The sequence below is a fragment of the Benincasa hispida genome, chromosome 9 (genome assembly GCF_009727055.1).
Source record: "Benincasa hispida cultivar B227 chromosome 9, ASM972705v1, whole genome shotgun sequence".
Taxonomy (NCBI): domain Eukaryota; kingdom Viridiplantae; phylum Streptophyta; class Magnoliopsida; order Cucurbitales; family Cucurbitaceae; genus Benincasa; species Benincasa hispida.
In genome coordinates, this window is record NC_052357.1 from 80,504,287 (window position 1) to 80,558,401 (window position 54,115).

Here is a 54,115-nt window from a genome sequence, read left to right on the forward strand (position 1 = left end):
TAATTAATTCAATTAATGTAATATCAAATATTAAATTAATTTAATACTAATTTCACCATCATGAATCTCTATTTATGAATTTAATATTTAAATCATATTTAAATATTAATTCTCCAATTTCATTTAATCCCAAAATTAAACACATAATTATATCACATATAATTACTAATTCCCTTAATTCTAATTCGAATGTTTCAAATTAACTTATGATGCTACTCTAAGGCTAATCTATTTGTGAGCTAGTAGGGGGACCTCATGGACCTACAGATCATGAGCTCCAACAATCCGAAATTAATTGACTAAACTCTTTATACCGAATTAACCCTCATTCGTTAACTACTAGGTCACTCCACTAAAGTCCAGAGTTGCACTCCCCTCACTGTAGATATATTATGTTCAATCGATATAACCATGATTAGTAAATTAACCCTTCACAGGTTGTTCGTAATAACTGATGGGTCAAATGACTATTTTACCCCCGAGATTACCTCTTGTTCCTTAAGTCCCACTAATCCTCTAATAAACAATTGGTTTGTGATCCGATCATCAAACTTAGTCCTCCTTAGGCCAATGAGAGGATAGGGCCCCTTGTTCAAGACCCAAAATCAGCACTTAAGGGAACAATCTATCTACTATCCCTAAAATCGAGTAGAAGTGAATTTCATCTAACACTCTATGTCCCCAGCTATCTAACCGATCTTACCCTTAAAATGGAGAATTATTGAGTCGACACTGTTGAGCCAACCCTCACCTATGCAAATCTAAGGATAATCTCGAATAAAAAGAAGTTCATAGTTAGCTCAGGATTAAGGTCAAGTTACCAAGGTCATCGCTTTGAAATAGTCAGTCTTAAACAGTAAACAATGTTATAAAATAAAAGTGACTTGTTTCGTGGTCTGATCTTGCGCAAACTCATTGCACAGGATACCCCCACTCCTCATGTCATTACATGTGCGAATTATGATCACTTCGTCTGTAGCACTTTACAACTTCTTGTAACAACTACAGAGTGGATCGCATCCAATAGTGTTATCAAAATAAGGCACCTAACCTTATTCATATACTATAGACCATTTTGACTATTTACTCGAACCTGATCCACTTTTATGTCTCCACATAAAGTTTAAGTACTCATGTAATAGTCATGGATCTTTTAGTTTATTGGATTTATTTCTAAAACGAAATAAGCAATTCATATATTCAATAACAAGGTATTGAATTTTCAGAATAAGTTTTATTGTTTACAAACCATGAGTAAGACATAAAACCCAACGACCCTATCCATTACTGGAGTTTGCATTATTCTAACCCCTATGATGAGGCCCTCCAAAGGGATGGTCGCTCTAGGACGACACACAAGCGGACCATCGAAATCTCACGACGCAACCTAATGGAGGAGACCGTGGGATATGTTGACACACGTCCCTCTCCCACTTACTATGAATACTTTCCCTATTCACCTTATTATTGATCCATGCAAACAATCTTCTAAGGGAGGCCGCTCCTAGGGTGACACGAAACTGAGTATGAATTTCACAGTGTAAACTCTTGGGGACATGAGAGCTAAAATTTGATATATCATATATATCAACTTCCTCCCACTAAAGTATTCTAATATTTTATTAGGATTTTATTATACTTAGTTAAAACCCCGGCTAGTGAATTTTTCTAAGTCCTTTAAATTTGCTTAATATAACATTTATATTGAATAATTTTTAACAATACTTGATTTCATTTATTAAACTCTTTTAATAAAATCAATGATTTATTGCATTCTTATAAAATAAGGATAGTTGCAAATATAGACATTAGACCCAAAGTATTAACAGATATAACATAATGTAAAAAAAATATTGCAAATATGACCAAATTTAAATAGTCTATCAGTGATAGACCATATTATTGGTAGGAGTCTATCAGTGATAGACCAATCACTGGTAAGAATCTATCAACGATAGAAGTCTATCTCTAATAGACTTGGGAATCTATTAATGATAGAAGTCTATCGTTGATAGACTTATCTATATTTACAATTTTTTTTAAAATGATGTTATATACTTGGTTATTATTTCTAAAAATGTTATCAATTGCAATTACCCTATAAAATATTTGCCCAATTCACCTTTCAGGTCAGTTCCCAGGTGGAGGTATTTCATTTCCGTCAACTTAAATACCCCTCCTAGACAGAACCTTCCTTAGACAAAGGTCTCTTATGGGCAATTATTTTATAAATTTAATCCTTTATTGAAATTCATTTTAATCTTATTAAAACAAACGAAAAAGATTTACCTATTCCTAATCCCATTACAAATAACATAATCCAATTTTAAATAATTTAAAATAATTTGGACCTATGTTTGCATGCAAATTAGATTATAGATTTTAATCAATCTCATTAATACTATAACTCTTTATAAATTAATGAATTATTTAAATCTATAAACACATTAGGCATTCACATACATCATTCCACTAGAACAATTTTAATATATAGTATGATGCATGGACATGCTTAGGTAAATCAAACATCACTAACATAACTCTTATATTATGATGCATGAGCATGCTAATTCGATCGTGCATATAAAAAATATAACCTTTTATATTTAATTATGATGCATGTACATGTTTATCCTAATGTGGGTATTTTTTAATCTATATGACATACAATATGTAATATGAATTCAAAAAATAATTTAAAACATACATCCAATGCATAATTAAATTAAACAGTAAAAATTGGACCGATTTTGGTAGCCTAATGCAAAATTAATCTATTAAATTAATATAACTATCATATTAATTTAATTCATTAATATAAAATAAAATTACAAAAGAGGAAATAAGGTTAAAAGAACAGCAGTCGAGATGTCCGCACGCGCCACCTTGAGTTTGTCCATCTTCGGAGCGTTGCAACGCTGCGACTGTAGCCCAACGCCTCTGCCTTGCAGTGTTGCAACGCTGCGATTGCAGCGTCACGACACTGTGCAGTAGATTGCTTCAATCCTCCTCGTTTTTGGCTCTGAACTTGCCCCAAACACTTTCGTTTCTTCCCAATCTCTTCAACAACCAATGCTCTATCGATCGACACAGATTTACAGACTTGAAGCATGAATTAAAACGCTCAAAAAAATACAACGGGCCCTTACAATTTAAACAAATTAAAAAATAATCTAGTGCCAAAATCGAAAACATCTAATTTTGTAAACCAACCATTCAAACATTTGATAATGTAGAATATGAAAACCCACCTCTAAACGATTTTTTTTTTCAAAAAATACAAAGAACGTGGATTCAAGAAATTGACTCGAATACCAATTGAAGGGATCGAATCCCCTAGCGGAAGCATCTCGTGTGAGAATGTCTTGCATCCCGCGATTCAATTTTTACAATAAACAAAATCGTTATACTAAACTGAATAAATAAATACGTAAATTAGCATGCTATTGGGAAAAGGGTTATAACAATTCTTACCTTTGTAGATTCCCCAAGCACCACAAACAATCCTCTCCAAAGTTTCAACGAATGGATCTCCAAGCGGTCTTGATCACGAACAACTCTTTGAGAAATCTTGAACACTACAACGAGAGTTACCTCGTTATTCTCTGGGATTCCAATAGAGAGATATGTAGTATCCAACTATTGGGAAAAGGGGAGGAGAAAAGTGTTTTGGAGAGTTGAGAGGATTTATGGCTTAGAAAAAATTTTGCACAATAACACTAAGGGGACGTTTGGGGTAAGGAGTTGGTTATTATAGTCCTAGGTTATTATAGTTGGGTTATAATAGTTTGTGTTTGGGGTATAGATTATTTTAGTTTGGATTATAATAATATGTTTGAGATGTAAACTATTTTAGTTTGAGAATGAAATAATAAATACTGTAGTAAAGAATAAAAAATGATGAATGTAAAATAGAAAAAATTGTAGCAAATGGGGTTTTAAAATAGTGTTGTAACTAATTGGAGATTAGAAAATAGTATTTACTGTAGTAAACGGTGGTTATTATGGTCTTAGGATAATCCTTGTCCCAAACATCCTCTAAAGAGTTGAGTTTTTCTGTAATCAAAGTGTGTGTTCTAAAGGACCATGGGAGGTTTTTATATATAGAAGAGTCAAGCATCTTTCCCAATACTTTCCTTTTCAATAATTAATTAAATAACATTTATTTAATCAATTAGCTTATTTAATTAAATAACACGTATTTAATCAACTAACCCAATTAAATAACATTTATTTAATTTGTACAATCAAATAACACTTATTTAATTTTTTACTTGCACGATAATTAAATAACTACTTACAAATTTAACCCAATTTAATGTATACATTTAATTATCATATACATCTCATGTATTTATGCAAAACCTCTTCATTAATTCATTTGAATTAATTTGAATCTTATTCAAATATTGCTCTCCAATTTTATTATAGATCATATCAATAATTATTTATATATTAATCTCATTAATATATAGTTTTCTCAAATTAATCTCTCTTAATTATCCTTTAGTGAGCTAATGAGGGGACCAAGTGGACTTGTAGATCAAAACTCCAATGACATGAGATTAAGTGGTTAAACTCATTAACCAAGTTAATCAATATTCGTTAATTGTGGGTACACTCCACTAAAGACTTACAGCTACACTCTTCTCACTACAGATATATTTATGTATCCACGGATATAGATCAATACCAGCAAGTTAGTCCTTCAAGAGTGTTCGTAACTCCAAGTGGGTCAAATTACCATTTTATCTTTGAGTTACCTCTAGCTTCTTAAGTATCAGTGCTTCTCTAATGAACAACTTGTTTGTGGTCCTACCAATAAACAGAAATCCTCTCAGGCCAATGAGAGGGTAAGGCCCTTTGTTCAAATCCCCGAGACACCACTTAAGGGAACACTCTTCTACTTACCCTCAAGGAGGGAAGAAGTGAATTCCATATGGTATTATTATGCTCCCAGGTCCTCACTCAGTCTTGTCCCCAAAATGGTAGGTATATTGGGTCAGCAATCTAGCCACCCTCACCCATGCAAATGAAAGTACAATCCCTCGTGAATAGGAGTTCATAATATACTCAAGATTAAGACTAAGTCGCCTAGGTCATCCTATTGAAATAGGAACCAAACTAGTTAACGGTGTTACATCTAGTGGTTACTATTTCGTGGTCCAATCTTATGCAAACTCATTGCATAGGATACCCCCTCGCATGTCACCTACACGAACGTGTTGGATCATTATGTCTGTATCAAATAAAAAGTAGTTCGTATCCATAGTATTACCAGGATAAGGTACCCAGCCTCATCTCTATACTATAGACCCTTTAGGCAGAATCTTGAACATTGATCCCTATATGTCCCACCATACCAGGATAAGGTACCCAATCCTATCAACCCTATCTCTATACTATAGACCCTTTAGGCAGTATCTTGAACATTGATCCCTATATGTCCAACATACCAGGATAAGGTACCCAACCTTTATCTCTATACTATAGACCCTTTGGATAGTATCTTGAATATTGATCCCTATGTATCCCAACATACACAACTTTGGATGTTAGTTTATTGGATTTAGGGTTATTAAGACAAAATATACAACAATAAAAATAATAACATTTATTGATTTAATATCTATAACACTTTCTTGATGATGGTCAATTAATAACATTTACTATCTACGAATTTTATGGCATAAAACCCAACACAAGGTTTATGGATAAAATAATAAGAATCTTCCAATAACGCAAATGATTGCGCACAGAAACTAATCGAGGAGAGAATGAGAAAATTAAAATTGTTCCTCTCTAAAATTGATTGCATGAGAAGAGGACAAATATCGATTTTGTTCCCCTTTTTTAGAGAATCGTCGAAAAGGATGGATCGTGCGAGGAAAGGATGAGAGAATTGCCGGAGAGGATAGATCGCATGAGGAAATGATGAGAGAGACGCCAAAGAGGATGGATCATGCGAGGAGAAGATGAAAGAATTTTGACAAATCGAGCGAGAAGTGTTCTGTTGAGAGGATGGAGAAGAAAGTCATGCCAAATTCCATTTAAAATTAAGGCTATTTTAGGAATAAATAAAAAAAAAATGAATCGGATATTAAGGAAAACATGCTATATTTGTAATTTGTTCTAAAAAAATGTTATATTCTTAGTTAATTACCCTCAAAATGATACCTATTACATTTATCCTTGTTTTTACTGTTTTAACCCAAATGTTTAACATCTTTGTTAAATTTCAAGTTTGCATCCATTTTTGTCTAAGACTTAGTTTATAATATTTATTGATATCAAAATTCCAATAGGGAAAAAATTGACATGCACATAATGATGATGATAGTGAATTTATAATTTGGAGGAAGATGTAATATCCAAGACAAAGAAAAAAATCTATGATATCAAAATTAGAGATGTAGAACTGTAAAATGGAGATTATGTTGTAAGTTTTGTTATCTCATAGGAAGTTATAATAGTGTATATATAGGGATATTGACATATTATTCACCCTAATCTTCTTAGAACTATTATGATTCAATCTAATTAGCCAATGGTCAGTTACCCATGAGAATATTATTATTATTTTTTTCTTTGAATTTTCTAAATGTAAATTTTAGTTCATAAACTTTAATGAATAATTATTTTGCTTCTTGTTTGGTAGTTTGGTGTTGATTTTATGGTAGAAGAATAGATTATACAACAATTAATGAGGATTGAACCTCCAACCTCTTGAATCGGAGTGTATTCCACAATACCACTAAGCTAAATTCACTTTGACATCAAAATTAAATTTGATGGTTCTTGATTGAGAAAAAACAATAAAATGACTAGGGGTGTTTAAATGACCCGACAACCTAAACAACTTGGACTATCCAATCCAAAATGTAAGGGTTGATTGGGTTGGGTTGGATTAAACTTTTTCTATTTTATTAAGTTGGGTTGGGTTGCAGGTTGACTAAAAAAATTGGCAGGGCTAAAAAATTGGGTTGACCCAATCCAACCGGAAATTTATATATATATATATATATATATTTGTTTATAGTTTGATCACTTTGTATTGACTAATTTGTGAATTTTAAATTATTATGATATTTATCTTTGTTTAAAGTTTGTAACAAATATCATATATATTTGGTATTTGACATTTGAATTTTTGAGATTTTAATTATTAATCATGTGTTGTAGATAAATTTACATGAATATTACAGGACAACCCAGTCCTACAACATTTGGTGTCAAGGAAACTTAGTAGGAGATTAATTTCTAGATAGGTAGCTACCATGGATTGAATACTTGACTTCTTAGCCATCTATTGAAACTATATCTTATTTTACATATTTTAAATTAAAAAGAAAAAAAAAGTTATAACCTAATAACCCAACCCAACTCAACCCGAATTTTAAGGGTTGGGTTGGATTGGGTTTGAGATTTTATCTGGGTCTTTTGGATTTTCAATCTAACTAACTTCTAGAAAATACTCTCAATTTAACCCAATCCATATACACCCTTAAACATGATAATTATTTAAAAAAAAAAGAAAAGAAAAGAAAAGAAAAGATTGGTGACTAGAATATATTTTCTCTAAGATCAACTAATCAAACTTGCACTTCATATGTAAATGACAATAGTGCTAGCTACTAGCTAGTAGGGGGAAAAGTTACTCCCAGTTGAGATTAACCTGCTGCCAAACTTAGCTTTTTGGCTTATCTTTTCGTAGGTCACTAGAAACATTTATGACCTCACAAGGTTTTTCAATTCAAATTATCTTTTAAAAGGAAAAAAAAACCATTGATACAATTATAAATCATTAAAGATTAAAATAATTGGTCTGAATAAACCAAAGTTAAATTTTGAAAATTAAACAAATTAATTTTTATAAACTTATTTTTCTTTTTGAAATTTGACTCAGAATTTAACTTTTATAATTAAGAAAGATACAAATAATTCTAAGAAAATTGGAGGAAATACACTTAATTTTCAAAAAATAAAAACAAAAAATAAAACAGTTACCAAATAGAACTTTAATACATTAATATATTAAATATAAATGCAAGTCTAAATCCCTACTAATTAAAATACTAAAAAAACAATGATAACAAAAATCCTCACTTCAAAAATTTATCATAAGTTGATTTATTAAAAAAGAATATAACAATTATCATTTATGTTGTATTGTTACATTAAACTATAACAAGTTTCCTCTGATTTCGTTATAAACAAAATAAATTTTGAGTTTAGAAAAATCATTCAATGTAAAATGTTTAACACATTTTTTTTAACCTAACACAAGAATTGTTTTATTTAAGTAATTAAAAATTAAATAATTGCAAATATTTTTTAATATTTTTTAAAAATTCTAATATAGTATTAAAATAAACTCAAATTTGAACAAATTGGCCTTCATTTAAAAGAATGACATTACAAACAAACAACCAAATATTTAGAAAAACATTTACTTACGACGTGTACCAAATTATAATTTTTGTATTTTCTAAGTTCTAATTAATCGATTATATTATTATTAAAAAGTGTAATTACATTATTTATTTGGAGGGGGGGAAAAAACAGGTGCCGTTGGATTTCGCGTTATTTTGACGATTGGTCGACACAGATGTTACCAGCTCGCTGTCCAATTGGGGAACCCAGATGAATTTAATAATAGTGATATTTAATTATTATTATTATTACTTTTTTTTTTTTTTTTGAAATTTGAATTTAATAAATAGTGATATTTAATTGTTTTGTTGTGTTGTATAAAATATATTTGAATTTTGAAATGGAAAAGGTTTTACTTTTACTGGTGTATTCGATAACGACAAAAATGGACATTTCAAAGAAAAACAAACGAAATCTGTAAGTCAGACTTAAATTATTTGGTTTTTTAAATCAATTTGTTGATTGACGTAAATTTTAATTTGTAAAATAAATGAAGAAAAGGATATCATTGACTTATTATCTTCTTTTTAACCATTTTTGTTCATGTATATCAGAAGTATGATTTTTTCCCCCTAAAACTCTATTATTAGAATTTTTTAAATATATATTTAATAATATTTTTAAATCTGGTCTAAAATAGATATTGAGTTTTTGCAAAATATTAAAAGAGTAATTTAAAAATTTTGCTAAATTATACAAAATACCACCAAACTTTGCACTTTATGTCAAAAACACCCTTAAGCTTTTGAAAGTTTAAAAAATACAACTTCCAAAATAATTTAAAATACCTTTACCCTTAGTTTTGAATGGAACCCATAGTATTTTGTGTGAGAAATACTCCTAAACTTTCAAAATTTTCAAAATACCCTTAAACTTTTAAAAATGTTTTTTTTTTTTATTTTATTTCTTTAAAAGGTATTGTATAATAAAGAAGGGGCGAGAGAATCGAACCTCTAACTCGAAGTTGGTAATACAAGCACGATGTCAATTGAACTACACTCATGCTAGCAAAAAATTGCAGGTTTCAGTTTAGGTATGTGGACTATAATAAGAAGAAAAAGAATAAAGGAAGCACCAACGGATCTTAAGACTTAAATGTTTCAACAAAGTTGTGCGTTAGTAGTTGAGTATCTGTTAATAGTCAAATACATTTTTTTTTGTTTGAGTACTTATCATTTTGGTATGTTTTAAGGGGAGATTTTGACTTCGGAATTTTGTGTGATTTTATGATTTAACTTAAATTTTTTGTTGCTGAGAAAATTGGTGTAAGTCAAGAATTGAAAAATTAAGAACAAAAATAAAAGTATCTATATATATATATATATAAAATAAGGATATATGTATAATTTGTTTTAAAATTGGATTGTTTTAACTTAAAAAAAAATTCAAACAAATTGATCATCATATTAACAATATGTGTATTTTTTTTAATTTTTTATTTTAAAGTTATTTTTGCAACAAGATATTAACGGGTTTTGTTCATATACTAACGGTGAAAGTGTTTTTGAACCTTTTTTTTTAAATTAAAAGTATTTTTGAAAATTTTGAAAGTTTAGGAGTATTTTTTAAATAACGGTTTCCATCCAAGATTAACGACAAGAGTATTTTTAACTTTTTTTTTTAAGTTTAAGGATATTTTTGAAATTTTTGAAAGTTTAAGAGTACTTTGACAGAAAGTATAAAGTTCAAGGGGATTTTTTATGATGTAGCCTATTTTTTTGCATCATTGCAACTTCCTCATTTGAAAAAGAGGAAGATGCAAAGAAGTGATGAGCTCTAAGCACTGTGAAAAAAAAAAAAAAATTGTCTTTAGCTTCAAATCATCCGAATAAAAAACGCACTTTTAACTTAGCATATTTACTCTAGTTAAATTCTTTTTATGTTTTCTATAATTTGAGACTGGAAAAAAAGTGTGTGACTAGTTAAAAACTTCAAGTGAGTGCTCTTATAATTGAGATCAAGGAAAGAATTTTGTGTGATGTAACCATTTTTCACATTGTGAATTTCTTTTTAGTGGACCAAAGTTGTTATCCGATTTTGGAATTTTCCACATAAATTTCTATGTGTTTTAGTTGTGTTTTTTTGTTTTTTTTTTTTAATTTCTCTATTGTTTTTTAAATTATTCATATATTAGAAGTAGAAGCTTTTTCCAACCATAGAAAAAATAGAACTACGTTTACAATATATTTTATGAGAGAGCCAAATTGCAAAGAATATTGTTCCTTTTCTTTTTTCGTAAGAAAAGAAAAACAAAAAAACATATATATAATTCAACTAACTCAAGCATTGTTCCTCTTCATGTTATGTTTTTGAGAAAGCTTATACAATTGAGATTCTATGTTTATAAAACTAATGGTGATTTTGGAGGTGACTCTGGTCGTCTTAACTCGAACTAAACTCACTTGCATAATAGAATCTCACATCAATGTGGTGTCTTGTCCAATAAATTTGATACTTAACTTAATTTATACTTCAAATAATACTGTTGAGTAAAACAATGTAGCATTGCCTACCTTTAGAGGTGAGGTGTTCCTCCATCTATACTTAAGCATTCACGATAAATCCCAAGAATCTGTGTTTGTTGGTTTTGCAGTGTTGTTGATGGCCGTTGGAGGCAAGTTTGATAACTTGTCAGTTCACTCGAGACTTCTTTATTCATTTTTTGCTAATGAAAAAAAATCTTCGAATTGACTATTGTAATCTAGGAAATATCTTTCATCTTTAAATTTAAAGTTAATTTGATCAAATAAGAAAAAAATTTTCAAGAAAGTGAAAACTATTATCAATAATAGCTAAACTACATCATTTGTCAACCTACTTTAAATTTGGTGTCAATTTCATTCAACCGTATTTAAAGTTTTATAATGATTAAAATTTACCATATGTTGTTATCAATTGTGACAAGTTAATTCATGGCTACAAAGTCATTGAAAAATTCAACAAAAATTAACTTGTCATATCGCATGCACTCCATAACAAGATTTACCAAAATAAATATTGTTATAATCTTCACTCTAAACAATGCTTCAAAATCAATCTTTTATAGCCAATACGAACATATAGTTTAATATTTATTCAAATGAAATAATTCTCTTATAATAAAGTTCAAATATTTTTAAAGGAAAAATATATTTTTGGTCCCTAAATTTTGGAGAATAGGTATATTTAGTTCCCATATTTCAAATTGATCATTTTAGTCCTCGAGCTTTCTTGAATAGGTTTAAAAGATCTCTCTTCTATTAAATTTAAATAAAAAATGATGAAGAGTGACATGACGTAATGTGTTGGAAAAAAAATATATGAGATTATTAGAGATTCAATCTATTTTCAAAATTTATTTTCATAAATGTCCAAATTGTTAGTATTTTATATATAAAATTTAATGGAAATTTTGGACGAAAATACCCCTTGTGATGAGCAATTGAAGAGAAAATATGTGTTGGAAAAATCTTTCCATATTTACGAAACACATTCAATGTTTGAGAAAGAAAATGTATTCATTATATAATATTAATTAGTTGAGATTTTCTTACCATGTTCAATTGGAGAGAAAAAAATGTATTCTTTTTTTTTTTTAATGCATTTCGCATATCAAATAGTTGAGTTTATTGGGGATTCATGTTATTTTTAAATATACCTTAGAATATTATATTATATTTTTTCAAATGATCTAAACCAATATATGAAATATACTAGTAAATATATTTGATATATACTCAAATAGATAGTTGTACCATTTGAAAGTTTAAATATACGATATCCCTATGAAAGTATAATATATAAATTACGAGTATATATTGTTTAACAGTATTTCTTTATCAATTTTACCACAATATATAAATCACAGATTAATTCAATGTTCAACATTAAATATAGTATATATTATAAATTTTACTTATATCACAATATATATCATAAATTTGAAGTAATCGAAAATAAACAAAAATATCTACCACAATCTATAAATCACATACTAGTTCAATGTTCGACATAGAACATATATATCTCACAGAATTTTAAGAGAGAAATTGAAGATGTAAAGTTATAAGTATTTTAAAAAATTGTATGGTTTAATATTTTTTCCTACTAAATTAATGGTTCAGGACCAAATGGTAATTGGGATTTTTTTTTTTTTTTTTTTTTTTTTTGTAATTTTAAAGTCAATTTAAACATCGTTGTAAATAATAGAAAAGTTAAACATAATTGAAATATAGGGTATCGTGTGTTATTATCCCTAAAAATTTGTCATTTTTAGTACCAACCTTCCTTTTTCTCTTCTCTTTCTTCTTCGTCAATATTTCTCTTCATTCTCATCTCTTTTTCGTTACCAAAATGCATAATTCTTTAAAATTTATGGACTAAAAAGATATTTTTCTTAAGTAGGTGTCGAAACTTTGATGTCATAAAAAGAAGAGGGTGGATTATGAACTCCCAATCAATAACTTCCCACTATTATTTTTCTAAACGAAAAAAAAAGGTCGGATAAAATTCGATGAAATATAAAAAAAAACACAAGAGACGACAATACTGAAACTTTTAGAAGCAGAAAGTCGAAATTCGATAGAACTTAAATAGAGCATTGGATTCCAAAGGGAGGGTGAAATCGGACGGTGGGATTTCACTACGAGGACTATGAAATAAAGAGAAGAATTAATACAACAAATTTTAGAGGAAGATTTGTCAGATTGTCTTTTGGTCTCTATCTAATAGCCGTGCCCTTGCTAGCGTGCCTTTTCATGAAAATATAATATTATATATATATAATAATTCTTTTGGTTAATATACGGTAAATTACCAAAACTAACCCTAAGTTATGAGTTTGTTTTAATTCTACCTCTGAATTTTGAAAATTTTCATTTTAATTATTGATATATGTTTTAAAACAAATTTTGTAAACTTTTGTTGTTAACTTTGTATCTACTTATTTGAACAAATCTAAACACATACATGAAAAAAATGCAAGTTGCAGTCATGCAACCCATCCAAATATACAGATAAAATCATTTTTTTATAAAAGAAAGTCTACTATGTGGTGGAATTCATTGGTGTGCAGTCTAAACTACACAAAGATGGCGGCTATGTAGACTACACCCAAGTTTTTTCCTAAAAAAATAAAGACATGTAAACATGTGTGATTTATACTTATGTTGTATTCATTTCAATTCTTCTTTCTGGTTTTTTTTTTCTCACACTAACTCTTAAATTTACTTCATATATTTGTTTTGTTTACTTAGAGTAAGAATACAATAATGAGAGATTTTTAAAAATAGAAAAGTAAGAGAAATTATTTATACAAAATAATAAAATTTTAATCTTCTTTAATAAATGTTAGTAAAAGTCTACTAGTGTCTATCAATGATAGAAGCTGAAATAAAAATGGATAAAAGTCTATTAGTAGCTATCAATGTTTTTTTCTTTTTTTTATTATTTTTATAAATAATTTGACATTTTTTTTATACGTGAAAATTTTCCTACATTAATTTTGTCATATATGAAAATTTTAACAACAAAAACTTTCCAAAGTTGCTTCGAGGGAGAGAGAAAAAAATGGTTAGGCTTGAAGGTCAAAATGAAACTTTTCTACGGGGGCTAATTTCGTAATATCGTAAAACTCCAAGGGTAAAAAAGGGATCATGATGGCATGATGAAATCGAGCGGGAGGAAGCCCCACTAAGCGACCACCATTGTTATTTTTTGAAATTCAAATGCGAAGCGTTCGTTGGTTATCGATGAATCTCACTTCAATACTCCACTTTCCCTCAAAACTAAACTAAACCCATCTCTCTCTCTCCCCACCACCCACAAAGTTTTTAAATTTTTGGATTTCAGTTGTTAGAGTGCAACATTTTCCCCCTAATACCCAAAAAGCCTGGAAATTTTCTCTTTTTTTCTGTCCTTAAGACACCACTGCTTCTAAAGTTTTGACTATTTGATCTCCATCATTTTTGGCTTTCATTTAATACTCATTGCTCTGTTTCCTCTCTGATTTGATGGGGGGTTCTGCGAAATGGATGAAGGTTTTCATAGGACAGAAGAAGTCTGAAAAGGAAGACAATGTGAGCTAAATTCTGGGGTTTTGTTTTTTTATGTTGTTTTTGTTCTTACCCAATCTGTTTTTAAAGCTTGGAAATGGTGATTGTTTGTTTGTGTTTTACAGGAGAAGTTGGGTAATACTAAAACTAAGAAATGGAGGCTATGGAGAAGCCCATCAGGGGATTTGAGCTCTGCTTGGAAAGGTTATAAAGGGGGACATAAAGCAGCTTCTGAAGGCTCTGATTCTCCTAGAGCGGCTGATTCTTTTACGGCCGCCGTCGCCACTGTCCTCCGTGCTCCGCCGAGGAATTTTAAGGCTGTCCGCCAAGAATGGGCTGCAATTAGGATTCAAACTGCATTTCGTGGTTTCTTGGTACACTTTTTTTCTCTTCATACTAATCAGTTTCCAAGTGTTTGACATGAAACTAGAATCAAGTTCACTTAAAAAACGGCTGTTTGTTTGGAGTCTCTAACTTAGCTTTAGGACACTATGTCAAGTTCTTTAGTGAGTTGGTAGTGGAACTTTTTGCAGTCTAGGAGGGCTCTTAGGGCCTTGAAGGGAGTGGTGAGGCTTCAAGCTCTGGTGAGGGGTCGTTTGGTGAGGAAGCAGGCAGCTGTTACACTGAGGTGCATGCAGGCTCTGGTTCGAGTCCAAGCTCGAGTCAGGGCACGTCGTGTGAGGATGTCAGTCGAGGGGCAGGCTGTGCAGCAATTGCTTAACGTACATCGCAGCAAGGCTGATCTCTTGAAGCAAGCTGAGGTAGGAGAATATGTTATTATGATATGTATGTTAAAAGATGGTATTGAGAATAACGATTTGGTTGATTTGCAGGAAGGTTGGTGTGATAGCAAAGGGACATTGGAAGATATCAAATCTAAGTTACAAATGAGGCAAGATGGAGCATTTAAGAGGGAGAGAGCAATTGCTTACTCTCTTGTTCAAAAGGTATAGATGAGAAACTTTTGATCACATATCCTTCGTCGGTTTTTCTTTTGAGAAAGCATATTTCAGTTTGGTGTTTTTTGTTTATCTTTTGCTCTCCAGCAATTGAAGGCAACACCAAACTCAACTTCACGAACAAATGCTTCAATTTACGCCCTTAAGAGTTACGAGTTCGACAAGAACAATTGGGGATGGAGTTGGTTGGAGAGATGGATGGCAGCGAAGCCATGGGAGACGAGGTTGATGGAACAATCCCGCACAGAATCATTTGAGGTCACTCCGCCTTCAAAGAGCTGTATCGAGTCTGTTGTGTCTAAACATTCCAAAGGTTCTGAACCAAGTTTAGTGAAAGTCAGGAAGAACAATGTATCAACTAGGATTTCTGCTAAACCTCCCTCAAGTGGGCAAACTCGTTCTTGTTCTAGCCCAAGTTCTGATTTCTGGTATGATGAAAGTTCTGCTTCATCTTCAATCTGTACGTCGACAACTCCCGCGTCGGGGCATGCTTTCTCAACCGCTGAAAGAACAGAGAATGGCAGTTACAGTAGGCCGAGTTACATGAACCTTACAGAGTCAACAAAGGCGAAACAAAAAACAAATAGTCACTTATCACACCGAGTTCAAAGGCAGTCCATGGATGAGTATCAATTCCTTCAGAAGTCAGCAGCTTTCTCAAATGGGGATTCTAAGAGCAGTGCTGGCTCTGATTCATCAGTCAATCCCTTTAAGCCATTGATGCTGCCAACACGATTGGATAAGAATGGAACAAAGTTAAGATCATGAGCAATTACACAGAGGCTCGCTTAATCAAATCAGCTTTGAGATTGAAACATGTTTCTGGTAATTCTAGAAGAGTTCTGCACCGCCTTATTTCTTAATTCCTGCCATCCAAATTGTGTATCATTCGAAAGAGTTGATATTTGTTTCATGTCCAATGGAGAATGGCTCGTTCTTTGTATTATAGCTCTCGGTGTTCATTAGTTTTTATTTTGTTTTTTTCCCACTTCTGCAAATTTTGCTTAGAACTCTTGGCCAAAGTTTATCTTATCTGGATGACGTTGACGTCCTTGGTTCAGCGATGGAATAGACGTGTAGTGCAATAATGTCAAAATGATCTTATCTGCAACCGATTTGTTTGATGGCAACTAGCAACGGATGGATGAAATATAGGAGTCCTTTTTCGACAAAAGATGATATGTTGTTTATGTAATGTCAAATAGTTACTAACACCATAGATAGTTTTCTTGATGATTATTATATTGGAATCCTAAAATGATAATTTGTAGATTAGAAACATACATAACTGATACTTATTGTACAAACTGATAGTGAAACCGAAGTTATTGTAGTGCCATCTATTTACGGTTGATCACTCTGAGCTTGACACCATTTTTGAAGTTGAGAATGACACCATACTCAAGTTCAAGAGGTTGTTCCATAGAGAGGGAATGCCGAAATACAAACTTCCTATACAAATGAATCAAAGAGAGTTTCAATTCCTGAAGTGCGAATTTTTGACCAATGCATGCCCGAGGACCAATTCCAAATGGAATTAAAGCATAGGGATGCCTTTGTTTCTCTTCTTCCTCGTTCGGATCAAACCTCTCTGGCTTAAATTTATCTGGTTCTGGAAAGTTATTTGGATCCTTGGCAAGAACTCCAAGTGCTAACCAAACCCATGTACCCTAATCTCATCACAAAGTAGTGTATTTCAATTAGTTAGATTGATCGACTAAGTTGCTTGAAGACAGAGATGCATCAGATGGTTTTTTCTATTGAATTACCTTTGGAAGAAGATATCCACCAATCTCCACATCTTTAGATGTCTCCCTAGCTACTAAAGGGGAAACGGTGTAGAACCTCATAGATTCTTTAATCACCTGCACTCATTTGATTATGAAAACAATGAAACTCCTTCATGTGAGAGGTCTAAAACCATAGAAACGAGAAGAATAGCCTATGTTACTTAACCTGATCAAGATATGGAAACTTCTGCTGAAGATCATTAGCTGTTGGTATTTGATCTGATGGACCAAAGTTGTCAATCTCTTCAAGCAACTTCTTCTCGACTTCTGGATGTCCAGCAACTAAATATACAACAGAGGATAACGTGAATGCTGTGGTAGCTGACCCAGCAAGTAAGTGTTCGTACGTGACTGCACTGATATAGTCTGGAGTGAATACATTTCTTGATACAGTCTCTGACTCTCTTGCTCTCAAAATGAGTGATAAGAAATCTTTTGAACCTCGATCGTTACGCTTCATTCTCTTGTCAACAATCTCATTAAGCCGACCACTCAACTTCTGATTTGTCCGGTCAACTTTCCAGTCCATGGTGAATGGTATTCTCTTCAGGACTTGTCTAAATGGTTCTTGGAGTATAGGGACAAGTAGTCCCAAAATGATTGAGAAGGAACCCGATAAATCCATCTTGAGCTGCGTTGTGGAGTAGATATGTTGATTTATGAAGTCCGAAACTTCATCATTTTTACTGTCATGGTCATTGATACCGAAAGTCTTGGTTGCTTGTGGATTAGAGAGCCCAAAGTTAACACCGAAGGCTGCTGTTCCAATTACATCAGTGGTCAATTTGAGGGAGAGATTGGAGAAAGGGATATCTTCGTCGACAGAGGAATGGAGAGTTTGAGTTGCAGTTTCAATGATTGACTGCATGGTAGGTATTAGTCTCGTTAAATGAGCGGGCTGATAGACCGATAGTATCGTGTTTCGCATTGTTGACCATCTTGCATCCCTGTAAAATTAAATAGAGGCGTTAAGCAGTTGATAAGTGTTTCTGCCCTCTTAAGAAAAAGATAGAAAGTACCTTGTGAAGAAAAGACCTTTCTGATGAAGCGGGGAAGCTGATATTGGAGAAGGGACACTTCTATTTGGGATGTCCTTGAATTTCTTGATACCGACTTCTTTACAAAGCTCAGGGTCTGCTATAATTATCAATGGCTGTCGACCCATATGGAACCTGCTTGATTAAAAATATAATTGGAAGAATTTCATTAATACAAACAAAAGCAACATTTCTTCCCCTAGACAGAGGCTTCAAGGGTTTCCACCCGTCACTGTATGTTTGAGTTAACTTTTAATGTCGGCAAAACGAATTATAGTGCAATCCCATCAAAATCTTTGGCCACTAGCACATTATTACAATCATTGAATATTGTCACGTTGTTATTCCCTTTTCATTTCACATCAACAGACAACAAATTCCGCTTGTCTATCATACAGCCATCCATCGAGTTTGAAATTTGCAGGTGATATATAGAAAAATTTGGCCTTTTATATTAAGAATTTTACGAAAAGAAAAGCTTTTTCGAGCGTGCAAGTGAACAGGACCATCTCGAAGGAAGCAAAAAGGAAGGAGTTTTTGAGATAGGGAAAAGTCAGAGGACGAAGACAGGAAACTGACCTGAAGATAGGACCATATTGGGAGGCAAGAACAGAGAAAACATCTGGGCCGTACTTAGCCAGCAAGGGAAGGTGTCCGACCAGCGGAATAGCTGGTGGACCAGGTACCCTTCTCACTCCCCAGTACGGTCCATAGAAATAGACCAACCCACCTCCCACGACGCACAACGTCGTGAAGAATATTGCACCCAGTGCCATAGGCACACTCGCCATCGCTGATTGAGAAATGGAGAAAAGATCCATTTTTGACGATACCCAACAGAGGAAAAGGGAGCAAGAGAAAGAGAAAGAGAAGGTGAAAGGGAAAGGGAGAGAGTGCGTTGACTGTTGGGTTAATTTGGTTGTGGTGTTTGGTTTGTGTTTAAATAAGGCAAATGGTGAGGGAAATGAAAATGGAAAGGAGGGGAGTGGCAGTGGGAGTTTCACTAAGGTATGTACTTTTGTCGGTACACGAATGATTAGAGGAGTGGAAATTATGAAACGACCATTGAAGTCCTTTTATTCTTTCGTTATTCTGCTTCGTTGAAATGTTTGGATGGTGAAGAATTCATCATATTCTGCAGCCTACTTCACCTTTTTCATAATCGTCTCATCTAGTGGCACCTATTTTCTTCTTCTACACCCCGGAGTAAAAGAAGGGTACAACTGAAGAGATTATATTTGCAGAGATGATCTTAAGTTTCAACTAATCCATCTAATACTGTATAAATTGTATATTATAGATGTGTATTCGCCCACCTTATTCTTTATCTTACAGAAGCACTTTCAGACAGTAAGTCCGTAATATTCCAATTTTGAAGGCAAAGAATTAAATCCTGTGTACGTCGTTGATTTCATAACACATTGCGCGAATATTCTTGTAGGCGTGGATCTACCTGGAAAATGAAGATTCTCTTGAAGCCGGTTTTGTCGTAAATGGTACCAGAAACAGACAAATTAAATTTTGGGGATAAATCGTTTTCATTGAGTTTTGAGTATATTTTTATTTGTTCTTCGTTTTTTCAATTTCAAATTTACTTTCAATTGAATCTATAGACTTCAACATTTTATACTTATACCTTACAGAATTCACTAAAGCCTACTATTTTGAATCATGTGAGTTAATTTTCTACTAATGAATCTAAATTTATTAAATTTGATTATAATTAAGTCAATTTTCATTAGTGAATTAAAAATTCATTATATAATTATTTGGAGTTTCTATTTAAAATAAGCCTATATTATCTTCCCATTTCATTTTTATACAAAAAAAAAAAAAAAAAAACTATATTCGTCTCTCTATTTTACTAGTATTAGTGACTATTTAAAATTTAGTTATTCAAGTATATATATATATATATATAAGCCTAAGTTTTTGTGTATCTCTCCTTCATGCATAGCTTAGGGTTTCGTATACATGTATCCATTGATATTACTTTAAATATATATAAAAGGAAACTTGGTTGGACCCCCCTCCTGTTCTCTACTTTCTTCATCTTCTCTCTTTTACTTCTTCTCAGCGGCATGAGTTGCAAGTGGTTGCCATCAATGGCGTGATGGTTGATACAGGTGAATGATGGTGGCATGATGAATAGTCGGTTACGTTGGTGAGAGAGGAATTGATGGTGGCGCAATGGATGGCGAGAGACGAATAATGGTGACGCGATGGTCGACGTTGATGGCTGTCTCTTATACACATCTAGATGTGTATAAGAGACAGGCGCAATGGATGGCGAGAGACGAATAATGGTGACGCGATGGTCGACGTTGATGGAGGTTGCCGATGATGAACAACGACGCTGCAGTGGGTGAATCTGGACAATAGCGCGTGCAGATCTAGTAGGTCGACGGCGTAGCTAGGCACGGATCTAAGGTTGGGCAGGACGGGTTTATTTCAAATAATCCATATATATATGGTCGATCTAGTCTGAGGTTGAAAATGGATGCACAACGGATATGAGTGTGTTTGTATATTTTTTTTTTTTCAATTTCACTTACAAATATATATAGATGTGGTTGCAATAGTGTCTATCATTATTGTTTTAATATATACTATTGTTTAAATATAGTTAGTATGCAATATTCTATTGTATATCCGGTCAACGACAGGGGGCGAAAAGATTCGATCGATGGTGTGGGGCAAGCAGATCCGATCAACGAAGCGGATTTTGGGCGAGATGAAAATGAAGATGAGGAGAAGAAAAGATGAAGATGGGGAGGATCTTGGACACACAAACCAAGAAATAAATGTACATATATACTGTAATATAAATAATAGTTTATTTTATATAAACGATGATGATTTTTGTATTTAGATTTCTTGTTTACACTTATTTATATGTTATGTGTTGAACATTAAATCCATCTGTGATTTATATATCGTGGTAATTTTGTATATTTCCGACTACTTTGAATTTATGATATATATTGTGATATAAATGAAATTTATGGTATATATTGTGATTTATATTGTACTATCATATGAATACGATTATATCGAAACTTTCAAATACTACAACAATCTATTTGAGTACATTTATATTTCATATATTCGTTAGAATATTTGCAAGCATCTAATACAATGTTCTAAGTTATATTTAAAAATAACCATGAATTCACCAGAAAAACCAACAAGTTGTCGTGAAACCAGTTATATTTGAGTACACATCAAATATATTTACCAATATCTTTCAAATATTTGTTAGAACATTTCCAAATAAACAACATAATTTATTACATAATATCAAAAATCAATATGAAAAAAAAAAGGAAAATAAAACCATATTAAATGTCATTTTCTCTCTCCATCATTAAGGGAACTTCGAAAATGAAAAAAAAAGTGTATATATATAATAATTATATTAATATATATATATATATATTATATATATATATATATAATATATTATAATTTTATAATATAGTATAAACGAAAAAATTGTAAAACTGTCCAAAATTGACAATAAAAGACATCTTTGAAAAAAAAATCAAATTTAAAGACATTTATGAAATATATGGCCCAAAGATGATTTTTAATGTAAAAATCCCTAATTATTTTAAAATAATTAATTGAAAGTTAACACTAAAGACAAGTGAACATTAGTGGTTGCTATGTGAGTAAGAGTGTAAAGTCAATAAATCTAGAGACCAAATGGAAACAAAACTTAAAATTCAAGAATAAAAACTATAACCTTCTGAAACATACATACTAGAAAGAAATTAGGTTCAAAACCTAGGGTACAAATGACCCTTTAAATTAAGAACTAAAAGGAAGTTGTTGGAAACGAATCCCTCGACGAACAGAAAAGGGCAGCAATCGATCAACTTAAATGGCGATCGGCGGAAAAAAAAACCTGCAAAACGAACAAACGATGAAAGCTAGCTGAGTCGTGAGTCTTGCGCTCTTTAAAATGTTTCGCAGCTCTACCCTTTTGTGCAAGCAGTTCAGAATAAGTTCACATCGTCTCAAGGATAAAATCTGATAACACTCGGGAATGTGAAGGGAAAGTAGCAGGAGGAAGAATGAAGTGAATGAATGTTGTGACTTCTCTGTCGAAGATCACTTCATTTTATAGGCAGAGAGCTCAATTATAAATTGTGCACTACGCAGAAGTGGAGGACGCGCGCGAACGTCAAAAATGGAAAAACATGGCGTACGACCACATAAAGCGTAGACGATCATTCACTCCATTTAACAAAAGAATAAAATAAATAAAGAGACGTTATGAAAAGAAAGAAAAACATTATTCATTTTTATTATTAAAAAAATAATTCCACACACGCGCCTCGTCTCGCCACGCCGGTCGGAAAGCAACGGTGTGTGCGTGTGGATGTCCACCATATCCACATTTTCCTATCTCCTCACCCCCTCTAAATTATGGATACTCCTTGGGGCCCAAACCCACAAGCAAAGGTGGGGTATATGAGGAGGTTTTCCAATGATAATATAACTAATGTGGGATTCCCTTTTTCTTTTCTTTTTCTTTTTTTTTTTAATAATTTTTCATTAACAATCCCTCACTTAAAAATTTAAAACAAAAGAAAACTTTTTTTCATAAAGTAATATCAGTCTGTACAATACTGTGCATAAGTAAACATGTCTTACTACTTGAACCTTTACATAGTGAAGATGATTTAAAATATACTAAAATAACTCGTGGTTTTGAACTCTATCTCTAACAACATCTCACACACAACATTATTAGGGTGTAGTTCGAAAGCCCATGATGTAAGGCCTAGCACCTACATTCCGATTTAGTGAACGCTCTAGAGAATTTGTCTAAAATTTCCTAGGAAGCGGCCTCCACTTCCACATTCACATAGGTGAAAGTAACTAGGTACCTCACTTGACATCAAGTATAGATCTCATTAAGAATTAAGTTCAACCTTTCTTATGCTTCACGATATCATGCTCAGACTCTAGATCAAAGGAAGGGAACTCTGTGGTCATTTTAGCATGATTCACTTCATATCACTTGTGGTCAGTTATTACCCATTAAACTTGTTTCTTGGGATCTACACTCTACAGGTTGAGTTTTCCTCACACGTGATTCATCTTAGGCATGAATCCCATCTTTTCGGAGGTTTTGAAAATCATCTCTCTAGCTAGTCCTCTCCTCAAAGGATCTACCAAGTTTCATTAGTCCGTATGTGATCCACTCTAACTATACCAATAATGAGGAACTCGCTAATGGTACTGTGCTTACGACATATCTGTTGTCTCTTTCTGTTGTAATAACGATTCTGAACTTTTGCAATTGCTGCAGTACTATCGCAATGGATCAATATGGTTGGTACCAATTTTTCCCATAGAAAGAATCTCTTATAGTAGACTTCTAAGTCAATTTGCTTCTTCACTAACTGATGTTAGTGCTATCATTTTAGATTAAGCTAAAATAGCCTATTTCTTGGACTTTCAAGAAACAACTCTACCTGCTATATTAAAAATATAGCCATTAGTAGCCTTTGAATCATTTGAGAGGGAGTTCCAGTCAGCATGTCGAACCCTTCCATGATAGAAAACTTCTGATAATATAATCTTAGGTTCTGGGTTTTTTTCAAGTATCTTATAACCCTTTCTACACCATTCCAATGCTCTATACTAAGTCTGCTTATAAACCTACAAAGTAATCCTACAACATAAGCTCTATCAGGCCTAATGCAGTTAGCAGCGTATCTGATACTACCTATGATGCTCACATACTCAAATTGACTAACACCATCTCCAGTGTTCTTGAACAACTTAACACTATGGTCACAAGGAGTACATGTTGGTTTAGATTTAAAGTAATTATATTTCTGTAGAATTTTCTATATAATGAGATTGATCTAAAAAAATTTCCTTTTCATACCTAATTACTTTTATGCCTAAGATTACATTTGCTTCTCCTAAGTCTTTCATACCAAAGTTTGCACTAAAAAAGGATTTCACATCATTCATAACATGCAAGTTTGATCCAAAATTAACAAATCATCTACATACAAACATATGTTAGTGCATAGATTGTTTACGAACTTATAGTAGATGCATTTATTGTTGGATCAACACCATCACACAACGGAAGAAATCAAGATCCATAAGTATTCTAATTCATTAATTTTGGTTGAAAAGAAACATGCTAAAAACGGTTGGCCAAACCAACGAAATCTCCATTTCTAGCTGCAAAATCCTCTGAATCCTTGTGTAGACCACCATAAGATCTTCCTTACTATCCTCTTGGTGCTCTAGATTGAGTTGTGGGATTCAAAATAAGCTGGAATCAAAAGGAATAGGGAGAAAGCTCATTGAACATAACTCATTGAAGAACACCTTCTTCATCCAAATTTTTCAGCAAAAATTCAGTCGATTCTCCCTTCTTTCTTCACTCCAATCTCTTCAATATATTGCACTATCATGTAAAGAGATGTGTTGCATGAGATGCAACTCATGCTTGGAGTAAACCAAAGGAGAAGGTGGGTTCCTTGTAAGCTACTTGAAGATGAACTTTGAAAAACCCATTTTCAAGTTTTATGTAATTTTCAATTTCTAAAATCCTTTTTTATTTTAAAATCATATTTTATTTCTAAAATCAAAATTTATAAATTTTACAAATTAATTTCAAAAATTAATTTTCTAATAAAATTAATAAATAATTATTTAAACAATTTAAATCATTCTAATTAATTTAATATCTAATATTAAATTAATTTTTACACAAATTCATCTTCATATATTTAAATTATATTTAAATATATTTTCTCCAATTTCCGTTTGATTCTAATTTGAACGTTTCAAATTAACTTATCACACTATTATAGAGCTAATCCATTTCCGAGCTAGTAGGGGGACCTACAGATCATGGGCTCCAACGATCCGAGATTAATCGGCTAAACTCATTAGACCGATCTAACCCCATTCGTTAACTAATGGGTCACTCCACTAAAGCCCATAGTTGAACTCCCCTCAATAGATATATTATGTCCACTCGATATAACCATGATTAGTAAGTAACCCTTCATAGTTGTTCGCAATAACGGCTGGGTCAAATCTCTGTTTTACCACCGAAATTACCTCCTATTTCTTAAGTCCCCACTAATCCCCTAATGAACAATTTTTTGTGATCCAATCACAAAAACGAGTCCCTCTCATGCCAAATGAGAGGGCGGGATCCCTTGTTCAAGCCCCAGAATCAGCACTTAAGGGAACAACCCAGCTATCTATCCAGTCTTACCCTTGAAATGGCAGTCATATTGAGCCGACGCTGTTGAGCCAACCCTCACCTATGCAAATCTAAGGGCAATCCCAGATAAACTGAAGTTCATAGTTAACTCAGGATTAAGGTTAAGTTACCTAGGTCATCGCTTTGAAATAGTCAGTCTTAAACAGTAAACAGCGTTATAAAGTAAGATTGACTCATTTCGTGGTCCAATCTTGTACAAATTCTTTTGCATAAAGATACCCCCACTCCCCATGTCCAACATGAACGAATTAGGATCACTTCGTTTGTAGCAATTTTCAACTTCTTGTAACAACTACAGAATAGGCCGTATCCAATAGTGATACCATAATAAGGTACCCAACCTTATCCATGTACCATAGATCATTTTGACTATTTAATCGAACATGATCTACCTTTATGTCTCCACATAAAGTTCAAGTACTTATCCAATAGTCAATGGACTTTTAGGTTTATTGGATTTCTATTCAAGCAATAGATCTATTCAATAATACTTTTATTGAATTTTCAGAATAAGCTCCATTGTTTACATACCACGAGTTTTAGGACATAAAACCCAACATTTATCACTTTCATCAACTTTGAATCTTTTAGATGTGATGAGATTATCGAATTTCTGATGTCATTGCTTATGAGCTTGTTTCAGGCCTTAAAGAGATTTATCTAACTTACAAACCGTGTTCTCATGACCATGGACTACGAAGCCTCAGGCTGTTCCATGTATATCTCTTCTTCAAATTCACCGTTCATGAATGTAGTCTTTACATCTATCTGATGAACTACAAGGTTGTTTAGGGCAGCTAGAGAAAACAACACACAAATTAAAGTGATCCTAGTCACAGGGGAGAATATGTCAAAGAAATCTATATTTTATCTTTGTTTGAAACTCTTAGCTACAAGTCTGGCTTTAAACTTGTCAACTGTTCTATCAAGTTTGAGTTTCTTCCTCAGGATCCATTTGTATCCTATTACTTTCTAACTAGAGGGCAGGTCTACCAAATGTCAGGTCCTATTTGACTCAAGAAAGTCTATTTCATCTTTTATAGCTTACTTCCATAAATAGGAATCTACTGAGGATAGGACATCTTTTTGGTTCTTAGAATCTTCTTCTATGTTGAAGGTTGGGAAATCATCCCTAAAGTTCTTGACAGTACGAGTTCTTTTGCTTCTACTAGGCTCTGGGTATGCTTCCTCATTTGGAGTTTGAATTTTAATTGAAGGTAAACTACTAGAACTCGAGTCCCCACTATATCTTGATTTAAAGAAAAATTTATCCTCAAAGAAGGCAGTGTCATTGGATTCTATAATCACTTGATTTGTTAGGTCATATAACCTATAGGCTTTACTATTTATTGCGTATCCTATGAAGACATATTCGTAGGCTCTACTAGCAAGCTTCCTTATTCTTAAGAACTTCGTAGGATGACGTTATGTTTTTAGACTTTGGTATTCTATTAAGCAAGCACACGGTAAGGATAATTTCACATTTTCCAAATTAAATAAAATCTCAACTACAAGTTCAGATAGAGTTCTATTTTTCCCTTCAGCTTTTCCATTCATTTCAGAAGAATAAGGTGTCATCTTTTCATAAATTGTTCCATGTGAATTATAGAAATTATTAAAAACATCTTACTCGTATTCAGTTCCTCTGTCACTACGAAGTCTTTTAACTTTTCTATTAAACTGGTTTTCTATTTCAATCACATCAAAAGCATCACTTTTATTCTTCGACAAATATACAAAAGTAAAGTCAGAGCAGTCAGCTATAAACGTGATAAAATATCTTTTACTATTCCTAGTCAAGACACCATTAAATTCACATAAGTCAGAATGAATTAAATCTCGAGGCTTAAATTCCCTAAATACAGATTTATGCGGAGTTTTAGTTATTTTAGCCTGATTACAATATTCGAATTGATCAAAGTCATTCATGGATAGTTTAAGAATTATTTCCAGCCTATTCATGTTGCTAATTATCCGTTTATTAACATGACAAAGCCTAACATGCCAAATATAAAAAAAAACACAGCATATAAACAGAAGACTTAGTTTTATTCATGTCAAGATTAAGCTTAAACATTCCATCAATTGCATAACCCTTTCCCACGAATACGCTCCTTTTTTGTAAGAATATACAAGTCGGCCCCAATGTTCTGAGTAAAGACTGCCTTGTTGAGGAGATAGCCCGAGACCGGATTCTTCCTTACCTCTAGAGTGTGCAGAATTTCCTTTAGAATGCGAGTCTTTGCAGAGGTAAACTTTAGTTTCACCTCGCCGATTCCAACAATTTTTGTTGAGTGATGATCCCCCAACAATATATTTTTATCCTTAGTTTCAGAATAAGACTTGAATAAACTAGAATCATGACAGACATGGTGCGTAACATCAGTGTCTATCCACTACCTCTCAGAGCTACTGATCACATTTACTTTTGTGATCATGTGTCACACCTCTACCCAGATTACCCTTTTAACCTAAAAAGGCATGTGACGACAACAGTTATCGACCCTCTTGTTGGCACTTACTGCATAACTTACATTTAAAACCTGCTTTAGAACTCTGATATGCATTTATGACTTGATAACAACAATATTTACAACCTCAGTGCTTAACATACTAAACGTACTAAATAGATTGACAAAACTTAACATTTTTACATCAACAGGGTTCCATAGCTACTATTCACATTCACAACTATATACACTATAAAATCCAGTGAGCCTATGACACTAAGTTTAGTCCTTATACGTGCAAAACATGTGTACTAGTATTTACAGAATAAACACCTAGTCTTCCTTTAGCTTTGAGTCTTTAAGTGGCAGAGCAGCAACAAAATTAACTTCTGGGGAATTGACCGCTACCTGGAGAGGGAAAAACATTTAAAAACAGGGTGAGCTACTAGCCCAGTGAGTGACTTAATAAAAACATAAATCTCATGCTTAAACTGAACGCTATAAAATTGAATATTGAAACTAAAAACTTGCCAAGCAAATGTGTACATAAAACTTTTAAAACTATTGTATCTGAAAACATAGTTGAACTGATTCCCAGTTGAGAGAGAACCCTTTTGCTCGATCTCTCAAACATAAGCCTAGGTTGGGGTGAGAACCCTTTTGTTTAATACCTTTCAACCAATGTTGGGAAAGAATCCTCGTGGTTCAATCCTACTGAACTGATTAACTGTCATACGTGCACATAGAGCAAACTGGATCCTGACGTCAAGGATCATAACTGAAGCAGGATACCACTGCTTATTACTGAACTAAGTGAATTATTCTGATACCTTCTCTAAGTACTTCAGTATCAAAATTATAACATAACTGAAACCAGGTAGTACAGCTTAGCTACCTTCTCCTTGTACTTCAGTATTGAGCTAAAAACACCTTATAGGAAAACATTTTCATAAAACAAGCTTGAAAACTTGATCTCATAAAACATAGTTTCATAAGAATATCATTTGCTAACGCATGCTCAACAACATTAAGAGAAAATATGTTTTAAACCATAATACAAATACTTGTAACTTAAACATGTCATAGAATCTTCTTTTGAGAACTACCATGGTTCAACCATTGTACCAAAGCATATTTCATAAACTTTGTAACTAGTATGCGTTTATAAACTTTAGAAAAATGCATTGCTTGGAACTTCTTGTAAAATAACTAGCATAAAAGTAACTGTCAATAAAGCATGGATTTTTAAAACATTTATAAATCATTTATAGTCACTCACTACTTGTCTGGGCTCTTAATAGTTTGTAGGCTTCTCCTAGCTCCTCTTGGCCTGAAACAACATAATTCCTTGTTAGATTCCTTAGAATTCCCATCAAGATGTTTCAAACAGTTTTTTTACTAGCAAGACCTTCATCAACGAGATCATCACTAGCAATATTACTACTAGCGAGATCAACACTAGCGAGACCATAACCAGCGAGAACCATCCTCATGAGCAAGACTACCCTCCTAAGCAAGACTTTCATAATTAGCGAGACTTATCATCATTAGTGAAACTTAGCATAAAATTTAGCGAGACTAGGCAAAAAATCAGCGAGACTCGACTGACCAGCGAGAATTACATGATACCCGTCTCGCTCTCGCTCCCTGGGTGAGCTGCTAGCTTGATCTTCCCAAACAGCTGCCTGCTTATGCAACAAATTCCCGATTCGACTTCAAAAATTTATAACTCGAAATACATAACTCATTTCAAGAAACTTCCTTCTACAAACTTGTTTAGAATCGAATTAGCAACATTATTTTTTTGTATACTCAAAATAAATAAAAAATTTCATTAAATAAATAACTCCAGTTCCTTCGAAAATGGTAAGATCCTTAAAATTTCAACTTAAAACTACTTGTGATTTGATCTGGAGTTTCAAATCTTCATCATTGGCCCCAATTCAAGCAGTTGTTTGATGTTCAACAATTTCCAATTTAAACTTCAAAAACATATAACTCGAATTCCATACGTCATATTAAGAAATTTTCTTCTACAAAGTTGTTTGGAATTGAGTTACAAATCTTACCTCAAATTTCCAGCTCAAAACTCTTCGTGGTTCATCCTGAAGCTTCAATGTTTCACTGATGGCCCAGATTCACCCGAGAAACGGACCCTTCGTCCTTATCTTGCTCCTCTGGCCTTATTCCGTCGAGTTTTTCCTCCAGCAATCGGCCATAGAAAGTAGACACACAGAGCTTTCGTAAGCCACCGGAATTACATGAATAGCCCGAGTAGTTTGTCCAAACCGACCCAATGAATTCGGCCTTCCTGCTTATACCACCACCCAAAATCCTGCATGAACCCTCATTGTGCCACTTTGCCCACTATTGGTGATGAAGGGCTAGGATTTAGCAAATTTTCTTTTCCTAACTCCACTTACAATATTACTTCATCACTACACCTCATTGGATGGCATGGCCACATCCATATGCTTATTATGCATTCCATCATCAAACATGACCATCCCACATTCGGCCAGCCCACCTCATGTTTGGCTTACTACCCAATTGCACACTACCACCCACACATTTCTCCATCTCCAAGCCCTTTGTGCGTGAGCTCCTTCCTTAGCCAACACTTAGCCGAATTTCGCCCTACTTTTACACTTAGCTACCCAAGAGTTTATTTCTTCTTGCTTCCATCTTCTATCCTTCCTAAGACATGACTTTATTTAACTCATTAGAAGCCATCACATTACTTATACTTACTTAAGGTAATTAGGATTCGAGTTTTACATCATAGCTATTAATAATTCTTCTGTTAGGTTCGCCTGCTCAATAGGACGATGTCTGTTCCTACAATTCTTGGCCATATGTCCAAGTTCGTTGCAGTTATAGCAAAGAAATTGCATCGTTTCTCCTGAAGGGGGTCTCTACTTCTTTTGTTTCTTTTGGTTGTTGGAGCCCCTATTCTGACATTTCCTCTTAGTTCCCTTTGACTTTGGTTCAGGCTTTATCATTGCAGAGGCGAACTTTCCTGTTAGGATGTTTACTTCCTCCTCTGGTCTTGCTTGCAGGCTTCCTCCTCGGTCCTTAGGTATGTTATCAGCCTTTCCAAAAAGAGTTCCTAGATCTTGTGCCTTAGGGTATTTTTAAAATCCTTCCACAAAAGGGGTAACTTGTCAATAATAATAGCAATTTAAAAGTGCACATTAAGAGACATACATTCACTTATTATCTCACGAGCTATTTTCTGCAGTTCATAGGATTGGGCCTCCACAGATTTTTCGTCCGTCATTTGGAACTTCAGGTAACAGCTTAATGCATATTTTTTCAAACTGACCTCCTTGGTATCGTTTTTTTTTTTTTTTTGTAGGGCATCCCAGACTTCTTTTGCTGTCTTCATTATACTGTAGTAGTCATAGAGATCATCAGTTAGACCATTTAAAATAAAGTTTTTGTAGAAAAAATCATTTTCTTCCCAAATAGTTGCTTCTTTGATTTATTCTTCGGTAGGATCTTTTTTTGGGACAACTAGCTTGTCTGTGGTGCAGGCATGAGCAACCTTCTTGACGGTGAGGAAGAACATCTTCTACTTTTAACATTTGAAGTGCGCCCCTTCGAAATAGAAAAGGCAGTTGAGATCAGAGGACATGAAACTGGTTTGTGTTGACAGGGCCATCATGAACTGTGGCAGATGAAGAACATCTTAAAAAGAGCGAGATCCACGACTCAGCTAGCTTTCACCGTTTGTTTGTTTTGCAGGTTTCATTTTTCGATGACTGTCGTTCGAGCTAATCAATTGTTGTCCTTTTCTTTCCGTCAAAGGATCTGTTTCCAAGAGTCGCTTCCAACAATTTTAAGATATGTGTTTGTGGAATATTGTTCGAAACGGATCCCTCAGCAGACAGAAAAGGACAACAATTGATCGGCTCGAACGACAGTCGTTGGAAAACGAAACCTGTAAAACAAACAAAGGGTGAAAAGTTGGCTAGGTCGCGGATCTCACTCTCTTTTAAGATGTTTTGCGGCTATGCCCTTTGTGCAAACAGGGAATAAAAGCACACTATCCCCAAGNGTTGGCTAGGTCGCGGATCTCACTCTCTTTTAAGATGTTTTGCGGCTATGCCCTTTGTGCAAACAGGGAATAAAAGCACACTATCCCCAAGATTATTTATGGAAAAAAAAAAAAAAAAACCCAAAAAAAACCCAAAAAAAATTGTCTAGATCGAAACTGCACCGAAATCGACCGAAATTCTAACACTCCTCTGAACTGATAATGCTCTAGGAATGTGAAGGGAAAGTAGTAGGAGGAAGAATGAAGTGAATGAATGTTGTAACTTCTTCGTCAAAGATCACTTCATTTTATAGGCAGAAAGCCTAATCGTAAATCTTGCACTGTGCAGAAGTGGAAGACGTGTGAACATCGGAAACGGAAGAATGTGGCGACCGACCATGTAAAGCGCGGACGATTATTCGCTCCATTTAAATAAATAATAAATAAAGAGACCATATGAAAAGAAAGAAAAAAAAATTATTTATCTTTTTATAAAAAAATAATTCCACATACCCATGTCGCACGTCACCGTACCTACATTTACCTTTTTTCTCACCTCTTCTAAAATATGGGTACCCTTGGGATCCAAACTCACAAGTAAAGATGGGGTATATGAGGAGGTATTCCAATGATAAAATAACAAAGGTGGGATTCCCTTTTTTCTTTTCACTAACAAAGGTTGTGAAAATCTAGACTTTTTTGCCCTAAATTTGAAACGTTGTGGCTTCGCCCTGGGGATGAAAATGGGGAGTGTGAGAAAGTGAATGGATAATGGTAGGATAGGTCCAGGGGCATGTAAAGAAGGATATAAGGATAAGAGAGTGATTGAATAGAAATGGTGGATCTCTGAGTTTCAAAGATGGAATGGGAAAGCTTTCAGATTGTCACAGTCTTGACCCGCACGCGCACTTTGTCATGCAGATATAACCAGAGTGGCCCTGGACCAGCCATATACTTCAGTAGTTGATGGGATTGCCAATTGGCACAATTTTCTTATAACAAAAAAGTATTATAGGATAATAGAAAATTAATAATATTAATAATATAAACTATAGTGCTCATACTCCACTCATGAATTGTACAAGATGCCTCTGCTCTACCAGGAACCTTCCAGTTAGCAATTTCCCAACGATTCAGATAACACCATTTCATTCTCCGTTTTTTCTTAATTTCCTGTGGGGATCGGAGAATTTGCGGGGATTAGGTTCTCCCCAGAATTTAATCTCCGTCCTCGTTTGGTCAACAGGAAAAAGTTATCCCTCTCCTTCCAAGGGCAGGTTCCCACAAGGTCTGGTCTCGCGGGTAAATGGACTTCTCCAATCTTCTGTAATTAACTAGGGTAAATTTATCAAATCACTGATCAAAACAATCGAAAATCCTCACATATTATTGTGCAAGTACGAAATCAGAGCACTAAATTGATATATTTATGAAGCTGGAGAAATTACCATGGTCTTAGAGGAGCAGGTAACAACATTAAGGCACCTCCGACCGTACATTGCAGTCGCCATTTTAATGTTCTTCTTTCCGTAGCGGCAAATGTTTAAATGTAAAACTCAATCTCGTAAACTATTGCAGAAGCAAGACTTTAGAACATTGCATCGGATTAAAATGGCTACATGAGATGGAACACTGATCGGCGGCTGATCGGAAAATTGGAGAGAATGCCATTGTTATTTTTGCAGTCCACTTCAATTCAGTATCGCGTTTATCGATGAAGATGCCCCATCCTTGGAAAGATAAGGAAAAAATCATCTGGGCCCTTTCCTTCGTAACAATTGTAAATGGGCCTGGACCTCAGATTTAGTTGGGCCAGATTTACTTCTAACGAATTGAAGCCCAAATTACCCGATTTGTTTGGGTAAGATCCAACGGGACATCGTTCATGGGAAATTGTGATAAGAAAAATAAAAACAAAAAACTAGTTTAAAAAACATCCATGGTCTCTAAACTTTCGTAAAAGTAATCATTTAGTTCCTAAACTTTATTTTATAATGATTTAGTCTCTGAACTTTAATTTATAAGGATTTAGTCTCTATATTTTTAATTTTATAATAATTTAGTCCTTCTATTTTTAAATTTGTAACAATTTAATCTCTAACGTAAAAAAATTTATCAAAATTAGATATCATTTTTAATTATTTTATATTGTAGACTTTGTATTTTATAAAAATATTGAGTCTCTAATTAATTTATTGGTTTATTTATTCAAGAAAACTCGCTAAATTTTAAAACCAATGGTTACAATAAAGATTAACTTGTTACAAATTTTAAAATACAATGATTAAATTGTCGCACGGTAAAGTTTGAGAACTAAATTATTAAAAAATTAAAAATTTAGAGATTAAATTATTACATATATGAAAGTTTAGGATTAAAAATTTTTTTTTTTAAAAAAAAAAAAAAACTGAAACTGAAATGAAAAACGACAAATAGATTGTAAAAGTGTGAAACGACAAAAAGTTTTATCTATAAACTGTACATGCACAGATACTTACCGTCATAATCCAACTACCCGTAAAAATCAGCCAAGTCCGATGGAATTTGCCTCATCGTTTCTTTGATTTATGGATTTTAAAATGAATTGGCTTTGTCTACGGAATGTGGCTGAAATCCGAATTCTATTTTATATTTTCATATTCATAGAGCTTAATAAAAATATGTTTTTGGTAGATAATTTGAAATCTATTTTTAAAAAACTACTTTTATGTTTTCATTATTTTTAGATTTAAAATTTTAAATTTTAAAATATAATATTATATTAAATAAAGATAAAAATATTTAAACATATAATATATCATGTTATAAACTCAATTCATGTTTTAAAAAAATATAATATATATTATATAATGTTACAAAATAATAATTATTTCATTAAACATAAATCATATAAAAAAAATTACATAATAATAATTTGGTTACTAAATATTAGTGAGTAATGACGATTAGTTTTATGATTTAAAAATATATAGTATCAAACACATTTTAAAAAAAAAAAAAATTAATTATAATTCAATTTCTAAATTTGCTATCCAACTCATATATGAAAACATGAAATATAATTCTATTTTCATTGAACCTCTTGTTTTCAAACTATCTACCAAATAGACCCAAATCTATTCAGGGTCAAATCTACTTGATTTTGTTTTGTTGTTTGTCTTGTAAAAAAAATTATTTAGCCCCTAATTTCTAGAATGCATATTTCGTCAAAAGAATAAATGTGTACCTCAAGGTTTACATTTATTTAGTTTCTAAACTTTCAATTTTGTTTCTCGTGAATACTTAACATGGGTCATAGTAGACAAATTAGTGAAGAAAGTGCACTTACTTGATATGGAACTATTATGCTCTATTTATACTGAATTATGTCATGTAGCGGTGGAGAAATTGTCGGAATTAACTCTTTCAAGTTTTCACTTTTCAAAACTAGCACGCTTTTTGAAAACTCGTTAAACTAGTTTTTCACAATCAATCTTGGACGAGATCGACTATCGAGATTTAGTTAAAAAAACAAAATATTTTTTCTAATTTATTGGTTGTTTTGGGTCATTTGGGTACATTTCGCAGATTACATCAAGATTCTACAATTTTTTCCAAATATTATGTAATTTTCCTAAATCTTATATTAAATCTTATATATTTTCAAATTTTCTTCAAATCTGGTCTTTTTTACCTAATATATATTGTATTTTTATTTATTTTTTAAAAAAATTTTAGGCCAATTTTTGTTTCCACGATTATACGAATTTCTAAATTCCAAACGAATTAATCGATTAGATTTTTCAGACTATTATTGCATTTTTATTTTTAAATTTTGAGAAAAATTAAAAAAAAATTTAAAAAAAAAGATAAAATATGAAAAATATATAAAATATCAATATTAATTGTTTGAGAATTCACTAATTTCGGTATTAATCTATTCAAAATTAATATCGAGATTTTTTTAAAATTTAATATTTCCCTAACTTTAAAAATCAAAATGCAATCCGTTGGAAAAAAAAGAAAACATATTTGAAATAAGATTTGAAAAAAAAAATCAAATATATAAAATTTGTTATAAAATTTGGAAAGATTAAATAATATTTAAAAAAAATAATAGAATATCTGTGTAGTCTAAAATGCACGGAGAATGGCCCTAAACAATCTATAACAATTGGATTGAAAAATAAAAAAATAAAAAGGTAAAATTTGTAACTAAATCTTGGTGGTCGATCTCATCCGAAATGTAGTGAGAAAAACTAGTTGAACGAGTTTTAGAAAAAAGTGATGGTTTTATAAAATGAAAACTATTTGTGACCATTTTCATATTGTGGCAGCATATAGGAGCCTAATATGAACAAACTCCAAGAATGGGACAAAGTTGGCTGGGCCAGCCAATTGGGCCAATTGTTCTGTCCTATCTTTCTCTGACATTTGTCCAAAGGAAATGGACGTGTTGGCTTCAGACTCGGACTCTAGAGTTGAGGGTGACCAATTGGTTTGAGCGGCCCAATTGGTTTGCCCTTGCCTCAAGACCTAAGAACTCAATTGATGAGACAACCTGGTTGATTTTAACCTTGTGTCTGATTTATTCTCACCCTTAGAAGTTACCTAACATAAACCAAACTAGTTATTTTCACATTGTTTTGTTTAAAGAAAAGCTAATATTTAATAGGGAAGTGTTTAATTGCGCCAAGCAAATTATATTACGCAATAAACAACTCATGAATCATTCAACATAAATAATTAATAATAGGGATGGGTTTTAGTGGGGAAAGGAAAAACTAGAGGGATTTAAAATAAACAGTGGGTAATTGAAGGAGGGTTTTTGTTGGTTAGTGATTAATTTTAAAAAAACATAATATTAGATTTGTAAGCAAAAAAGGAGGAGGGACGTGAGTGCAAAAATGTGACACCAGAAAACCCAAAAATATGTCCCACTTGTTTTATAAAATCCAAATGCAATAATCTGATACTTACTTTATTTATTATTAATAACTCAAAAACACACACAGACAAAATACCTTAAACTCATCACATGCATTTCAATAACCTTTCCGAATATGAAGAGTCCCTCCTTCTTTGCTTGTCGCTTTCTCCTCGCTCCCAAATTTCATTCCCTGTTTTCTTCAATTACTTTAATTTTAATTATTCATTTCAAAGTATTCATATTATTGCCTATATTTTAATGTATTATGATTTGACGGGGATTGTATTTGGTTATTTGAATTAATGTGAAAAATAAATATATTTGTTTATGGTCCCGTAATTGAAGAGCAAGCAATTTCGAAGGAGTAAATAATAAATAGTACACAAATTTCCATGTCTTTTACTGGTGTGAATACGACAAATCTCCATCCCAATAAAAATTAAAATCGTTTACGTAAAGTCACGACTTTACACTACACACAATTTAATCCAAAAATAAAAATGAAAATAAAAGCCCCTCGGCTCGCGACACTCCCACGTTACCTAAAATTTCATTTTGGGACACGTGTACGGTGGAGAAGGTGGGAGGAGATCGGAGCTCCGGTGGAACGGGGGGGAGGGGGCTACCGGCTACGTGGATGACGAGAAGGGAAGGCCGACAGAGATTTCAGATAATGGCGTAAGCGGGAACAAGCGGTGACCTGTGACTGTCATGTCAGTTGCGTCACCCATGTGTCACGATAAGGTAGTCAACGAATTTTAATACTCGTTAAATCGATGGTGTATAATTTTTATATATAAAAATATATATTTATATTTATCGGGCCATGTCCAACGGCGCCGACAGATTTAAGGAGAAATGAAATGAAAGCAACCACTCAGGAACACTCCCTTCACGCGCATTTTTGCCGATCTTTCTTGTAATGGGCCGGATCATGTGACCCGACCCGGGTTGAGCGTGACGTGTGACGGTCTACCCACGTGGGGGCTGTATTGTATTTGTCATTACTTATTATCAATTATACCATATGCTATATTATCCAATATTATACCTAATGCCCCGATTCAGCTATTTGTTTTGCTTTTCTGCGCGTTGTGTGCCAAAGTTCATTGAGTGGTGCATGTCGATTGACCACAATATCGAGCCGAGGTCTAAACTGACCATCCAATAAAGGAACAAGATCTCGAGATCGCTGACGAACTCGCCCAAGTACATGTTTGGTAACAATATCAAAAGTATGACTATGCTCATTTGATACTACATCTCTTTTCGATAATTAAATTAAGTATCAGAATGTGTTAAACATCACACCGATGTGAAATCTTGATCTTCCGAGTATCTAGGTCGCTGAATATCGATATGAAATTAGCTAGCACGTAGAGTAGATTTATGCATAAATGAATGGCATATCAAATTATTTTATATGGCAATAATGATTGAAAAATTGTTTTGAAGCGAGAGGGAGACAAGTGTGATGTAGGTAGGGGAATCCTATAAAGTAATACTACGTGGTACTTGGTCGGCATTAGTATTTTTCTTTTTTTCTTTTTTTCTCTCGAGGGACAAACTTGTAAATAGCAAAATTAAACTTCCCTCTTTCTCTCTCTCACTCTATATAATCAACGATCATCTTCCACTCCCAAAAATAAAAGCACTTCACTCTTTCTCACCCATTCTATTTTCCCACTTGCACTCAACTTACCTTTCTAAGAAAAATAATATATTTTTAGTTATTAGGTTTTGGAACTATTTTTCACTTACTCCATACCTTGTAGATTAAAACAATTTACGTGTTATATTACCTTTATAATCGGTTAGTTTAGATTATCGATAGTAATTAAAGAGAATACGATAGTATATAATTTAAAAATCCAGAATCTACGATTGACAATAGTTATGGAAGGGGTGAGGATGGAGGTTTAATGTGTGAGAAGCATTAATGAATAAGAAGGAGAATAGGATCTTGCAATAAATAGGACATGATGTAGAGTGTGACGAATGAGAATGGTTTAGAGTATATATAATATTAATATATGGGTGTGGGATTTGACACCTGTTTGGGTGCATGACGCCACACACACACACACAAACATATAGAAAACACGGCTAGCCTTCGGTTTTGGGAGTTCCATCTACGGTCTTTACCTAAAAATATATATAAAACTACAATATTACAATAATTAATGCTCTCTTCATAAAGTCATAAATAACAATGGGCGATGGTGATGTACAAATTATTTTAAAAACAATTGTGGGGTACCATTAATGAAATAGTGAAATGTACTGGGGGTTGGAACATGATTAGACAGAACAAAAGGGAGGTCCGAGAAATTTAATCAAACTGGCCAAGAAATTATGTATACAGAAACGTAATTAATGATGCTAGCTTACCTACACAAATTCTCGTTTCATTATTATTATTAGGTTTAAATACTAATTTCCTTCATGGAGTTTACAGTTTCTTCACTTTTAATTTCTGTACTTTATGTAATCAGCAACTGCAATATATGAACTTTGTTTAGATAAAACAAAGTTTTTCTTTGGGGGGAACTAATACACACACCAAAAGAGAAGAAATCTAAGATTTATTGAAAATACATTACCTAAATTTAAGTATGTTTTTTTTTTTTTAGAGATGAAGATTAAATTTCCCACTTCTAAAATGAAATATCGTGTCAATTACCGTTGAGTTAAATTTTCTTTGACAGTTAAGTTTGGATATTTGAAAAGTATATAAACTAAAATTAAATAAGTTCAAAACTCAAAAATATATGGACCAAATAATATTTTAACCTTATTATTATTGTTATTTAATTAATGAGTAAATATGTTCAAAATATCATTTTAGTCCTTATATTTTGATGCTGGTAAAATTTAATCAATATACTTCTAAATAGGTCATACTACTAGTTTATTGTTATTTTTCAAATAAAAATTACTATCTATTAGTATTTACGCTATAAATTATAGAAATGTATTTCCATCATTTTTTTTTTGAAAAAATTATACAAACTATCTATGAAATATAAGATCTGTTGCAATTATATGCTTAAATTATATATTTTTTTCTGTGGATTTATAAATTATAAACACGAAGGTCTTGTGTTTTTGGCACTAATGGAATTCAATCAATGGTCTTAAGTTTCTCAAGACCTATTTAGGTTACTCAAATTTCGAGTAAACTATGTCTAGATTTGGGGTCTATTGCTTTGATTCAAAAGTTGCTGATTCAATAGCGGCAAATTCTATCACATTGGGTCCGAGAACAAAGATTAAGAAGACGGGAGGATAGCACATGGGATCTTCTTCAATTTACTAAAATATCCAGTCTCAAATTCCAAGGTGTGGACCAAGAAATGCTTCCTGAATCAAAAAATCAGTTTGGGACCAATGCAGTGAGTGGTGGTGGGTCTGGTTGTTCCGGGGACAGCTTTCTGGTACGGCTATTGGCCTTGACGCTAAGTCACAGTCTTATCCCTTATTCGATTTCTTCAAAACCAGGCCTGAAAGAAGGAATGAATGAATCAAAAGATAACCGAGAAATAGGTAGCACTTGAGGTCCCTAAAGAAAGAAGGAAAGACAGAATCTTACTAGAAGGAAGAAGTAAGAAGGAAGCAAGTCGTCCTAAGACAAGTCGCTCGTATATTTTGTGGTAACTGCGTTGAATATTGTCCAATAAATTGTTTATCAATGACTGAAGAATATGAACTTTCTACTTATGATTGTCACGAATTGAATTGACAGTATAAGGATAGAGATTGCAACAAACAACTCTCGTGGGCCCGAATCAAAAAGATAAGAATTTTGAAATTTCATCTATTAGCCCATGAAATCGGTTAAAATGTTACATTTTCTATTATTGAAGTTACACTCGATGAAATATAAATTTAGAAACAAAATTAATCAAGACGATTGAACTAGAATGGAAGAACAATAAAATTGCAAATATCAAATTAAATAACAATTTAAAAACCATTTAGAAATTAAAATAGAAATTAACATCTACCCCGTCCGTGAGTTTTTTCGTTGGAATTTAAAGTTTAAAAATAACTTTGGCATAATGAATTGAAGTAAATTTAAAATTTCACAATTAAATAATATTTTAAAATAGTTTAAGAATTAAATATGAAATAAATATCAACCATTTATGCAGATTTGAGAATTGAAACAATAAAATAATATAAATTGACGAATTTGACATCATTACCATTGAGAACAAAGATAGAAATGTACACGTCAGCAAAACAAATGGAAAAATCAGCCTATCTGGAAGGACAGTCAGCAGATGATTTGACCAACCATTTCTGTTATGTGAATAGATTAATTCACCTATTACTTTATGACATTTGTACTCTATTATCCATGTATTCAATTTATTATTTTGCCCTTTGATTCAAGGGTTTGTATATTAAATAGGATGTTAGTGAATAACCACTAGATAATGTGAAGATATATTGCCTTTCATAATACAACAACCGCTGGACGGAAGGTCTATCGATTGCCTCCTTCTACAGTCTCTGCTTCCTCTATTTCTTTCCTTTTCTTCAACCTTTTATTAAATGTTAACTTGGTATCAGAGCCTACATTATGGCCAACGCTAATTCCAATATAAGCCTCTCCTTTAATCCTTCGAATACCGTCTTCAGCAACCCACCACTAAATCAACACCTTAACCAAATCACCTCTATCAAGCTTGGCCGGAGCAGTTTCTTGCTATGGAAGAATCTGGCTCTACCGATCTTAAGAAGCTACCGTCTTAAAGGTCATCTCACTGGCCAAATACCGTGTCCACCAATGTATCTTCAAGGTGTTGCTTTTTCTGGTGAAGCTGCTGTCGGAGTCTCCACGTCTGATGGATGCTCAAGTGGAAGTGCAGGAGGTTCGAGCTCGACCTTGGTTACTGAAGGCAACCCTCAGTTTCAAGCCTGGATGGCAGTCGACCAGCTGCTACTTGGGTGGCTATATAATTCCATGACCCCTGAAGTTGCGGTTCAAGTCATGGGATGTGAGAGTGCTAGAATGTTATGGGATAGCATCAACAAGCTTTTCGGTGTCCAATCACGTGCAGAAGAAGATTATCTCAGGCAAGTGTTTCAATCTACTCGAAAAGGAAGTTTAAAAATGGAGGAATATCTAAGAATCATGAAAAGAAATTCTGATAACCTCGAACAAGCGGGTAGTCTCGTTCCTACTAGGGCTTTGGTGTCACAGGTTCTCCTTGGATTGGATGAGGAATACAATGCTATTGAAGCAACCATTTAGAGCAAAGAAGATGTGTCATGGTTAGATATGCAATCAGAGTTGTTTCTGTTTGAGAAAAGGTTGGATCATCAAGCTATGCACAAAGTGACAACTGGGTTCAATCACAATGCCTCCGTTAATCTGACAAACACAAGAGACTCTCCTTTTAACTCAGCTCAAAGACCTCAAAGAAAAACCAATAACAATACTGGGGGAAATCAGAGAGAGAATGGAGGCAACAGAGGTTAAGGCAAGGGAAGAGGAAATAAACCAACCTGCCAAGTGTGCGGTTGAGTCAGTCACACAACCTATTATTGTTACGGTCGCTACAACAAAGAACTTGCACCACCAAACTTCTCTCAGAATTGGGGAGGTCATGTCAACCAGCAGCAAAACAAAGTGTCCCCTCAACAAAATCAATCTCCTCTTGTGACCTCCCATACTCCTCAACCATACAAAGCTGGTCTCGAAATTCTTACTGATCCAAGCTGGTATGCAGATAGTGGTGCATCAAGCCATGTAACAACCGACTACACTAACCTGAGGAACCTGAATGAATATGGAGGTAAGGAATTAGTTATAGTTACAAATGGTGACAGTCTTAAGAGCTCTCATATAGGTGATACATCTCTTGTGAATGAACATATTAAGCTGAACTTGAAAGATGTGTTGTGTATACCTAACATTACCAAGAATCTTGTGAGTGTGTCCAAACTTACTGAGGATAACAATATACTTATTGAGTTTCACAATGGTTTCTATCTGATTAAGTACAAGGACACGGGGCTAGTCATGCTGAAGGGGCAGTTTAGAGATGGTCTGTACGAACTTGAGGATATTCAAGTTTGTTCGAGAGGAAGTTCCACTGAAGAGTCTGGTCGAAAGCATACAATGCACATAAATAATCATCTGTCTGTTTTGAATTTGTCGAAGTTGAGTTAGTCCCCTAGGATGAGAGTATCCAAAAATGTATGGCACAAACGGCTTGGTCATCCTTCCTTGAGAACTTTAGAACTTTTTATTAAACAATGTAACCTTCCTACTACTATTAATGATAAAATTCAATTTTGTGAATTTTGTCAATATGGAAAATCTCATGCACTTGCATTTCCAGAATCAAGATCCAATGCCATGTTTGATTTAGTTCACACTGATCTATAGGGGCCTGCACCTATCTTATCTTTTGAAAGATATCACTTTTATACTATATTTGTAGATAACTATAGTAGGTACATTTGGATTTACCCTTTGCGGTTAAAACGTGACACTGTGGCAGCCTATCAACACTTCACCAACATGATTAAACAACAGTATAATAGAGCTGTTAAAGTACTTCAACCAGATAATGGGAGTGAGTTTGTAAAAGTGCATCAGTTATGTGGAAAAGAAGGTACTCTCTCAAGATTCTTGTGCCCCTATACATCGACACAAAATGTCAGGGCTGAAAGGAAACATAGATATATTGTTGAAAAGGGGCTGACTATGCTAGCTCAAGCTTTCATTCCACTTACTTATTGGTGGGAAGCCTTTGCATATGCTACTTATCTCATAAATCGTATGCCAACTTCGGTTCTACAAGGTAAGTCTCCCGTTGAGGTATTGACTGGTACACGTTTAGCATTTGAAGAGTTGAAAGTAGTTGTGTGTGCCTATTTTCCCTGTTTAAGATCGTATAACAACCATAAATATAGCTATCGTACGGATAAGTATGTCTATCTTGGGCCGAGTCTTCAGCATAAAGGGTACAAATGTCTTAACATGTCTGGGAGGATATTTGTTTCTAGAAATGTGATTTTTAATGAAGATGACTTCCTTTTTCAGTATCATTTTACAGGTACAACAGCAACAACAACACAACCGACTACTCCTTCCCTCTTGCCTGCTGCCACTATGCTTTGGCTACCTACTGCCCCTACTCAACCGCCCACTGTCCCTGATCCATCGCTCACAGTCCCTGTTTTCATCGCCTATTGTCCATGCTCCATCGCCTACTGCCTCTATATCTCCTCACCCATGTGCCAGTGTTCTTACATCAGTATGCACACCAATTCCTCCCATTATATTGACCTGTGTCCTAGCCACAAACATCTCCTCGCCGGCAACTCCTACGACTGCCCATCTTTCTTATCAACAGTACATCTTGCCTTCCAACCAGCTAAATGAACAAACATCACCATCTCCATCCCTACTGTCCCCTGTTGTATCTGATACAACCAGCCCATCCTTGCCTTCTACAGCTGACCCCTCACCCGATACTACTCATCCACCACCTTCAATTCCTCTCCCCACTCATCCTATGATAACAAGAGGGAAGGCTGGGATTTTCAAACCTCGGATACTAAACACTCAATCAAAGAAAGATTGGTCAATTACCGAGCCTACACGGGTAAATGATGCACTCAATACACCACAGTGGAAAGGTGCAATGGATGAAGAGCATGCAGCCCTAATGAAAAATGGTACGTAGAGTTTTGTTCCCTATTCTCCATCTTTGAATGTTATAGGTGCCAGGTAGGTCTTCAAAATAAAGAGACATCCTGATGGCATGATCCAACGTTATAAGGCACAATTGGTAGCTAAAGGATTCCATTAGACTTCAGGTGTGGATTTCTTTGAAACGTTTAGTCCAGTTGTCAAACCTTCAACCATTCATGTAGTGCTCACTCTTGTGATTGCTTATGGATGGAAAATGAGACATCTTGATTTCAACAACGCTTTTCTAAATGGCAAGTTACAAAAGGATGTATACATGAGCTAACCACCCGGGTATATTGACCCTCAATATCCTCAACATGTGTGCAAACTAAATAGGGCTATTTATGGCCTCAAACAAGCCCCTAGGGCTTGGAACAACACTCTTAAAGACGAGCTCTTGCCTTGGGGCTTCAAGAATGCAAGGTCAGATACTTCCCTTTTTATTTTTAACCAAGGACCTACCGTCATTTTATTGTTAGTATATATGGATGATGTGATTCTAACTGGAAATGATACTGCTCTTATACACCGGCTGGTCACTCTGCTCGATAGTCGTTTTGCTCTTAAAGACCTCAGTCCTCTTCACTATTTCCTTGGTGTACAGATTAAGTATTTAGAACAAGGAATCATACTTAGCCAAGAAAAATATGTTAGAGATCTTTTACACAAGCTTAACATGTTCGACCTCAAGGCTGCCCCTTCACCAAGCATAATGAACAAACAATTGTCTCTCAGCAGTGGCACTCCCCTTACCGATCCTTTCTTATACCGTAGTACCATCGAGGCCTTTCAATATCTCACAAACACTCGGCCAAACATCACATTCATGGTAAACCAACTTAGTCAATTTCTGAAATGTCCTACTGACACCCATTGGACTGCTGTTAAACGATTCTTCGGTATCTTAGCGGCACCAAGCACAATGGCATTTGTATACAACCAACCTCTGATCTGTCCATTTCAGCCTTTTTTTATGCTGATTGGGCAGCAAACATAGACGACCGAAAGTCCATCACTGCTTACTGTGTAGCGGCACACTCGTATCTTGGTCGTCGAAAAAGCAGTCAGTTGTGGCCCATTCTAACACTGAATCGGAGTATAGGGCACTTGCTCATGCTTCAGCGAAGATAATATGGATTCAACAACTTCTTGGGGAGACTGGAATTCTCCAACGTAGCAAACCAATATTGTGGTGTGATAACTTGAGTGCAGGTGCTCTAGCGGTTAATCCTGTTTTCCACGCCAGAACGAAGCATATTGAGATTGACATCCACTTTGTATGTGATAGAGTTCTCCAAGGTCTCCTAGATGTTCGGTATGTTCTTTCTATAGATCAAATAGCTTACTGCCTTACTAAAACTCTTACACGTAGTCAATTCTTTACTCTACGACGCAAACTCGGAGTAGTTGAACTACTGCCTCGTTTGAGGGGGGATATTGAGGACAAAGATAGAAATGTACACGTCAGCAAAATAGATGGAGAAATCAACCTACTTGGAAGGACATTCAACAGATGATTTGGCCAACCATTTCTGTTATGTGAATAGATTAATTCACCTATAACTTTATGACATTTGAACTCTATTATCCATGTATTCAATTTATTATTTTGCCTTTTGATTCTAGGGTTTGTATATTAAATAGGATGTTAGTGAATAGCCACTGAATAATGTGAAGATATATTGCCTTTCATAATACAACAGCCGCTAGACGGAAGGTCTATCAATTGAAGGTCTATCAATTGCCTCCTTCTGCAGTCTCTGCTTCCTCTGTTTCTTTCCTTTTCTTCAACCTTTTGTTAAATGTTAACTATTACTAGCAGCATTTGAGATCAGTCATTAAAATAATGATGTTGTTATTATATTAAAATTTTAATTTTATAAATATATAATTATCAATTTTAACACAAAAATTGCCTACAACAAATAACAACTTACATGGAGTTAATTTATCGAATCAAAAGTTAATGAATGTAAGTGTAACAAATGACATCTTTTATCTAATTGATCAAATTAAAATCTAGAAAGTGTAATTGTATCATACTGCATAATTGATGGTTGATTTGTACCATTTTCTATATATTTTATTACAATTTTGTAATTATTATTTACAAAATGTGTTAAAAAAAAAGCCAATTTAAAAAAAATTAAATCTAAGCGAGAATTAAAAAAGAGTAATACTTCGTTCATATCACTCTCGTGACACAGAGTTAAGAAAAAAATGTTGTAGTAAATAAATTAAAATGAGATAATTTAATGGAATTGAGAAAGATATATATAGTATGCAATGTATCGAATTATTTAGGAATTAAAAAAAAATGGAATTTAAAAAAAGGAAAAGGAAAAACTGAAGAAGTTTTTGATTGGGGGTGGGGGCCCAAAATGACGTAATGGATCGATCATCAGATGGACATATGGCAGACACACTAGTTGCCACCATGGACGGTGGATTTTGAAGGGTGGAGATTATGGGTAGGGCCCACGCCAGCCTCATTAAAACATTTTACTTACCATGCTGGGAATCCACGTGGGCGCGGATAGATGGGAATGGGGATTATTAAAATAATTGAATTTCACGGTGAGCGCGTGAGGGTCTGCGGTCAGCCCCACGATTGCTCCATGAGGAGAGGGAAGTAAATGGGGGAGGCCACGTGTAAGAGAAGTAACGTCATGGTGACGAAGAAAGTGAAGCTTCTCTCCGATGATTATGTCATGAGAGAGTGGGGGTGGGACCCGGTGCCACTGGTTCGCATGTAGTCCACGTCAGATTACTTTTTTCTTTTTTTAATTATCAATATTTTTTTTAAAAAAAATTATAATTTTATAATTTAAAAAAATTACTGGAGTGGCAGTTCTGGGGCGGGTTTCATGTTTTGGTTACGTCAAGGTGCAATCTTTACCGTTCGACGTCTAAGTCAAAGTGACGTCATGGTCATTTACTGCCATGTGATCCTTCTTCCCCACGCTAATGCACGGGCAAATATCTGCTGCTTCCAAACCACCGTTGTATACCCCAAATCTTCCACGCTCCTCCTCCCCTCGTGTTATTCACGCTCATCCTCTAATCGCAATATTGTATTACCTTAAAACTACCCCTTTACTCCTTAAGCTTTCTAAACGGGTTTACTGGAGTAATAAAGTCGTTTGTTTTTAAGCTAATTATGGAAAAGGGTGGATTTCGAAGTATTTTAAAAAAATGTGAATTTTTTGTTTTTATTAGAATGTATTTTTTTTTTAAAGATTTTTTTTTACCGATTAAACTACATACGTCTCTTTTAAAAAAACGACATGAATGCATGCATTTATTATAAAAAGAAAAGAAAATTGATAAGACGGGACTTTTCTTTATTCCTTTTTTTAAATAATTTTTTTTTAATTCTTTCAACCTTAAAATTAATAATAGGATTTTTAATTTTTTTAACATAAAATTAATCAACTCTCGCTTTTTATAGCGGTAATAATGTTACAATTTAATTTGATATACACAATAATTTTATTTTGATTAAAAAAAATTATTTTTTTATTAATTTGATATACTCTATATTAATCTTAATAATGTTAAATTCGTTTAATTCCAAACTATTGTTATTGTGTTTTATATATATGAAAAATAATGTTCAATATTTACAAAGTTATACTTTGTTTTAAAAATATATTTTCCATATACGTACACCATCTATGAAATTCTACTTTGTTCCAAAAAAAAATCTTAAAAATTTTAAAATCTCCATTAATACCTTTATATCAATCATATATATATCAAAGATACATTCACCAACATTTTTTTAATGGTTGGGAACTTATGTAAAACATGGATATTAACTTTCAACAGTTCATTAATAATTTTTTTTCAAAGTTCTTTAGGATGCTGAGGTGCTTGAGTTGTAGACTAAAATTACATTTTTTATACCTAAATTTGATCAATAAATTTGATTACAACTACAATATTCTTATTAATGACCAGAAGAAAATCATTTATTACGCCTAAATTGATCTTATTGAGACACATAGTAATATCTAAATTTGATTACAAGTACAATGTTCTTATTCATGACCAGAAGAAGATCCTCTATTACGCCTAAATCGGTCTTGACAAACATGTGAAGTTTACCCTTCTTCCATACTCAACGTACTAAGGGTTGTTGGAAAAAATTAAAATGTCGAGGGGGATGATATCATGGAACTATATATAGAATGATCGAGTATGATTGTTGGATATTCATTCTAAACATTAGGCCGATTGGGAACATCCCGATGTCTTGCTGGATCATCTTGTTCTTCAATTGGAACATTACCATCGAGTATTGCACTCAATATATAAAGGTGAATCTACACAAGGCCCTTGTAGCAGATAATGTCATATTTGATAAATTAGACTGAAAAATAAAGGAAAAACAAGTTAATTACTTACAAAATTATGTTGATATGCAATTAAGCAATGAAATTAAACATTCCTAGTAAATAATAAACTCATACCAACAAGTGATATGATGCTTCTACATTCGTTGTATATTGCCTACTCATAGTTGAATATCATTCAATATATCCAACTCAATATTTACACTATTGGGAATGTCCTAGAACTCGCAATTCGTGTTAAACATTATATTTATCAATAAAATATTATTGAGTATTTTATTCAATAAAGTTGTTGATTTTGCATTCTATTATGAAAATCCAATAAACATATCCATGGATATAGTATGAATACTTTAACTTTATATAGTGACATAAACAGGATCAATTTAATAGTATATAACCTAAATGGTCTATTAGTATATAGATGAAATTGAGTATCTCATCCTGGTAACACTATTGGATGCGGCCCATTTTGTATAGGTAATACAAATGATGTGATACATAGATCATTCATGTAGAGACATGTGAGTGGGAGCATCCTATGCAATGAGTTTGCATATAAACTGGACCACGAAATAGTCACTTTTCTTTACAACAACTGTTTACTGTTAAAACTGACTATTTCATACTTAAGTAACCTAGGATAACTCGATCTTAATCCTGAGCTAACTATGAACTCCTATTTATTCGGGATTATCTTTTGATCTGCATGGGTGAGAGTAGTCCAACAACACTGCTCAATAAGCCTTCCATTTTGGGATAAGACCAGATGAATAGCTGGGGACATAGCCCTGCAAGATGGGAATTCACTCCTACTCGTTTTAGGGTTAGCAGATAGGTTGTTCTCTTCAGTATCAATTCCAGGTCTTGAACAATCGGGGCCCCGCCTTCTCATGATAGAGAAAGGACTTGATTCATAAGTATTATGAATCAAATTGTTCATTAGAGGGTCAATGAAAACTTAAGGAACAAAATATATTCATAGTGGTAAAACGGTAATCTTGACTTAGCTGTGATTACGAACGATTTGTGAATGATCGACTTACTGATTATGGTTTATATGAACAGAAATATATAACAGTGAGAAGAGTGCAATTATCGAGTTATAGTGTTGCGTCTTGATAATTAACGAATAATAATTATTTCGATTAACGAGTAATTATAAATTATTGGAGCTCATGATCTGTAGGTCCATGAGGTCCCTCTATTATCTCATTAAATTGGAATAACAAATTGAGTATAGATGTATGAATTTAAGGTTTTCAATTGATTGTATATGATACAATTATAAACGTTTATTTTAATTGAAATTAAACGAAATTGGAAAATCAATCAATATTTAAATTTTGATTTTAATATAAAATTGATTTATTGGTGATATTAATATTTTATTAATTTAATATTGAGATATTAAATTAATATTATTTAAAAATCAATTAAAATTAGTTTTATTTGAATTAATTGTTTTTAATTAATTTTATAAAATTATTTTAAATAAAATGGTTTTATGAAATCATTTTATGTTAATGGGGTTTTCCAATTTTAGGAAAAATTCACTAACATGTATTATGGAATATCACAAAGATCCATTACTAGTCTTCAAGCTGGGGATGTCCAACATGCAACCTGATACATTTGCATGGTTTTTACCTATATATAGAAGCTTCATGCATGAAGACCAGCGAGAGATTGAAAAATAGAAAAGTTCTGAATTGATAATCCTACTCTCGTTCCTCATCAACTGAAAATGTTCAAGTGTTCCACCACACATTCCAGCTTGAGCATAATAGAGAAGGTCTCGGTGGTAGTCTTTTCGGTGATTTAAGCGAGACCTTGGAGTTTTTCAGCTGATTTTGTGGAGGAATCTTCAAAGGTAATATGTGTTTCAAGCCCTCTTTTGAATATCATATGTAAAGCATGCTCAAAACTCAAATTAAATGTAGTTTAAGTGCTTATTGACTTTGTAGTCTTCCGTTGCATGATATTTCATTCATCCATACACTTGGTTAATAAGAGGTCCATTAATAACCAATTTTTGTCGATTTTTTCAAATTGAAATTTGAGAAGCCAAATATGCAATCCAGTCATGCTTATGCCTGCCTCGTAGATCGTTTGAATGGATTCAAGCATCTGTATCATAAAGCTGAGAAATATTATTAATTGGGCCTAGCAACAAAACAACAAAACAAGGCTCAAAAGTCTTCTATCTTCTTTACCTTTCTGATCAACCCAAAAGAGAAGATAAGAACTAGTTGTTCTTAAATGACATTGTTGTGCCACGTTTCAAGAAATGTGAACCAGATGGTAAGAAAACTTTTTGTTGTTTATCATTTCTTTCTCATTCAACAAAAAAGAAAAATAGGGTTATACGAATTCTCTTTACCCTCTCTCTGTCTCTTTCGTTTTGCAGGTAAATCAGTGAAGATTCATGGCTAGAAACAAGAAGATTTAAGCATGCACACCTGAAATGATGAAGAGGAAGAAAGAATACACCCAGAGAATTAAGTGGTTCGATGTTTATAATCCACCTACATCCACTGTGAAAGGATCTTCAAGACTTCATTCAACTCTTCAAGATTACAAGTTTCAGACTACAAAGATGAGTATATATTTCAAACTTCATCTCAAACTTTACTTCCTCTATAGTGTTATATTTTCTGTTGTTACACACATTTATCACATAGGGCTTTAGTTATTTGTACTAGTTTATTGCAGTAACAGAAATAACAAGATGTTCAGTTGAAGCTACTTTGTTGTAGCTCTTAACCGTTTCTAACTGTGGATTTTGTTTGTTTTGTCTTTGACAGGAGGGTGGGCTGAGCTTGGAGATAGGAGCATTTTGATTTACCTCAACACGATGCCACTCCACAACAAGAGAGCATATGAATGGACATCTACATGTCCATATCTCACTACCATCGAGACAATATGGCGGTAATAATTGGATGAGATGATTATATGACTCCCGAGTAATCTGCATATATATGCGTCAAAATATGAGTGAACCAAAAGATTGAAACATTATTAATATATAATACATAAATGAATACAATATTTCTTGGTTAAGCATAAGCGTATCCAAGATATATATATATATATATATATACTGTAGTAGAACATGTGTCGGTGCTCCAATGACAGAAAAATTGTCATTCTATTCACAACAATCACAAGTTGAATATTAATTATTAGTATTTCATAATGGAGACGAAACAGTAATGAGGTAAAAATGCTTACCATACTGTAAGTAGTCTGTCACCCAAGTTGTTCTCGTATCGGTGTAGTCGTCGAGATGCTAAAAGAGAAAATTGGTCAGAAGACCAAATCTACAACAATAAAAGTGAGCCTATAATATCTTTATCATCTATAATTGCACCCTTGCGTAGTTATTTATATAACCATGCAAGACATATAGCCCCCTAACTATACATCCAAACAACATAAAAATCTACTAACGGGGAAAGATACATTAGGTGCACTATGTTGTTTGATTTATCGAGAAATAGAAATCCTCCAATCAATGTGAAAATATATGCTCGAGCAGAATGTTGGAGTTAATCTTCATTTGTATTATTTGGTAGATGGGTGAAATTACTGAATTGACCACCTAGCCATGGCAGGCTAAGACAACATCCCCAAAGAACGATGTCATTCGTTGTTACGCTTGAGAGGACAACACATACCTGTTTCCAATTGTAGTTTAGTGACCCCATCAATGGTCTTCCATTAATTAGAAATCCAAATTGGATGGCTACATCCCGTAGTGTAATCATACACTCTCTATGCAATATATAGAAAGTGTGTGTCTCCTGTCATCATCGTTCTACTAATACTGTTATATGTTACCAAACTAATTGTATAAATTTCATACATGAGAATCCATAAAATCATGCGGCTCATAGATAATTCAAGATACGAGGGTTTGGGTCTTTCTATCTTCGAATAACAACCTTTCATCGTCAATAATGTATAATATCAATATGCTCGTCTTCACAAACAACCTCTCGTCATCGTTAAAATCTTATTTTATTACGTATAGCTTGAATCTTATTTCATTTTTGTTGCATACTCAAAAAAAAAAAAATCTTAGTTATTTTATTTAAGTGTTAAAATATTTTTCATCCCTTATTATTTCATATATGTCGAATTTTTGTACGTAAACTAAAATTACTTTTTTAAAACAAATCACGTTTCATAATTAAATTTTTACAAGATGTAAAATTTCCAAATGAAAAAAGTTTGGGATTATGTGATTATTTTTTATTTTATACTTTTTAAAACATAAATGAAATATTAAAATATTGTTTTATTACTTAAAAAAAATTAAACTTAGTCCTTCATTAAAATTATGAATATATTTACAACTTATTCTAACATAAGAGTGTATATAACATGAAGTAAATCTTATCAAAAAATTCAAAATAAATTTGATATTCAAACATTCAATATTTCTAAAAATCAATGATAGGTATTCTCTTATATAGATATGCAACTTCATTTTTTAATCATCATAAAATTTTAAATATTATGATGAATAGCACAATTTTAGTTAAACTTTTAGTTATATTTACAACTTATTCTAATATAAGAGTGCATATAGCACAAAGTAAATGTTATAAAAAAATCCAAAATGAACTTGATATTCAAACCTTCAATATTTCTAAAAATCATGGATAAGGATTCTCTTATATAGACATGCAACTTCGTTTCTTAATCATTATAAAATTTTAAGTATTATGATGAATAGTACAACTTTAGTTAAACTTCTAGTTAGATCTACAACTTATTCTAACAAAATAATCCCCAAAGCTTTTCACAACCAAGCAATATTTTAATATCCATTGTAAACAAAATAATAATTAAAAAATAAGTACAAAATCATAAGAAACTTAATCTTCCATTAAATAACAAAAAAATTTAACTTACCAAAAGAAAAATGTTTGCACCGAAATTTTTTAGTGACTAAAACAGAGTAGTATGAAAAAGATGAAAAAGATGGTGAAACTTGAGATGAATGTCGAATATGAGGGGAGAAATATGAAGAAAATGATAAAAAGATGGTTGTTTGGGGGAGAAAATATGAAGGAGATGGTAAAAGAAAAGGGGGCCTGTCGG

At 33.2% G+C, this 54,115-nt stretch overlaps 2 protein-coding genes and 2 long non-coding RNA genes across 4 annotated transcripts; 2 read left to right on the forward strand and 2 right to left on the reverse strand.

Moving 5' to 3' along the window:
- Positions 1-14,127: 14,127 nt before the first annotated feature.
- LOC120084435 (protein IQ-DOMAIN 1) lies at positions 14,128-16,370 on the forward strand. Its single transcript, XM_039040214.1, has 5 exons — positions 14,128-14,489; positions 14,591-14,839; positions 14,999-15,226; positions 15,299-15,412; positions 15,512-16,370. The coding sequence occupies exons 1-5, from the start codon at positions 14,424-14,426 to the stop codon at positions 16,190-16,192; spliced, it is 1,338 nt and encodes a 445-aa protein (XP_038896142.1). The 5' UTR covers positions 14,128-14,423; the 3' UTR covers positions 16,193-16,370.
- Positions 16,371-16,503: 133 nt separating this feature from the next.
- On the reverse strand, positions 16,504-19,211 carry LOC120084434 (cytochrome P450 711A1). The gene is made up of 5 exons (XM_039040213.1): positions 18,831-19,211; positions 18,234-18,386; positions 17,381-18,161; positions 17,194-17,289; positions 16,504-17,094 (listed from the first exon to the last, which is right to left on the reverse strand). The coding sequence occupies exons 1-5, from the start codon at positions 19,070-19,072 to the stop codon at positions 16,765-16,767; spliced, it is 1,602 nt and encodes a 533-aa protein (XP_038896141.1). The 5' UTR covers positions 19,073-19,211; the 3' UTR covers positions 16,504-16,764.
- A 253-nt stretch (positions 19,212-19,464) lies between these two features.
- LOC120084436 lies at positions 19,465-20,484 on the forward strand. The gene is made up of 3 exons (XR_005483722.1): positions 19,465-19,601; positions 19,693-19,747; positions 20,329-20,484. It is a non-coding gene; the product is annotated as an uncharacterized LOC120084436 (long non-coding RNA).
- A 7,148-nt stretch (positions 20,485-27,632) lies between these two features.
- LOC120085462 lies at positions 27,633-30,141 on the reverse strand. The gene is made up of 5 exons (XR_005483949.1): positions 30,047-30,141; positions 29,587-29,662; positions 29,386-29,486; positions 29,257-29,307; positions 27,633-28,385 (listed from the first exon to the last, which is right to left on the reverse strand). It is a non-coding gene; the product is annotated as an uncharacterized LOC120085462 (long non-coding RNA).
- Positions 30,142-54,115: the final 23,974 nt, after the last annotated feature.

Coding starts and splice junctions, on each gene's coding strand:
- LOC120084434 (XM_039040213.1), bottom strand. CDS start 19,072: ATGGATCTTTTCTCCATTTCTCAATCAGCGATGGCGAGTGTGCCTATG. Junction 18,387..18,830: donor CAATATGGTCCTATCTTCAG/GTCAGTTTCCTG, acceptor TTAATCAAGCAG/GTTCCATATGGGTCGACAGC. Junction 18,162..18,233: donor AAAGGTCTTTTCTTCACAAG/GTACTTTCTATC, acceptor TTAATTTTACAG/GGATGCAAGATGGTCAACAA.
- LOC120084435 (XM_039040214.1), top strand. CDS start 14,424: ATGGGGGGTTCTGCGAAATGGATGAAGGTTTTCATAGGACAGAAGAAG. Junction 15,227..15,298: donor ATCTCTTGAAGCAAGCTGAG/GTAGGAGAATAT, acceptor GTTGATTTGCAG/GAAGGTTGGTGTGATAGCAA. Junction 15,413..15,511: donor CTTACTCTCTTGTTCAAAAG/GTATAGATGAGA, acceptor TTTGCTCTCCAG/CAATTGAAGGCAACACCAAA.